The sequence below is a fragment of the Muscardinus avellanarius genome (genome assembly GCF_963383645.1).
Source record: "Muscardinus avellanarius genome assembly, chromosome: 2".
NCBI classification, from domain to species: Eukaryota; Metazoa; Chordata; class Mammalia; order Rodentia; family Gliridae; genus Muscardinus; species Muscardinus avellanarius.
In genome coordinates, this window is record NC_137787.1 from 128,456,527 (window position 1) to 128,528,615 (window position 72,089).

Sequence of the window (72,089 nt, forward strand, 5' to 3'; positions counted from 1 at the left end):
AACAGTCTTGCTAAATTACTGTGCACTGGCCTTGAACCTCTGATCTCTTTTCTCAGCCTCCCAAGTATTAGGATTGAAGGCATGCATTATCACACCTGGCTAGGACTGTTTCCAATTTTTGCCTCTAATGAACAAAGCTGTTAAAATATTCTTGTAAAAGTCTTTTATTTCATATACTTTTATTTTTCTAGGGTAAATAAACAAATAGACTCGCTGAGTAATAAATAGGTACATATAACTGCACAAAAGTTTTTCCAAGTGGTTGTACTAATTTTTTTCTTTTTCTTTGTGGTACTGGGAATTGAACCCAAGGACATTTTTCCTCTGATCTACACTCCCAGCTCTGTTTTTATTTTTTAGTTTGAAACAGGGAGGGCCTCACTAGGTAGCTGAGGCCAGCCTTGAGCCTGCGATCCTCCTGTTTCAGCCTCCCAAATAGGATTACAGGCATGTGCCACCGTGCCTGGCTAAGTGGTTGCACTAATGTATATTCCAGTGGCAGCAATACACGAGAGTTCCAGTTGCCCCATAGGTTCACCAGCACTGAGCATTGCCATTTTAAAATTGTAGCATCCTGTGGCTGTGAAATCTCACTGAAGCTGTGGTCACCATGCTTCTTTGATGGATAATGGTGGGGAGCATCTTCTCATGTTCTTATCAACCATTTCTGTATCTTCCCTATGACATATCTATCAGCATTGTTTGCTCAGTCTTTAAAAACATTGGGTTACTTTTTGTTTCTCTTTTTTCATTTCATATATATATATATATATATATATATATATATATATATATATATATATGGGTTTTCTAGATATAAGCTTTGACAAATAAATATTTTTTCAAGTTCTAATTTTATGGTGAGTTTAGGTCTATTTGTTGATCTGTCTCTCCTTTTGCTGGTTTTCTTTCTTTCTTTCTTTCTCTTTCTTTTGCCGGTTTTCTAAAGTCTTGATTTATATTCTATTATTATTATTTTCAGAGATAGAAGGTCATGGAGAAGCTCTTCAAAGGAGACATTAAGACCCAGGCGCCCTCCAGCTCTCTGTTCACCACCCTTTGTGTGTGGATTTTGTTTTCCAGGCAGCAAGAGTCTTCTTCACTTGGACATAACACTTTAGCCCTTGGTAGGAAGAAGGAGACAGGCTAATAATGGTCTGGCAGAATCTACCTTCCTTTATCAGAAGAAAATGAAAACCACAAAACACCATGAAGCCCTCTCCCTGCAGCTCAGACCAGAATCCCGTGTCCATCACATGGACCAGAGCTAATTATGTGGTCACTTCCTAGCGGCAATGGAGACGGTGGAGGTGAATATTTTTAAGGTGGCCCATTCCAGAGGAACGTTCTGCACCAATTGCACTACTGAACCTGCTGTTGGGAGGAATTTTACCTGTAAGGGAGGGGGCTAATCAGAACCCACCCTGGGAGATGCAGGTGGGTCACCCTTGTCTAAACCTGTGGATGCTGTGCAATGGGGTGGAGTGGGAGACGAACCACTCTACCACCCAAATATATTCTGAGGAAAGAAGTGAAGGGTGAAGATAGAAAGAAGCAACTAGAATATATATTTCATCATAGCCTTCCCACCCAGTACTCAGTGATATCTCTAATGTGCAGCATGAGGACTCCAGGGCCAGACTGCCAGGCCTAGCAAATAAAAACACATGCCATATTTAAGGCATACTTAGAATAAAAATTATTCATTGTTGCTCTGAAATTAAAATGTAATCAAGTGTCCTGTAATTTACAGGACAATCCTATTTGCAATATAAACAAGCGATCGCCTACTTAGATCATTGATGACATTTGCAAATTTTGAGAATCTCTGAACGATAATGATCTCCTTAATACCATAAATGAATCAACATCTTAGAAACGCCAAGCCAGAACAAGCATGAGGGCTGATGTCTGGGTCCTAGAGATGTCCTGGAGCACAGTATGCAGCTCAGAATCTGCCCTTTTATTTGGTTAATGACAGAGCAGAGAACCCCTGAATGTTGACCGATAGTCTTACCGCATTCCTTAGCACAGATTTGCTCAAGCTTCCGGGCTGGATATTGTGCCACTTCTGGCCTGTGGTGTTTGCCAATCTATTTACGTGGGCTGCTGTGGAGTCCTTTGTTTCCTCTTTCATGGTGTCCTGTCCTTGTTCCTAGAGGCTGTTAAGTTGGGCAAGGTAATCAGAAAAGAGCATAGCAGGCTTCTGATAAACTGATTCTCCACTTTAGTGGGATGAACTGAAATACAAGCATCTTCCCTTAGGGGGAGATTTGGGGATCAGGAAGAATCAGTTTGAGCTGGGCATGATGGTGCTCGCCTGATATCCCAGAGGCCGAGACAAAGGAGGATTGCAGGTTCGGGGCCAGCCTCAGCAACTTAATGAGACTCTGATTCAAAATAAAATAGGGCTGCAGTATAGCTCAAAGGTAGTGAATAAGTTGAAAATAGAGTTAGGGGGTTTAGGAGGGAGGTTAAAAACACCAACCCGGTTATCAGAGACCGCTGTTTTATTCGGACCGGCACCCTCCGGAGAGTCAGCCGGCTGTGGGGGAAGGGACCAATGGGCCACGCGTGTCTGGAGACTTGCGCATAGTCCTGATGGGCGGGTGAGTCACGTGGCGGATCGGAGGCACCCCCTGTTTTATAGGCATGCCGATTCTCTCGCGACAGCTGTAGCATCACGATGTTTGGAGCCTCGAGGCACCTGGAGTCTCGCGATAACTCTGCTTCTGGCTTCTGCTGCAAGAGGAGGGACCCATGAGAGAGAGAGAGAGAGAGAGAGAGAGAGAGAGAGAGAGAGAGAGAGAGAGAGAGAGAGAAGAAGAAGAAGAAGAAGAAGAAGGAGGAGGAGGAGGAGGAGGAGGAGGAGGAGGAGGAGGAGGAGGAGGAGGGAATTGGTTTACTTTGAGCTAGTACAACCATCTGGGCTGTTGTTTCCTAGAGTTGCAGTAACAAGGTATCACCAGATGAGAGGAATAGCAAACAGAAATTTATCTTTTCACACTTCTGAAAGGTAGAAGTCTAACAAGGTGTCTGGGCAGTGCTCTCTCTGGAGGCCCTGGCGGGACCTGCCCCTCACTTTGTGCTTAGCTCCTGGTACCCCAGCAATCCTTGGGTGTTTCTTGACTTGCAGGCGTTAGCGTGGTAGTCTCTGTCCCCATGTTACATGGCATTTTCCCAGTGGGTCTGCCTTTGTGTTTCTTCATATAAGAGTATTAGTCATGCTGGGCTTGGTGTCACACGCCTGAAATCCCAATGCTTGAGAGGCTAAAGCAGGAGGATCCCTGGCTTGAATCCAGCCTCAGCAATTTAGCGAGAATCTCAGCAACTTCAAGACCCTGTTTCCAAATAAAAAATAAAATAGGGCTGTGGATATAGCTCAGAGGCAGAATGTCTCTGGCTTCAATCTCCAACACACACACACACACACACACACACACACACACACACACACACACAGCATTAGTCATGTGAATAAAGGCCCATCCTACTTCTATGAGTTCATTTTAACCAATCACATCTGCAATGACCTCATTTGCAAAGAAGGCCACGCCCTCTGCTTCCAGGGTTAGAAGTTGGACATGTCTTTTAGGGGCACAATTCAACTGATGACAGCCCCCAAGGCATGTTTTGGGACTTAAGGTTCTAAGATGCCAGGATTAGTATTCAGTGAGGGTCAGGAACAAAGCATGTTCTTAGTTCCTGATGTTCCTGTGTGTGAAGACACAGGGGCAATGCGTCTTCCTCAGGTCACACTGGATTGAAGATGTCCCTTGGCTCTCAGTGGGGGCCTGGGCTGGCATCAAACACCCACCGTCTCTACGGAGCTTGCACTAGAACCTACGTCCAGGTGGAGAGAAGCCACTGGCCCTGATGAGAGTGCTGCAGGTGTATTGTGAGAGCATCTGGGTCCAGGTTCTGACGCATCTGAGGTCGACTTTGCTCCAGCCATCGAGCATGAGCTGCGAGCCTTCCTGCCTGCCCCCTGCTCTTTCCACTCCTGAGGTGTCGACTGGGCAGAGGGGAAGCTCCTTGTGTGTTTGAGCAGAACCTGGGATGCTGGAGTTCCCAAGATATCAGAAGGGATGTCTTTAGGGGATATGGATGGGGATGGGGGTACTACTGGTGCTAGAGAAGGACTGAGGGGTATTTGTATCCTAAAAAGAGGGAAATGCCAGCCCCCTAGGCTCCAGGGACTTGAAGGAGAGGGTGGTGGTAGGAGATGGGCTAAGTGGAGTGATACCGAGGTTGGGAAAGAGGAAGTGTTCACACAAAGCTCTGCGCTGGAGTCTCTAGGACTTCCTCCTGTCTGGTACAGGAAATGAGGAAGTGAGGAAGCCTTGCAACTTCGGACCCTCCCCATATCACTGCCGCTTACCCCACGGGAGAAGACTTCCCAGCCCCTCCCGGTGTGGGTGAGTTTGGTGGGGGGGGGTGAGGCAGAGGAAAGGGGCAGACAGTGCTCACCATCATCCGGGCGTGGCAGAGGAAGGCGTCTGCTGAGGGTCAGGCGGAAGGGGTGGCTCCAGCCATGGGGTGGCTCTGCACCTACAATTCCTTCATCCTTGTCTCCTACCCCAGAGCTGGGGCTGGGTGAGAGGAGAAGCCCTGGCCACCGGGATGGTCATGCAGGAGCTAAGCAGAGCTTGCTTCCCTGGGAGTGTTGTTGTACAACCTTAGGAAGCCAACAGAAACAGGAATGCCCATTTTCTTTCTTTCTTTCTTTCTTTTTTTTTTTTTTCTTTCTTCAGTACTGAGAATGGAACCAGGGGCATTGTACCTCTGAGTTACAACCCCAGCCCTATTTTTTTAGTCTTTTTATTTTTGAAACAGGGTCTCACTGAGTTGTAAAGGGTCTCGCTAAGTAGCTGAGGCTGTCCGTAAACCGCGATCCTCTGGTTTCAGCCTCCTGAACGCTGTGATTACAAGCGTACGCCACCACACCCAGCCCTAGAAATACCCACTCTTGACACAGCTTTCCTGCACACACAGGAGAAGTTAAAACTTTCTGAATTGGGGAAATCCTTAAATACATACGGAGGGCCTTGGGAACATCCAGGTTATCAGAGTCAGGATGTGTGTGTTTGTGTGTGACTGTCTTTGTATGTTGAATGTTGTGTACATTGGGTATGTGTCATGTATGTATGTTGGATGTTTTTGTGTGCTGGGTGTGTATTGTGTGTAATGGCTTGAATGTATATTGTGTGTGTGTGTGTATTTTGGGGGTGTGTTGTGTGCAGCTCTACCATGCCTCATACCACCCTGCCCTAGGTCCCAAGGCCTTGTGCAGCTGTCCTAAGAACTCCAGTCCTGGAAGGAGTGCTGGGCTCTGGAGTAATCCCAGAATCTGCTTTCAACTCCATCTACTTCTAAACTAAGTTTCTTCTAATTTTTTTTTCTCATAAATCTGAATTATGAGATCAGACTTCTGGAAAACAGCTCAGTGGTTCTTTTCTGCCTTGTAGGAGATGGCTGATCTCCCCTAAAGGAGCCCTGGGGAGGAGCTCCCAGCCCTGGCTCATCCTGCACAGAGGCTGGATAAACAGGAGGGAAGTGCTGGGCACAATCGCCTTTGGGGAAAGGGCCCCGCTGGGTGTTCAGAGTCACAGAAGCTTAGAACATCTCCCTGTACTTTCAGAGGGAGGAGCCAGGCCATCCTTTCTGCCAGTGGGCAGGGAGCACTGTCTTCTTCCTCACAGAGGGGTGTTTCCAGGTCCCAGGACGAAGGGGAGGGGGACCAGAAAGAGCAAGTGCAGGACGATCCACTGGGGCAGGAACCAATGACTCTGTGGCCACTCAGGGCAGATGGCTCATTTTTGGAGTCTTTGTCCGTTCTTCCTGGCTCTTCCCTGCCTACACCAGCCCCTGTTTGAGCAAGATAGCTGCCTGGCAGTAGAGAGTGGTGTGACATTCTCACCCAGCTGCCAGCTACTCATCAGCTCCTGCAGGATTCCCAGCCTGCTTATGGTTCTCGTGGATGCTTCTTGGGGAGAGGGGATCCTGGGTTTGGGAAACATCAGTAGGTGGTTTTGTTGGGGCTTTTGTGGCTTCTAAGCAAGACCACTTGTTTCACCCAAGCTTGCCACCGGATGCTGGGTGGATGATGTCTGCTGAGCTTATAGGCTCTGGTTCCTGTTTGGAGCTCAGGACTTGCCAAGTGTTCATTCTGCTTTGTGAGCAATCCCACAAGGGGGGGCCTCTCTGAGCTGTACGCCCTTTCTGACAGGATGTCAAGGTGGCAGGGGTGTCACCTACCCCCTGGCTGGGGAGGGGGCACCTTTGTGTTAGATCATTTCTCAGCTGGCCCTGGTACTCTAGGACTTGACATGTGGCCCCGAGCCAGTTGCCTAAACCCAATGAGTGTCCACAAAACAAGTAGATTTTACTGGCTTCAGAGGTTGGCATATCTAGCTTTCTTTCTTTTTTTGGTGGTACTAGGAATTAAACCCAGGGGCACTCTACCTCTGAGCTATACTCCTAGGCCTATTTTATTTTTCATTTTGATATAATTCTTACTAAATTGCTAAGAGTCTCACTAAGTTGCTGAAGCTGGCTTCAAACCTGAACGCAGGGACCTTCCACCATGAGTTCAATCCCCAGTACCCCGCCAAACACACATACAAACAGTAAAAAAGACACCATTATTATCCTTTTTACAGACAAGGAAAGGAAAGCTCAAAGATCCCTGGTAACTCAACCACAGTCATGCCACAAGTTAAAAATGGTGCTCAAAGCCAGGTCTGCAGCCAGGCGTGGTGGCACACACTAGTAATCCCAGTACTTGGGAGGCCAAGACAGTAGGATTGCAGGTTTGAAGCCAGCTTCAGCAACTTAGAGAGAGGAGAACCACATGCTCGAGGCCAGCCTCAGCAACATAGAGAGGCCCTGTTTCAAAATAAAAAGAGCAGGGGTGTAGCTTAGAGGTTAGGGTGTAGCTTAGGATTGAATCCCTGGGTTCAATCCCCAGTACAAAAAAAAAAAAAAAAGAACTAAATAATGTGTATAAGGTTGCTTGAACTTAGTTGCATTCAACAAAATTCCCAAATCCATATTCTCATTTCTCTTATTCTTTTGTTTCTTTTAAAAATAAACCTCAAATTGTTTTTTAATCATTTATTGGTCCCTGTAATTGTATATCATAGTGAGATTCATAGTGATCCATATATATATATATATATATAAACATTATTGGGTCTGTTTTCTTCCCCAACTTCTCCTTTCCTTTCCTTCCCTTCTCTTGCTTCTTATCTGCACCAAGTGTGGACTTCTCCTTATTATAATCATTTATAAAATGATGGGCTCTTTAGAGCATTGCTAAGAGTCAAATGCTGTTTAGTGACTATTCTGCGCTAAATCTCTTTTGATTGCTCGGGGTCATCTTTCACTCTGACACAGTTGTGGCTTGTTCTAGATAAGTGGGGTTATGGCGAGTTCCAGGTGAGGGAGGTGACCCCCGGGATGCTGTGGTGATAGGCTTGGGTCACTTCTGATTTGTGAGTGTGATTTAGACAAGCCCGAGAACAACAGGGCTGAGATTCAAATGCTTTGCTTTCCTTTGTTTGAGGATACTTTTAATAGGTGTGTTTGTATATGGAAAATGTAACTGGCATTTTTTCTGATTTTACAATATTCTATGCTATCGGATGCAATGGATTACTTAAACCCCTTGGCTACATTAAAAGGTTCCTAAGTGGTTCTCAACAAGCTTCATATACAATGTAAATTGTATTATCTTTCACAATATGTGAGAACATCTGTTTTTCTTCTAATGTAGTAAACATATCAAGGTCTCTCGGGATCTCTTTTAAATAGACTTAATACAACATTCAGAAGGGATAAGCAAAATATAATCACAAGCGTAAGGGAATGCGAACATTTCGTATTAATAACATTGGAGCCTTATGTTTAATGCAGTGTTAAAAGTTGACAATTAAACATGTAGGAGTCAGGAAATTCAATTAAAATGATCACAGTAATATGAGTCTAGCCACATCCTGTATTAGTTATGAAATCCATTTAACACAGCAAACAATAATGTCGTCAGCTAGTGTGTTCAAAAGGAAAACAGGAACAAAAACACTTCACTGCTGTGTATTCTCTATTAATGTGGTCAGGCTAATTTTGCTAGGGGAAGAAACTGAACTCTTGAGTGTTTGAATGCCCAGTCATTTTATCTGAGTACTCCATTTCATTGCTTGTTGTGTAATTTTCATCAATAAAACCAAGACAGAACAACAAAGCAGCTTGCTCTTTTCTCATCCTAAGAGAATGGATGTCTGCCCCCAAATGGTACTGTCCTAGGAACACAAGCACTTTTCTAATTTTCCTCTGCAGTTCTCTGTAGGCACAGATGTTCTTTGGTTGTGGGGTTTATAATCCAGTCCCAAGATTGGATATGGATACCAACCCCATAGGCTAGAGCTGGGCATCTCCTGTGGTTATGCACTTGGGGGTGGGGGGCCAAGCTTGCTATTCAGTCTCCAGTCAGTGTACAGGGTTCATGTTTTTGGGAGGGGTACTGGGATCAAACCCAGGGTTATGCTACCTCCAAGCCACACCCTAGCTCTTAATTTTTTTTTAAATTTTAAATCAGAATCTCACAAAATTGCTGAGGCCCTCCCTAAGTTGCTTGTCTGGTCATGAACCTGCAATCCTCCTATCTTAGCCTCCCAAATACTGGGATTACAGTATATTCATGTGCCACCACACCCATTCATATTTTTCCTTGATTCTACCCCATGCATATTTTTTTCTGCTAGCAGAATACACCTGCTTCTTGTCCTATCAGGAGGTCATGGGAAACGGGCATTCATTTCTAATATTCAAGGATCTGCATCAAGTGTAATTTTTCTGAGTCACAATGTTACTACTAAATGGATTATTGGGGGGGGGGGCTGTGTGCTTATCCACTCAAGAATAGCTAAAGTCAATCAAGACTGAGAACTTTACCTAAACTCCCAAGTGGTCCCTGGCTAAGTACAGTGAGAATGATAGTAGTAAAAGGTAGTGTGTGTGTGTGTGTGTGTGTGTGTGTGTGTGTGTGTGTGTGTGTGACTCTGGGGATTGAACCCAGGGGTGTTCTACCTCCAAGCTACACCCCAGATCTTTTTATTGTTTGTTTTGAAACAGGATCCTGCTGAGTTGCTGAGTCTGGTCTCAAACCTGTGATCCTGCTGTCTCAACCTCTCAAATACTAGGATTAGAGATCTGTGCCTCCTTGTAGTGAAGGGTCTTGAGAGGGGCTTCTCTAGAGAGGGAAATCATCCAGTTGCCTAAGTCATAAATCTGAGAACCATTGTTGACTCCTTTTCCTTGTTCCCTATGTATCACTAAGCCTGGTTAGTTACTGTTCAGTGAGCAGCCTTCAAACCCACCAGCTTCCACCCAATGACACTGTCCCTGCTCAATTCGAATCCACCATCTCTTCTCCATGGACAGCTGGGACGGGCTCCAGCCGCCCTCCCTGTTTCCATGCAGTCCCCTCTCATATGTGCTCCACCCTGCAGCCAGAGTGATCTACTGAGATGCAAGCCCACTTGTGAGACTCCTCTTAAAGGTTCCCAGTGGCTTCTCTGCCCCAAGGATAATTTTGAAACTCCTTAATTGTCCTAGCAAGGCTTGTTTTGATGTGGTGCCCCTCCCACACCCCATTTTTATTTTTTTTCAGCTAAATGGTTTTTTTTTTCAGTTTCTCAACTGCATCATGACTTTTTTTTTTTTGCCTATGATCTTTGGATATATCATATCCTCTTTCCTCATGTCTTTGCCAATATACTTTCCTCGTCTGGGAAGATTTTTTGGATATCCTCTGTGAAAAAGATTGAGATAATGGGCTGCTTGATATTTGTTTCCTATCCATCCCAAACTCTATTTGAGGTGGTATGTGCCTGGCTCAAGGACTTTATTCCCGGTATCTTCTGTAGCTAGGAATTGCCATATAGCAGCATTCTGGCCAATAAAATAAAAATGAAAGTTAAAGATGGGATTTCCAGGGAAGCTCTTTGAGAGGCAATTTCTTTTTTCTCTTCTTTTTTTCCTTCTTCCTTTAGAAAAAATGCAAAACAGACAGCATCTGTTCTCCCAATGCCATCTAAGACAGTCAGGGGATGTTAGGATGGAAGCTATACTTTGTATGGTAGAAACTAAGGAGATAAGGCTCCTGCACCCTTGATGACCTTGGAGTTGACACACTACCCTGGCTTGTCTATCACCGAGAGAAAAATGAGATCTATCTATCATTATCTATCTATCATCTATATCTGCCTATCATCCATCTATTTATCATCTATCATCTATATCTGTCTATCATCTATGTACCTATATCTATCTATTCATACATCCATCTATCTATCATCTATCTTTTTTTGTGGTACTGGGAATTGAACACAGGTGTTCAATTCTACCCCTGAGCCACATCCCCAGCCTTTTTATTTATTTATTTATTTTTTGGTGGTACTGGGGTTCCTGGAAGCCCTTCTACCTCCAGGCTACGCTCCCAGACCTATTTTTATACTTTTTTAAAATTTGGAAACAGGGTCTCTTAAGCCAGCGTGGCTGGCTTCACCTGTGAGATCCTCCTGTCTCTGCCTCCCAAGGGCGGGGATTACAAGTGTGCGCTACCACGCCCGGCTCCCCAGCCTTTTTTAAAAAATTGAAAAAGGGTTTTATTAAGTTGCTGAGGGTCTTGCTAAATTGCGGAGGCTGACCTCAAACCTGCAATACTTCTTTTTCAGCCTTCCAAGTACTGAGATATAGTCGTGGGCCACCATGCCTGGCTTGAACTCTTATTTAATGGCTTAAATGTCTGAGTGTTTGAGTCATTGCTATTTTGTGTTTTTTGCTTGTATGGAAATGAACTTAAGCCTAATCAATATTAACACTGATAGGCTCTATTGCTTAGTATCAAACCAGTGAATGACATATGGTATGTATACTAAATTAAGTTTTTGCTGAATGAGTGAGTAAGTAAAAGAACATAGAAGATATATGTTATTTAGTTCTTCTGCCCAAAGCCACCTCATCAACTTATGGGTCTGGGTTTGTGGAACTGTATCTAATTGCATGATTCTTTTAATAGGTCAGTAGGAGATGCTAGATAATTTCTACCAAATAACTTGGGGCTCTTCTAAGCCCACATATCTCTAACTAGGTACTATGTTGAAGATTCTATAATATTATGATTGGCTTCAAATCCAACAACTCATTGCTAAACAGATACAAGACTCAGAAGATGTAGACAGAAGAATGTGGAATGTGTGATAAATTATTGTGAAGGGCATAAAGTCCGTGTCTAGATTCTTGGCTTCTTTGTCATAATAAATCAGTTAACTATATTTATGTAAATTCATTTATGGGCTCTCTATTCCACTGATCTCTGTTTTTGCCAATAACAAGTTGTCTTGGTTACTATGGTTTTATAGTAATTTTTATAGTTTTGCTAATTCTCTCACTTTTACTTTTTTGTGTTGGTTATTTTAATTTTTTAACTCTCCATATAAATTTTAGAATCAGTTTGTTGATATTCTCAAAATGACTTGCTTGGATTTACAGGCATTACATTGAATCTATAAGTTAAGTTGGAAAGAACTGACAATATTGAGTCTTCCTATCCATGAACATGGGATTAAATCTCCATTTAGTTAGCTCTTCCTTCCTTCCTTTTTTTCTTTCTTTCTTTCTTTCTTTCTTTCTTTCTTTCTTTCCTTCCTTCCTTCCTTCCTTCCTTCCTTTCTTTCTTTCTTTCTTTCTTTCTTTCTTTCTTTCTTTCTTTCTTTCTTTCTTCTTTTTCCCTCCCTTCCTTCCTTCCTTCCTTCCTTCCTTCCTTCCTTCCTTTGCAGGTCTGGGGATGGAACCCAGAGGTATTTGACCTCCGAGCTACACCCCCTGCCCTATTTTTTATTCTTTATTTTGAAACAGGGTCTCACTCAGTTGCGGAAGGCCTCACTAAGTAGCTGAGGCTGTCTGCGAACCGTGATCCTCCGGTCTCAGCCTCCCAAATGCTGGGATTACAAGCATGAGCCACCACACCCTACCTACCTACCTACCTTCCTTCCTTCCTTCCTTCCTTCCTTCCTTCCTTCCTTCCTTTCTCTTCAGTACTGGGGACGGAACCTGGGGGGCATTCTACCTCTGAGCTACACTCTCAGCCCTATTTTTTATTTTTAATTTTTGAAACAGGGTCTCACTGAGTTGCAAAGGGCCTCACTAAGTAGATGAGTCTGTCTTTGAACTGCAATTCTCCTGTCTCAGCTTTCCAAATGCTGGGATTACAAGCATGTGCCACCATGCTCGGCTGTGCTTTCTTTCATTAGAATTTTGTAGTTATTCTCCTATAGATCTTATACATATTTTGTTACATATAATTTGTACACAACATTTTAAATACTTTTTGGGGGGAGATACAAATGTAAATAGCACTGTGGTATTAAATTTCAAAATTTAATTTCTCATTTTTGATATATAGGAAAACGATTGACTTTTGCATGTTTGCCCTATATCTTGCCACCTTGCTATAATTTCTCATTAATTTAAAATGTTTCTGTTAATTCTTCCAGAAAACTATTCATTTTTTCAGACTGGCTAACCTCACTTAGCATATTATTCTTTTTTATTTTTATGTGGATCATATTGAAAATGGCATACATTCAGACTATACTTGGTGCCCTCTCCACCCTCACTTCCTCTTCTCCCCTCCCAACAATGAGTGTCCAGGTTAACCATGCTACATTCATACTTTTACACATATTTGGATGTAGCTTCTCCATTAATCAACCTCAGCCTTCTTCGTCTCCTACCCTTCCATTCTAGGTTTGATGAGGTTTCCCCTCCGTTATCTGGAGTCCCTCTGGTATTCCTAATAGTCCCTAGAATGAAGCCAACCTAGATCTCCATCAACAGATGAATGGATTGCAAAATTATGGGAAATATACACAATGGAATTCTACTCAGCTATAAAGAAGAACAAAATCATGTCATTAGCATATTATTCTTGAGTTCCATTCATTTGCCTGAAAATTAGATGATTTTGTTCTTCTTTATGGCTGAATAAAATTCAATTGTGTGTACATACCACAGTTTTGTGATCCATTTATCTGTTGATAGACATCTAGGCTGGTTTTATAATTTGGCTGTTGTAAATTGTACTGCTATGAACATGTACATGCAATTATCACTATAATTTTCTGACTTCAATTCTTTTGGAAAGCTACCCAGGAGGAGTATAGCTGGCTCATATGGTGGTTTCACTTCCAGTCTTCTGTGAAACCTCCACACCGATCTCCATAGTGACTGTATGGACAACATCAGGTAGAAGAGCAGAGACTCCAGTGGAGTGATGGAGGAGTCTAAGGAAGAGAGGAGGGGGACAGACGGGGAGAGTGTAACAGTTGAAATAATGCTACACATGTATACGAATTACCAATTCTAGCTCAAAGATAGGTATAGGGAGTGGGACAGAGCAGGGTGGAACCTAGAGAGAAGTACCCCAAGAGTTGTGTGCATATATATTTCTATCACTTTGTGCCCTGGTGTGATGTATAATTACAATGTACCAAATAAAACTATATTAAGAAAAAGATCCAGGTGGTATTAATGATGCTGAAGTGTCAGGGATAGATAGGGATGCTGCTTGGAGATTTTGGCAGGTCTCTCTGGGAAAATTCCAGCCTATATCCCAAGAATTTAGAGCAAAGTTATGCCACTCTCTGAAGATAATTATCTTTCTTTGGAGAACCATCTGACTTGCTATTAGTGCTATTAGTAATAAACACTAAGTGTATCACCATGGGCCACCATGCGTTGTGACCTGGGTTGTCCATCGTGAACAAGTGTCATATGACTCCAGTATTTCATACTGGGTGTACACAGCATTTCGTTATCTAAGGGAAATGGGCACATGAGACTGGGCTGGGCTGGGTCCTCCATGCACAGATATGGATACACTGCATGAGCAAGTGGTACACACTCTCGACCAGTACCATGGCCAAGGTAACTGAGCCTCAGTATACATCCATAGCTCCCTGGGCAGTTTCCTATGACTAGTGGACGGAGGAAGAAAAAACTAGATGTGTTTTCTAGGAGTGTGAACACATGCTGGTACTACCCACAGTGGATAGTTGCAGCACTACAGCTCTGCTCTGAGGTGGTAAAGGAATATTTCCTATGTGGGCAGAACTCTGGGCAGTACAGGTGAGTGTTCATTTTGTCTAGAAAAAAAAAATATGGTCCCAAAGGCCTGGTGTGATGGTAGACACCTGTACATGTAATCCTAGAACTTAGGAGGCTGAGACAGGAGGATTGCAGGTTATAGACCAGCCCCAGCAACTCAGCAAGATCATGTTTTAGAAAAAAAAAAATACTGCTGGAGGTATAACTCAGAGACAGAATGCCCCTGGTTTTGATCTCAAACAAAAGAAACCAAACCTAGCCACAGTAGAAGAGGATTTTAGTGATCAGGTGTCCAAGAGGATCTACCTGATGTACATCTTGGCTCTGGTCCAAAGGAATCACATTAATGGGTACGAAGGCAGGGCCACGTGTGGACCCAGGGACACCGATGCTGTGCATTAAGGCTGATTTGGTTCAAGCTATTGCTGAGCACTTCACCTGACAAGCGTAGAAACCTACACCAAGATGGTGCCATTCCCTGGATTTGGGAGGCGATTAGAAAGCCACCTGGTGGTGAGTTGATTACACTGGCCCGCTGCCACAATGGAAAGGGCAGAGCTTTGTCTTTTTGTGCTGGCATAGATGTTTACTCTGGGTGTAGATTTACTTTCCCTGACTATAATGCTTCCGTGCATGGGTTTAATTTTATTTTCCATCCACCGCTGCTTCTGAACAAAGCAGTCACTTTACAGCAGAGGAGGTACAGCAATGGGGTCCTGATCCTGGACTTCACTGGTTCCACAGTGAAGCAGGTGGCCTGATTAAAACAGTGGAAAGGGTTTTTAAAGGCTGAGTTGGAGTCCCTGCTGGATGGCAACACTTTGCAGGCCTGGGGTTTGTCCTCTAGGATGCAGTATGTGCTCTACATCAGTGACCAATATGGGATGTTGTTTCTCCCACAGTCTGGATTCAAGGGCCCAGGAATCAAGGGCTAAAAAAGGGAGTGGCTGCCGGGCCCTGAGGTACACGTCTGTACTACCAATACTTGGAAGGCTAAGACAGGAGGATCAGAGGTTCTAGGCCAGCCTCATCAACCTCATGAGCCCCTCTGCAAAATAGTGAGTATCTATGGCACTAAAATAATGGGGCTGGGGCTCAAAGGTAGAATGCCGCTGGATTTAATCCCTCCCCCAAAAGAGAGGCGTGGCTTTTTTTTTTTTTTTTACTATCACTCTAGTGGTCCAATAGTGAGTATTTCCTTCCCACCTGTATAGTCCCTAAAGAAAAGGGAGACAGTAAAACACCGTGTCCCCGAATGTTCCCTTTTGTACCCCGATACCTAGCCAAGTTAGGGAACAATGAGAATAAGACTGGGCTGGAATAAGACTGGGCTGGAAAGTCAGGATAGAGATTATTTTGAAGGCCACCCGCTTTCTCTCAAAGCACACTGGAAGCGCTACTTTCTTCATGGGCGCCAGGACAGCTGCTTTTTGGAATGCTGTTCATATAAGCATAGTAAGCAAGCTACTGCTTCTGGAGCCTAACATATAAGAGCCCTCTCTGAGTGGGGACAGGCACGGAGCTGAGGGCACTGTAAAAGGGATGCGTGCCACCTGTCCAGCCAGTTGGCACTGGTCAGAACACCATGAGGGATGGAAAGCGCTGCTTGGTGAAGCACTGCGAGGGACAGGTGCTGTCTGTTCGGCCTGTAACCACGGAACTCTTCTTGGAGCAGTTGCTGATCTCTTGTAAGCTGTCCTCAATAAGTCACACGTCTCCTGTGTTGTCACCATTTTCTTTGGTCTGTGCAGATACCCCCTCAAGACATGTACCACTGGCCTGTGCCCGAGCAACTCTGAGCTCTGTTAGTTTGGAGATCTTTGTTTCCATGGAGGGAAGCACTTCCATCAGAGAATACAACAATGGTCCCATTAAATGAACCAACAGGTAAAGAAGGGCAGTTCCTTTCCTATCGGAGGTGACTGATCCTCTTACCAAAGGCAGAGTGAATGCCAGCACCTGAGGGGGGCTAGGAGTAGGCACTCCATGTCCTGTGGTTAATGTCAAAGGACAGTAACAACCAGTACATGTAGAACTGAGAGTAGTGCAGACCCTTCAGGAAGAAGATTTGAGTCACCTCACCAGGTAAGGATCTATGACCATCTGAGGTGCTTGCTGAAGGCAAAAAGGATGGTAGAATGACCAGAGAAGGAGAATAATTATAAATATTCATCAACCACATCTATAGGTTTTAATACTGACAACCAAAATAGTGTTAAATATTTCTTGTCTTAACATAATGTATTAACCAGCACTTTCTATTCTTTGATCCAACTTCCCTGTGGTATATTCTGTGTTAACAGGAGTTAACGTTTTATCTCAGTATTTAAGTTAATGTAACTTGGTTACGAGTTGAATAAACATCACTTCAAGATAAATAGATTTGTATCCTCTTCTGGGGTGAGGGTGGGTGTTCTTCTGCTGTATGAGAGGGAAGTTTTATTCTGCTAGGTGGAGCAGAATTTTGCCATTTATTTTTGGAAGTAAACTTTGGTGGGGATAAAGAGGTGTGTGCAGAAGCTGAGTTGACAAGAGATGGACTCTGGTCAATTGCTTTATACCCATTCACCAATGCTAGACCCATGTTCCCCTGAATAATTCTGGGCTAGTGTGGGCCATTGGAGGCTGTTTACCCTATTTTTATAGTGCTGAGATTGAACCCAGGGGCCTTCTACTTCCAAAAATAGACCCCTGATCCTTTTTAAGTTTTTTTGTTTTGAAGTGAGGTCTCCTTAGATTGCTGAGAGTTTTGTTAAGTTGCGGAGGCTGTTCTCCAATCTGTGATCCTCCTGTCTCAGCCTCCAAAGTACTAGGATTATAGGTGTGTACCACCATGCCTGGCCCACTGGATACATTTTACACGAGATCAGGAAGGCAGAGAAGATGCATGCCTTTCTATGCTCAACAGTTCAAGCAGGGCCCATGGCTGAGCTACAAGCTGTTGCTCAACTGTCGATTCACCTGGCAGGCTCAGGGCAGTGGCCCAGACCCAGCTCATCTAGCTCCTGCCAGAAACTCCTTTGGTGTTTCTGACTGCTCTGTAATGAGGGCACAGATCCTCCTGTGGACAGTGCCCAACACTGATACTAGGGCTTGGTGTTAATGAGCAACAGATACTTTTCCAGCCCTTCTCTTAGCTTCTCCCAGGTTTTAGCATCAGCTCAGCCTCGCAGGTTTCCCTCTGTCCTTTCCTGATGTCCTCTTCAGATTTTAGGCTTCAGCACCCGTGGCAGGAACAGCAGCCTTACTGTGAGGGGTTGAATTGCGTCCCCTCAGAAGATAGGTTGAAGTCCTAACCCCCAGTTTTTCAGAATGAGACCTTATTTGGAAACAAGATCATTGCAAGCATAGTTAATTAAGACAAGGTCCTATCCTTAATATGAGTGTGGGCTCATAATTCAACATCCTGGTGTCCCTGTTATGATAGGGACCCGAGGGAGAATGCCACGTGGTGATGGAAGCAGAGACTGGCGGGGGGGGGGGGGGAGTCTGCAACTGCAAACCCAAGAGCACCAAGGACTCTTTATCCCAGAAGTGAGAAGGAGGCAAGGAGGATCTTCCTGCACAGATGTCAGATGGAGCACAGCCCTGCCAGCACTTGGATTTTTACAGTTCTAGTCTCCGTAACTGCGAGATGATGGATTTCTGTTGTTTGAAGCCACCCGGCTTGTGGTATTCTTAGAGTAACCCCCCAAACCAAAAATATACTCACACTAACTACCCTCACAAACTCCTATCACAAATTCTTAAAATGTGCGTGTATATATAATTGTAGATAACTATATAACTCTTCTAGTGATTCTGCTTCTGTGGTCAAAATTTGATTGCTATAAAATATGTCTTTTAATTTCTTTTGATGAAATATCAGAATGTGATTGTAGGCCACATAACAAATGACTGTTTAGTGTTTTTTGAAAAACTGGGAAACTTTCCCAAGTGGTATATTCATGTGGTGCCATTTTTACATTTGCCATATTACTTTTTTCTGTTGGTAATGGGAATTGAACCCAAGGCATTGTACCTCCAAAATATAACCCCAGCCTTAATATACATATTTGAAAAAAAATTTTTTGTTGTATTGGGGATGGAACCCAGAGACATTCTACCTCCAAGCTACACCCCCCAGTTCTATTTTTTATTCTTTATTTTGAAACAGGGTCTCACCAAGTTGCAGAGGGCTTCACTAAGTAGCTGAGGCTGTCTGCGAAACGCAATCCTCCTATCTCAGCCTCCCAAATGCTGGGATTACAAGCATGAACCACCATATCCGGCTTTGTATTTAGATTTTTTGAAACAGTCTTGCTAAGTTGCTGAGGCTGACCTTGAATTTATAATCCTACTTTCTCAGTCTTTTAAGTACTGGGATTCCAGGTACATCTGGCCCCATATTATGTTCTTAGCAGCAGCATTTGGTGAGAGTCCCAGATGCCCCACACCTTTGCTTACTATTCTAAGAGGTAGACTGCATTATCTTATTGTAGCTTTAATTTGCATTTTCCTAATGATTACTGGTGTTCAACACATTTTCATGCACGTATGGTCATTTATAGATCTTCTTTTGTGATAAGTCTTAAGTCATTCACCAGTTTATTTTCTTGGTTCTGGGGGTGGAGCCTAGGGCCTTGCACATGCTAAGCACATGCTCTGCCACTGAGCTACACAACCATCCCCAGTTTACCAATTTTTAAAAAGTGGCTGTTTATCTTATCATTCACTGGAAATAAGTTATGTATATATTCTGGATATAAGTCCTTTGTCAGATTTATGTATTGCAAGTATTTTCTCCCTGCCTGTGGCTTGTCTTTTTGTTTTCTTAATGGTGTCTTTTGAAAAGCTGGAGTTTTAAATTTCAATGGAGCCTGATTTATTGTTTTCTTATGTAGTTATTTTTTTGTGTGTGTTATCTAAGAAATATTTGCCTCTTTTATGGTCACAAAGACTCTCCTCTGTTTTCTTCTAGAAGCTTTATATTTTTATCTTTTATGCTTAGATTTATGACTCATATCTAGTTCTATTTTTCATGATTACTGGGAAGAGTCAAGGTTCATTTCATTTCTCATATGAATATCTGATTGATCTAGTACCTGTACTGAAAAGTCTTGCATTTCCCTATTGAATTACTTTGTCAAAAATCAGCTGAGGGTGTATGAGCATCACAATGTTTTTTTCCTGCAGTGCTGGGGGATGAGCCCAGGGCAGTGTGCACACTAAACAAGTGTTCTACCACCGAGCCTCACCCCAGCCCAGGCACCACAAATTTTAATTCTACTTTATGTCCCAAGGCAGACCATGCCTCTATTTGCTTTTTTTGCACTGACATGATTGTTTTATAACTTGAGACACTAGAGATGGGGGGGGGGTCACGTCTGTAATGTCCCTTTGACTTGGGAAGTACCTACCTCAGTGTCCTGAGCTTGCATGTGGTTAGTCAGAGGCACCCCAGGCTATAGCAAATCCACTGTCTTCTTAGTCTCCTCATCTGCAGAATGTCCTGAGGATCCATCTCCATTTAACTCAGTTGAATTCAGAACCACAGGCTGTTCACAGAAGGAAAGTCCATCTGGTTGTGGCCAAGGAAGGAGGATGACACTTTGGGTTGATTGTCTGTTTCAAGGACTATAGGTGTGCGACATCTGGAAGAAGCCATGCCTGGTCTCTCTGTTCCTGTCACCTATCTTTCAGATCAGTATTGATCTAAATATATATATTTGTATGTGGTACTGGGGATAGAACCCAGGGCCATTCTACCTCTGAGCTACAACCCCAGCCTTATTTTATTTTATTTTTTTATTTTTATCTTGAAACACTTGTTCTCACTAGGTTGATGAGAGCCTCACAATTTACTGAAGCTGTTCTTGAACCTCTCAAGTATTTCCTTCCTTACTAGGATAACAAGTGTGTGCTACCATCCCCAGTGGTCTGAATATTCTTTAGATCAAGCGAAATGAGAAAAAACCCCTCTTCTGTAGCCATGTATAATGTGTGTCTGGAGACCCAGGCCTTGCCTGGTGCTGACCCATCTCATGTGCACCCTCACCTGTGTGCAGATGAGAGACTCTGTCCTAATGAACAAGGGTGCCCTTGCCTGGGAAGTGGAGGGGAGACATGTCATGAGATGGTAGCAGCACTGTGAGTTGAGGGTGGAGGGTGCATGTGTGTTGTCTGATGGTTGGGCATAGTGGTCCCGTGTCGCCATGGTGACGGCTATGTGCTGATGCTGTGTCTGAGCGGCCTCCATGTTTTAAAATAGCAGCTGGTCAGTGCCACTGCCGTCCCTGGGTTGCTGCCCCCCTTGCGTTGTTGCTTGGCCCCAGCTGTCCTGATCTGTGTTGACAAATGGTTGTCCTTCACAGTCAAACTACTAACAGTACTCTAATTAATGAATGTGCTAATTATCCTTCCCTAGTCCCAGCACGTTTGTCTAACTGAGCTGTCATATGAAGATAAGTGCAGCATATGCCTGTGGACTGAGGGGCTGGAGCGGGGGCAGCAGCAGAGGGGGGCTCACAGCTTTGGAGCTGTGGGATATTTCTTGCTAAATTAGCTTTACCAATGGCCAGGTGCCATGGGGATACATTATTTCCTGTAATATGTGTATGCTTTTTTTTTTTTTTTTTTTTTGTACTGAGGACTGAACCCAGGAACTTTCTTTCTTTCTTTTTTTGTGGCACTGGGGCTCCTGGAAGCCCTTTTTCCTCCGGGCTATGCTCCCAGACCTATTTTTATATTTGAAACAGGGTCTCTTAAGCCAGCGTGGCTGGCTTCGAACCAGCGCGATCCTCCTGTCTCTGCCTCCCAAGTGCGGGAATTACAAGTGTGTGCCACCAAGCCCGGCTGAACCCAGGAACTTTCTACCTCTGAGTCATGCCTCCAGCCTTGTTTGTTTGTTTATTTATTTTGTGGGTCTGGGGATGGAACCCAGGGGTATTTCACCTCCGAGCTACACCCCACCCCTATTTTTAAATTTTCTTTCTTTCTTTCTTTCTTTCTTTCTTTCTTTCTTTCTTTTTTCTTTTTTTGGTGGTACTGGGTGTGGAACCCAGAGGCTTTCTACCTCTGGGCCATACTCCCAGACCTTTTTTATATTTTATTTGGAAACGGTCTCACTAAGTTGCTGAAAGCCTCACTAAGTAGCTGAGGCTGGCTTCGAAACCGTGTGGTCCCCCTATCTCAGCCTCCCAAAAGCGGGGATTACAAGCGTGTGCCGCCACGCCCTGCTTATATTCTTTATTTTGAAACCGGGTCTCACTGAGTTGCAAAGGGCCTCACTAAGTAGCTGAGCCTGTCCTTGAACCATGATCCTCCAGTCTCTGCCTCCCAAGTACTGGGATTACAGGTATGGGTCAGGACACCAGATTAAACATCTCTCTTTCATGGTAGACAGGCCATTGTTCTATCTGTTAGCCTATGAAAGGATTGCTAAACCCAGATGGGTAAGGACCAGCGAGTCTCAGGTTCTGCAAGAACGCTAGAACAGGAGGCAGGGACGCTAAAACGCCAGACTTTGAAGCTAGATAGGTTTGCTCCTTGTCAGGAGTGTGTCCTTAACCACGTTTAAGGCCATGGGGAATTATTTTTCCCCTGGAGAGTTGCGCTGAGAAACAAGTGTGGGGTCCTTGCCACAGGGCCCAGCACAGACTAGGTCCCGGACCCAGCAGCGGCTCCGGGAGCCGATGGGAGCCAGCGCCCCTCCCCCGCCCCCCCGGTGCCCCGCCTTTCTGCTCAGTGTCTGCTGGCAGCTCTCTATTGAGATGAATGGCATTTCCAGAGCATTCACCTCCGGTAAGTGCTCCTCTGCAGCCGCAGCCAGAATTGTAATGCGTGCACTGTCATTTAATGGGCATCTCTGCTGACTATTAACACCCTCTTCGCGGGTGAAGTGAACCCCGGCCTCCAGCATGCGCCGTCCACGCTGAGGTGATGGTAACTCGGTATTGGAGCTCGCTGGGGTGGGGGCGTCCCTGAGCCGCCTCCAGCGCCTGGAGCGCAAATGGCTGGACAACTTCTCCAGGTTTGTAGGGTTTAGAAGCCCTGGGAAACAAGCAAGAGGCCGCCCCTTCCGTTCCCCGCCTTCTGTGGGGCCCAGAGAGTCCTAAGAGCACAGCAGCCCGCCTCTTTAGGTCCTCTGGGTGCTGTTACCACACACATTTGCACGCCATAAATACCAACAGTGGAGATGAAATAGACGGGCTTTAGCGATACCAGAGTGTAGGGTAGAGAAATTTCCTAAAAACTGGAAAATTTAATGTGGGGTTAGAAGTTGTGGTCAGACGCCAAGATAGCAGATGGACCCTGCACACCCTACCCCCACTCACTCTCTCCTCCCTCCCTCCCTTCCTTCCTTCCTTCTTTTTCTTGTACTGGGGATTGAACACACGGACATTCTATCTCCAAGCTACACTCTCACCCCTTTTGTTTTATTTTGTTTTGAAACAGGGTCTCATGAGGTTGTTGAGAGTCTCCCTAAGCTGATGAGACTGTCCTCGAACTTTCCGTCCTCCTGTCTTATCTGCACTGGTGTGCACCACTACACTCGGCATGCCTTTTTTCTTTTAGGGAACTTTCCCTTCCACTATAGAATGACTGTGGAAACTACTGGGTTCTTCTGATTTCCAGCCCTCTGCTTTGTCTACTGGGAAATGGACACCTGAACAGCTTGGGACGATGAGGTTGCCCTAAGAGTTTAGGTGAGAGAAGTCTATCCTTGGCAGGTGGCACAAGATATAAGATGTAAAACTCCTGAGTTGTAAGTGGTCGTCTTTTCCACTGTGGGGAGAAAATTGTTCTGTAGAGAGAAAATCTAACATGCCAAGAGAAGCTGAAGAGAGAGGGGAAGAGAGAGAGAGAGAGAGAGAGAGAGAGAGAGAGAGAGAGAGAGAGAGAGAGAGAGAGAGAGAACACTGTTGGAGGGAGAAAACAGTGAGAGGAGAGAGAGCCTGTTTCTGCTCTTTGTAACGTGTGTGTGTGTGTGTGTGTGTGTGTGTGTGTGTGTGTGTGTGTGAGTGGTACTGGGGTTCCTGGAAACCGTTCTACCTCTGGGCTACACTCCCAGACCTCTTTTTTATATTTTTATTTGGAAACAGGGTCTCTTAAACCATCAAGGCTGGCTTCGCGATCCTCCTGTCTACGCTTCCCAAGCGCGGGGATTACAAGCCTGCGCCACCAAACCCGGCCTTCTTTTTAATTTTTAATTGCTCGATTCTTTGAATTCTTTGAACCAACAAATTTATCTTTGTCTAAGGTAGCTTGAGTTAAGGTTGGTTTATTTATTTATTTATTTATTTATTTATTTATTTATTTATTTATGTACTGGAGGTTGAACCCAGGAGGCATTCTACCTTTCAGCCATGCCCTCAGCCATATTTTATTTTGACACAGGGTCTCTAAGTTGCTGAGGCTGGCCTTGAAACGGATCCTATCTCAGCCTCCTGAGTATTGGGATTACAGGTGTGTATCACCGTGCCAGGCTTTCAGCTAAGTTTTTGTTACTTGCAACTGGACTACCTTTTAAGTGTACCAGTGTTCACTTCTGATACATCATTATAAAGATATGGTAAATATTACTAAATCTTTATGGATACTCAAACTCCTGACTTCTGAGACCTAAATATCCACTGAAGCTTACTTAACTGCATGTACAAATGAGATCACACTAGCTGGGTGAGGTGGCACATACCTGTAACTCTAGTATTTGGGGAACAGAGACAGGAGGATTATCTCCTTCTGGTTCAAGACCAGCCTCAGCAACTCATTAGTGAGGCCCTCAGCAATTTAGTGAGACCCTGTTTCAAAATAAAAAAATAAAAAAGGGCTGGGGGGTAGCTCAGAGGTAGGATGTCCCTGGATTCAATCCCCAGGATTGAAAAACAAAACAAGTCCCCAAATGAGATCACACTAAGGTATGTCTAAAATCTTGTTAGTGTTGAGCCCTTGACCTAATCTTGTAATAACTCTATGATAGTTCATTTTATGTCAAATTGACTGGGCTATGGGATACCCATATAGATGGTAAAACATTATTTTTGGATGAGTCTGTGAGAGTGTTTCTTGAAGAAATTAATATTTGAATCAATAGTTGAGTAAAGATTTTCCCTTATCAACATGTGCAGACATCATTTAATCTGTTGAGGGTCAAAAGTAGAAAAATTGTGGATTCTCTCCTCTCCTTAAGCTGGGACAACTATATTCACTTACTCTTGGATGACAGAGCTTCTGGTTCTCTGGCTTTGGGACTCAGACCTGGTCTTACACTGTTGGCCTCCCAGTTATCAGGCTTTTGGCCTGACACTGATCTACAGTACCAGTATTTTTTGATACTTCAGCTGGAATTTAGCAGATTGTGAGACGTTTTGGCCTCTATAGCCAAGTGAACCAGTTTCTATAATATCTATCTATCAATCTATCTATTATCTATTTATCTGTCTATCTGTCTATCCATTTATCATTTGTTCTGCCTTTCTGGATAACTCTAACATACAAAGTGCTCCAGGCTCAGAGAATACCAATGAGTGTGAGTACCAGTTGCTATGGCTACTGGCTTCCATACATCCAAACTCTGCAAATGCCTCCACCTACCTCCTTCTCTTGGACTTGAACCAAGGACAGTCCAGCTGGCCTCTGCTACTGTAGGTCAGGCAAGAGCCTGATGTCTTCCCTGCCTGGCCATTCCCCCTGAGAGCTCCCTGCTGCCTCCAGTGACTGTGGCTAATGATCTCTTATTCTCTATTTTTTATGGTATTAAAGATTGAACCAGGGCATTCTATCTCTGAGCTACACCCAGCTCTATTATATTTTTATTTTGAAACAGGGCTGACCTTGAAGCTGTAGTTCTCTTCTCCTCTCAGCCTCCCAAGTACTCCAACATTCTTTATCCAGGTAAGTTTTTATGAAAGCACCTCCTAGCCAATGCCAAATAGTTGAACCTGGGACAAAGACTGCAGAAATCTTGCATTTTTCTGAATAACCTCTGAGGGATTGTTGTTTATGTGTGTGTTACTGGGGATTGAGCCCAGGGATGCTCTACCTCGGAGCTATACTCCCAGCTCTATTTTTTTTTAAATTTTTTATTTTGAAACAGGGTTTTACTAGGTGGTGAGAGTCTCAATATTGCTGAGGCTTTTCTGGAACCTGTGATCCTCCTGTCTCGGCTTCCCAAGTACTGGGATGTACCCAAGTACAGGCATGTACTACTGCACCCGGTTTGGGATTGTTGTTTATACTGAGAAAACTATCCTATTGAATGCCAGGAGACTCTCAGCCCAACCAGAAGGTCCACTCCCACCCTTTCTGCAACAGTGTAGACTTTCTACTCTTATTAGTAAGTTAGGATGAGTATCAGGGAAGGTCTGTCTACAGTTGCCTCAGAAAAGCCACTTGCAGTGTTCAACAATCCTTGTTTGACAGTTTTCCTTAGGGGTCATCTGGTAATTCCATTTTTGCCTCTTATTAAATTATTTGGTTTGGTTTTAATCTTTGGCTTAATTCCTCATTTTTTTTTCATTTTTTTTCCTGCAGAAATTCAGATACTCGTCTCACACTCATCACCATTCATTCATTCATTCATTCAATCAATCATCTAAGCCTATGTGGCTGCTACACTTAGTACTACCATGTGTTAGATGTTATTTTACCCCTTAGGAATTCAAGCAACAAAGGGCAGAACTCAAGACACAGGCTTTTTGGTGATTATCTATCTATCTATCTATCTATCTATCTATCATCTATATATCATATATGTATATGTCAGATATGGTGCTATATATATTATATATATAAATTTGGATTATATAAATTCCATTTGCCTTCTTTCTCTTTGCCACTATTAGAGATGACAATGGCTTCTAGATTCTCTGGTTTCTGCAGGGGTTCATGCTGGTTAGGATCCTAGTGCCTAGATTCATTCTAGAGACTCAGAGGAAACCCCCCCCCCCCCATGAGAAGGTGAGTGTGTCAGCCTCATCCTCCCCTAAGCCCTCCTTCTCCTGGCAGATTCACTGGCCCACAGCTCAGACAGACACATTAGTGGCTAATTTAAAAGAAGAAGGAGAGGAGGAGGAGGAGGAGGAGGAGGGGGAGGAGGAGGAGGAGGAGGGGAGGAGTCTGCACTGTGCAATTGTGCTGGGCCCTTTGGAAGTCCTAATGAGGAAAGACTGTGGGCCCTCACTTCCCCTTCCTGTAGGGTGCAGGCTGCAGCGCTGTGGCCAAGCCAGTCTCCTCTGGACAGCCTGAAGCAAGCATGGATCATGAAACTGTGGGGAATGTTGTGCTGCTGGCCATCGTCACCCTAATCAGCGTGGTCCAGAATGGTAAGGAAGCCCCTCTCTCAGGGGGGAATAGAGGACACATGCTATTTGATGGATGTTTGTAAGTTAGTCTTAGACAGTGGTGTGTGGGGGCAGGCACACAAACCTTGGCCTCATCTCTGTTTATTTCAGTGCATGGGGGGTGCATTTCTGTGTGAATTTGGGGGTTCCCTCCTCCTGGGCTTTCTTTCACCTTAATGGTGATGACTGTGTGGAACCCCTCATTAGAGAGTGTGTGACCAGCCTTTTAACTAAAGTACCATGGGCAGGGTGCGGTAAAAGGCTGGGAGCCTAGGAAGGGTACAGGAGATACAAATACACCCAGACATTGGGCTTAAGTAATTTACCTGCAGTACAGCTAAAGTTACATGTCATCTATAAGCTAAAAGAAAAAACAAAGAAAAAAAAAGTGAATTTGGGAAACCACCTTATTATTATTTTAGTTCTGTATTGTTTTCTTTCTTTTGAAGGAAGTGCTTTTTTGTAACACTGCTTTTTCCTCTAGCAATGTGTACTTTTTGAAGTATTTTTCATATATATTATATACTTATGAGGGGGCGTTCTTGTTTGGGATTCATTGTTCGTGGACCTTGCTATTAATAATTAAACCAAGCAGGACACTAGATCTGAAAAAGGCAGGACCTCCTTTAATCTTAACTTAGGACTGCCTAAAGAGAATTTTTATAAGGCTCTCCAGTGGCTTTGGGTTTTACGGTGAATTAAGATGGAGCAAACAGGAGAGTAATTGCTAAGGCAGCTGAGATGGTTTCCCGGTAGACACTGATGTTTACACACTCTTGTTCTTAGGAACTTGGAGTGTTGAATCACTTTGGGATACTCTGATACTGTCCCCATCTTGATGGGAACAGGTGCTGGTGGCTTTGCTTTCTGGGCACAGAGCAAGGCTTCCCCTCAGCCTCCCGTATCAGAGAGATCCACTCTCTGCACACTCAAAGTATGCTTCCTGTAGGGAACAACGCTTTGTAGCTTTCTGACTCAAACATTTTTATACTAAATCATGCACCATCGAGTTGCAACTCAGAGAGGGAACAAGTGGTTTATTTTGGCCACCACTTCCTCAAGCCATTCCCATTTTACACAGAGCTCCCTTGGTCCTGTGAATTGACCTGGGATTGAGTAAATATTCGGCCTGCATCCAGCTACAGAGCCCTCACTGCTCACCGGGTGGCATCCAGGGTACCTGGGAAGTAGCAGTGAGCAGGACTGCCACAGCTCCCGCCTGCAAGGAAGGAAGGGACAGCAGGAAGCCCGCGGTGACCCCTCCAGGCTCTGTGAAGGCAGTCGCATGGGTGGGCAGGTGAGCAGCACCTGTTCAGCTGAGAGGAGTCTTTCCTCCAGCCCTTTCCCCTCTGTCCATCAGATTATCGACAGGCATCAGTGGACAGGGAACCCCATGCTCTGCCACCTGCCAATGCAGTCAGGGCTGGGCTTAGCTGCTCCATTTCAGCCCAGAGCTGAGTCAGGAGAAGATGCAAGGCCCCCTGTGGCGAGAATGGCCTTTTCTTCTCTCCAATCTGAGATGTCCCCGGCCTGGTCCTTCTCTCTAGTGGGTTTTGGGCTTCTCTGTAATAGCCTAACACACCCTGGACAGACTTGAGATGAATGGTAAGAATTCTAATTATTTTTAACAGTTGGGATCAAGCTTTCTTCTGTAGCATATCGGGGAAAGGAAAGGAGGTTATAGATTGCCACATGTCCGAGTCTTCCTGATCTAAAGGCTTGGATTGTTAATACAACATGTAAGACAGATAAGATAGATGAGATAGATGAGATAGATACCGGAACGGAACACAGCGCCTCACAAACAGTTTCACGAGATCTGTTGATGAGCTCTGAGTGCTGTGGAGGCTTCCTGGTTGTGGATACAAGTGTGGGTCAGCGGGGAGCTGTTTTGGGGCTGGAGACTTTCACGGTCAGCAGACAGGCAACTGGGCTGTGCTAGTGCAGCCGCACATGGCTCCTTCATCCTCCCAGCCCCTGGGAGCCAGCTAGGGCAGTGTGTGGCCACAGTGTCTGTGCACAAAGCTGTCCCACTCAGCTTTGGGGAAGGGAGTTTCTGTCCCTACATTAAAGCCACACCTCCAGTGGCTTAGGATAAGACATGCTCTTCTTTAGGGAGGGACCTGAGCTTCGCAGGGGTGCTGAAATCATCCCTAAGGATTTTTTGTAACTTAACTATAACTCTCTCTGTGTGTTGGGGGCAGTGGGTGCGGGGAGGACAACAAGAAAAATTCAAATGACCCGGGCGATACACCTCTACTTGTTTTTAACTGTGAGTTTTTAGGCAAACAGGAAGGTCTAGATGTATGTCCAAGCCTCCTTTTTGCAATTCTAATTAACCTCCTGCTGGAACCATAAACCTATCTTATAGGGTTTAAAGAATATGCAAACACTGTGCTTTTCTCCCCCACTCTCTTAATGCAGTCCAAAACCTTCCTGTTAATTAAAAAATATGTATTTCCATGTGGTTTCCAGGTACCGCACACTCTGGGTCTGAGACAACAAGGTACAGTAGCACATGAGTCCCTGTCAGCTTTGCGCTCCGCATTCTGGGTGTGTACTTGAGCCTGATTATCTGAGGACTGGCAGAGCCCAGGCTGCTTGGAGCAGCTTCCTCCTCTGCCTTCAAATGTCCTTTAGTCATCAGGATCGCTGAGCTGGGGGCTCTCTTCCAGTTTGGTTTGCACAATGCAGACCTGGCAGAAAAGAGCCAGTTTAAAGTACATCCTCGTAAGCATCCTGGATCAGAAGTATCCAAACTTGGTTTCTCAGGGAGTGTAGAGAGACAGATGGATGCATTTTTCTCTGAAGAGTAGGCAGGGAGTTTCTACTCTCTCCTGCCCAGGTGCCAACTGCTCTGCCTTGACACAAAGCTGAGGAAAATAGTCCCCAACTTAGGCTGGTTCTACTTACAATTTTTCACTTACAAGTCTTTAACTTTACAGTGGTATGAAAGTACTCATAGGGCCATTCTGTTTTTTTTTTTTTAATTTTCGGTATGCAATAAATGACATGAAATATTCAATAGCATTACAAAATAAGCTCTGTGGTTGAGGACTTTTCCCAGCTGTAGGCTACTGAGCACCTTTGACGTGGGCTGAGCTGTGACATTCCACAGATTAGGTGGATTTGAAGCTTTTCTTTTTTGTACTGGGGTTGAATTTAGGGACATTTTATCTCTACACTCCCAGCCCCATTTTATTCTTTATTTTGAAACAGGGTCTTGCTGAGTTGCTGAGAGTCTATGTTGCTGAAGCTGGCCTCAAACCTGCAGTTCTCCTGCCTCAGCCTCTCAAGTACTAGGCTTACAGGCACGCGCCACCCCTGGCTGATCTGACACATTTTTCACTTACAATATTTTCAGTTTTTGATAGGTTTATTGGGCAGTAATGCCACTCTAAGTAGAGGAGCACCTCTATTTGGAGAAAGTCATTCTCACAGGAAACCAAACTAATGTGATTGGGGGTTGATGGTGAGCTCTGGGGAGGGGAGGGCTCTGGGCAAGGAGCCAGCACAGTGAAGGCAGAGGATAAAGAGGATGGTCACCGTGGGCAGGAGCAATGTCCTCACAGCCCTCTTGGATAGGTGGGAGGGATTAGCATCCTCCTCTCTCCTCCAAAAGAGGCGGCCTCCTTTAAATATCTTCTTGCTTTGAAGCCAAGCAGAAAGATACGATGGCCCAGCAATATAAGGTTGTGTGAGCACTGGGCCATGGAGGGAGGTTCTGCGGCTGTTGTCCCCAGTGCCCTGCTTCTGGCACACACACTCCCAAGGGATTTTACTGGCACCATATTGGAAGGCTTAATAACACAACCTGGTGTTTAATGGACTCCTGAAACAGACTCCTGGAGACTCATGTAGTCTCCTCAATGCAAGAGTCTCCACATCACCCAACCCCACCTCCATCAACACCCCAGTGACAGGGAACTCACAGGAAAGATCTGAATGTTTGTAGGGTAAAGAGAAGAAGAAAACGAAGAGACAGAGGGATGAAACAGAGCCTGCCCTTCCTACCAGGTCCACTCATGGCTTACTTTGTGTCAAAAACAGTGATTTGTGCTGCACAGTTGAACACAGTTTATCTTATTCAATTCTTATACCTTATGGAATATGTTCTATTATTTATTTCTATTTTACAGATAAGCAAAGTGAGGCATAAAGATATGAAAAGTCCCAGAGCTTTAGTGGTGAAACTGAGATTCACACCTAAATATTGACTACAGAGAGTAGACACTTTATTTGAATATATTGTCAAAAATTCATTAATTCCAGGGCTCGCTGCCCAGGAAGTTCCTACTTATGCTGAACTGAACTGCTGCCTGGTGTCTTATGATCAGTGGTCCTGGTCCTGCTATCTGGAAAAGCTTGGTCCAGGCCTGCTGCTTCTGTGTTTACAACTCCAGCTGTGATGTTCCTTCTGAATATATTGTCTCTCTGATGGCTTGGCTTTTAGAGCCCTTTACCAGAAGGTTACCTCTCTCCTTCCCATGTCATTTCTAAAATGCAGATGGTCTTTATGTGCAGAGAAATGGAAATCCCTGTGAATTAGGCACCAATCCTGTTAAGTAATCTATACTTAAGTTATTCTGTTGAGGGCTTGTAGCAGTCACACTGCTGGCTCATGTTGACTTTGGGGTCAACTAAAAATTTGAGATCATTTTATGGGATCTTGAGAAATAAAATTGACATCTCTGATCCTCAGTTTCTTCACCTGAGAAGCAGAGTTATTGATTCCTTCCATATGTGGCTGTGCAAGGTATGGGATGAGATGGCAAGGTAGCCCAGCATGCGGGAGATTCTCAGAAACTCTTTGCAGCCATCTCTGTGCGCCACTCTCCACCACTCTGTCTCTGTCCGGTCTCTCTCTATCTCTGTTTCTGTCTTTGTCTCTCTCTCTCTGGTTTTGGTTTAATGTTAGCAGACAACCAAGATCAGCATGCTAATGACCTTTGCATGCCTGCTTTGTGCAGCACACTGGAGGATTAGAAGGGGTTAAGGTATGAGGGGTGAGGAAGAAGAAAGGCAGATGCAAAAAAGCATAGTCAGTTTACACTTCTGATTGAGAAAATGCCCTCTGAGTTTCTTAATACTAGCCCAGTTTACATGTTCACAGGCACCATCTTGGGTTCTGAAAAGAAAGCAATCTGAATCCATTCTTTCTTTCTTTCTTTCTTTCTTTCTTTCTTTCTTTCTTTCTTTCTTTCTTTCTTTCTTTCTCACTGGGTATGGAACCCAGGGGCGTTCTACCTCTGAGCTGTACTCTCAGCCCTATTTTTTATTCTTTATTTTGAAACAAAATCTCACTGAGTTGCAAAGGGCCTCACTAAGTAGCTGAAGCTGTCTGCAAGCCGAGATCCTCCTATCTCAGCCTCCCAAATGCTGGGACATGTGCCACCATGTCTGGCTCAGAATTTTCTATTGTAATGTCTGCAAAGTAGAGACATTCACAATAGACAGATATACCACACCCTGTGTAGCCGGAGGGAGGAATCTTGCTTCCATGGGATAGCAAGGGGTGGAATATAACCTCTTGTGCCCGGCTAGGATGAATTCCCAAACTCACCATTCCCCAGTGGCAGAGTGGCTCTGAGAAAGTTTCTTCACCTCTCTGAACAGCGGTGTCCTTGTCTAGAGAATGGGGACAGTACTTCCCACTTCATAGAGCTGGTGTAAGGCTCAGGAGGGGAGTGTGTCGGGCATCTGTCAGGACAGCCAGGGCATGGTGGATCCCTCCGTTGTGCAAGCTGGGCCACAGGTGTGCTCAAAATAAGCTCATTCTCACAGGGTGGATTTTTTCAGAAAAGCAAAGCATGAAGGATTTTTACTCATCGACACTATGGATAAGGTGCCCTTTTCTTCATGTCTTTCTGAAGAGGTTAACATTAGTTGATGAAAAGGAATCCAATCACCGTCTTCTCTTTTCAATCTTGCAGTAGGAGTGCAGAAATAAAATAGGAGGGAGAGCAAGGAGAAAGATAAGAGAGAGAGGAAAAAGAAGAGAGACCCCCCCCACGTTATCCAATGCATAGTCACACCCTCCAGATTCTGTCCTCCGGGTGACTCTTACACGTCCACGTCCGTCAGCCTAATCAGATCTTATCTCGCCCCGTCTTCTGGGTCTGACCCCTCCGAGCACTTGCCACACTACAGACAGACAATGGCTTTCGGGTTGCGCCATCCCCGTAGACAGCGCCTTGTTGCTCTCGAATGGAGATGAGCCCGAGTCTAGCAGATGCTAGAAAAGTGTTGTCTCCCTACATCCCCAGTCCTATTTATTTTCTTTCTTTCTTTCTTTCTTTCTTTCTTTCTTTCTTTCTTTCTTTCTTTCTTTCTTTCTTTCTTTCTTTCTTTCGTGGTGCTGGAGATTGAACCCAAGGGCATTCTACCTCTGAGCTATATCCTCAGCCCCTTATTTATTTATTTATTTATTTATATCATGAAACAGGTTCTCATTAAGTTGCTGAGGCTGGCCTTCAACCAGGAATCCTCCTGTCTCAGCCTGTTAAGCATGGGGATTGCAAGTGTGTGCCACGGTGCTGTGCTACCGGACACTTTCTGGTCACCTTCTTCTAGTCCTAGCTCAGCGGCTACCTTCTTGTTGAGCCTCACTCAGTACATCCTGTTGAGCACTTCAGCGGCTCTTTACCAGGTTCTCCTGTCTCTGTTTTCCATGGCTCAACACACTGTATAATTATAATGTATTTATTTTGTTCGCTGCATAAGCTCTGTCTCCTCCACTGTCTGTACCAAAGCATAGGCAACTTAGGCCAAGACTCTTTGCTTTGTGTTCTGTTTCAAGCCAAGTGTCTGGCCTGTGACAAGTGATAATAGATATGTGTCATTGAAAAAAAGGACTCACTGCTCACCCCTTTGGCCGCTTTGGTAGTTCTGCAGGGTCCTGTCCACCCCGTCTTGGGCTGGACATTTGGAGTAGATGCTCTTGCCTGTGGAATCCCCATGTGCTCTTCCACTGGAGTGGAGGGATGCCCCCCTCTGCCCCTTGCTCCCTCCCTCTATCTGCTTGGTGGATTCCTGCTTGTTCTTCCAGTTTGAGCTTGAGGCATCATGCCCTCTAGGAATGCTTCCAAGACCCAAACTCAATGAATTAAACTGCTTCCCTTGACACTTGACAGCACTGTGAACTCACTCTGTGCATCGCTCTGTCATCTAACTTCTGCTTTTCTTGTTTGTCTGTTTCTTTAGATTGTAAGATCCCTAAAGCAGGGCCTCTGAGTTGCTCACAGTTGCATCCCCAAGTGTGATTGGGAAACAGCAGCTGTCAAGTATGTTTTTGCCAAATGGTATTTGCTATAGGACATTAGGGCTGTTTGGGATCCAGTCAAGGAAGCATTTTAGTGATCTAGCAAGACTACACAGGAGCGGATTCCTGAACTTGCCCCAAAAGAACCAAACGAAACTTTTCTCTCCGGCAGGATTCTTTGCCCACAAGGTGGAGCATGAAAGCAAAACCCAGAATGGGCGGAGCTTCCAGAGGACAGGAACACTCGCCTTTGAGCGCGTCTACACTGCCAAGTGAGTCCAAACCCTGGTGCTGCTGACTAACAGAGTGGGAACATGGTCTGGGGTCCTCCTTTCAGTAGTGGAGCGCGCGCTCGAGGCCACAAACCTGCCTGGGCCAATCTCCCGAGTGTGGGGAGATGGGATCCCCAGGGAGGAAGAACTTCACCTAGGAGACTCTCTGGACACTCTTCAGCATCTGAGTGACTGCTCGGGTGGGAGGGAAGGAAGTGGGGGTGGGGGGGTGGGCAAGGTACCATGTCCACAGCCTCAGAAACATCTGAGCCAGTCATCTAGTCAGTGGAATTGACCAATTTCCTGTGGGCTGGTCTGGAGGCCCCAGGGTGAAAACCAGCCCTGACTCATCCTCAGACTGCAGGGAGTGGCCACACACCGGCAGTCCTACACTCCTCTGGTGGCAGCCTGGAGGTGTGACAAAACATCAGTAAGTTTTATAACACCAGGTTCTTTTGGGGCCACCAGAGCAAGAACAGAAAGAATGGGGCACTATGCAGGTGCGGTAGCCTCTCTCAGTCTACTTTGGAACAAAAAACTATTTGAAAATACCTGAATAGCTCCAGGAAGAGGGGCACGGTCTATTTGGGATACAAATCCAGATGGGTGGTATTCAAATGTGACTTGGCATTCATGCAGAAAGTATTTGTTCGAGGATCAGCAGGGCCACGTTGGCTGCCTGTGACAAGAGACCTTCAGAAAGGAAGGCTCCACGCTGGGGAGCTACCTGGGAGCAGGCCTTCAGTTCCAGCTCAAAGGTGACTTTGATGTCCCCACAGCTCCTTCCAAAGGGAAATCGTGGCACCTGTGGGAAGTATGTTTAGAGTGACAGTAACAGCACAAGCAAATTCAAGGGGGACTCTGGGCCCCTTGCTCTGGGGGGCAGCTGGGAGGGAGGGCCCTTGGCTTCCTCTGTATTAAATTGACCCGTAGGAATTTTGATGGGACTGGCCTACTTCACCCTTAGCAGTACTCCTTATCTTCAGTCCATACTATTTATTCTTTCTGTGAAGTGTCATGGAGGAGTCCAGTAGAAGCCCTCCCCATCACAGTGTTTCAGTCATTGGCTCCCTTTTCTCCCTCAGCTCCTAAGTTGCTGTGTACCTTACCTGGAGGGATCATGGTCACTTTGGCAGGGTCGTCACTGGCTGACTTCCTGGCCTCTGGCCCTCTCTGAGCCCTTGTCCTTTTCAGGTGACTACAGAGTACCCACAGTGCCCCCACAGGGTCCCCCAGACCTCACACTCTCATCCCACCCACCTGCTCTGACCCTGCCACTCATAGCAAGCACTCCTATCCAGGTTATTCCAGCAGCAGGATCTCAAGGAGATACTTTCCTGAAGAACTGTAGGGAGATTTCCATTTTAACATCTGGGTCTTGGGTATATTCTCAGAATCAGTTTAAGAAATGTAAGATATAATTTAAGACTTCATAGAAGGAGGGCAGGGAAAACCTGTAGGTTGCTGTCAATCTGCGTGCACCATTTGCTTTGGGTCAGGGGCGGGGATGCAAGAGTTCCTCTCAGACACATCCTGTGCAAGAGGTGCAAGGAGGGTGTCTGATCGGCGGTGGGGTCAACGTCTCTCTGAAAGTGAAATCCAAAAGATACATAACCACTATTCTACCAGTGTGAATGAGCAGCTTCCTTTGGTGCAGATACCTGTGTTCTCACTGATGACGTTGCCTTCCTGTGGACTCCTCAGTCTCTCTGGGAGATGTTACAGTGGAATTTCTATGCACCTGCATAGAAGCTAAGTTTCTACATTGCCAGCAATGCTCAAGAATGGGATCAGTCTGGACCATCTCGCTTCTCACTCCCCCCCATGCCCTGCCCCCAGGAGTGAAATATCTGTAAGGAGCCAGAACACCCGGCTTCCTTGGTTGTCAGCCTCCAAATTGCCAAAGTGCCGTTTGGTTGGTGGTTGTGCTGTGTTGCTTGGGAGGGTGGTTTGGAAGTTCTGCAATCACATAGACTGTGGGAGTAAGAAGGTAAAGAGGACAGTGGTGGGTGATTGTTGCTGCTTGGGGGTCCCCAACCTATGGGGTGCTGTAGCCTAGCTTTCAAAACCTGTGTCTTAGCCTCTATGAGGAGGAAAAGAGCACACGTGGAGAGATAGGAAGTAAAGAGAAAGGAAGGAGAACTTTCTGTAAGAGATTGCTCAGACATGTCTCTGGTTCTATTACAAGGACCACTTTCTCCCTGGCCTGATAAGAGCATGTGTGTGCCTGTGTGGGTTGTAAAAGGGAGCCAGATACCTATGCGGCAGGCTTCTGCATGCTGGCAAATGTCTGAGGCACCTTGGCTGTGTGCCTGTGCCAGGACCCTACTGGGAAGGGGATCATGTATTGTTCTAGTAGAAAGTCATTACTAGCATTAGCTTCTCCATGGGCCTCCAAAAACACTAAAAAGGGGTGCCAAGTGATCCATGGGGTGCAGGAAGAAAAGAAGGTGTATTTAATCATGCTATCTAAAACTTAAGAAGTGAAGATGTACTCATTTTAATATACGGATTGACAGTAGGACAAGTACTATATATAATTTATTCATAAATATACCTGTCATAAGGTTGCATGATCAAAACTTTTGGTTGATGGGCTATAGGATCCTAAATGTTTAGAGACTCTGGCTATGAAGGAAAAATAGCCTAAAGGATAAATGGACTGGTGCTCTGAAAAGCCTGATGTGCATTTTTCAGCATAAAATATGACTGTAGACAGATGCAGATAGCTTAAGATTCTGGAATAACAGACGTTTCAGACATAACAGACGTTTCAGCCAGCACAGTCAACTGGCCCAGACATTAGCCTTGATCAATGACCTGTCCTACCACCCTTCTCTCACCAGGCCAGCGCTGAGTCAGGGTTGAGAACTAAACGGAGTTGGACCTTGACTCTCTGTTCACAGATAACAAAATGTACCTCCAGGCTGTCTTCCTAGCAGAAGAGCGCAGATTGTCCACTCTTGGTCAAAGCTTGTTTTTTTTTTTTTTGAGAAAAATACTAGTTAGCTGGCCCTAGGTTTCTCCCTGTGGAGTGCTGGGGAAGCAGCACAGGTAGTAGAAAGGAGATGAGTCTTTGGAGGTGTGCAATTTCCTAAGGTATGTTCCATGGATTGCAAGCTCATGGGTCACTAACAAGTGCTAGAGGGAAGAACAAGATTGTTGTGGCCAGACGGTTGAGAGCCTGCAGTACATTACAGCACACTCTGATTCCTGCCTGTCCAGGATGGAGGTGTCTCAGTTTACCACAGATGCTCTCCACCCCCTGGCTTCTTTTCTGCAGAACATTTTGGGAAAGGCCACCCTAATGCCACTTCTCCCCTGCACCTGTCCACATCCACTGTAGACTCACTTTCAAGTCACATTGATTCCTACAATTATTTGATGGAAGAGTTAGGTCTTGATCAATGATCTTGGATTAATCTGATTGATTACTATTGGCACTATTATGAACTCTATTAATCCAAGCCAATGAACAGATCAGTGTTTCTCTACTATAGCCCTAGAGTGGAGAAGAATGAAAGGGAAAATAGCACAAGTCTTTTTTTCTCTCTGTCAAAACAGCAGGGCTGAAGGACGTCAGATTGAATGGAGCATGGTAAATTATTGCAGGATCTGCCGAGCAGCTCCTATTTAGACCTCAAGAAATGAGAATCAAAATGGGGTTTCAGTTCTGTTTTGAAGAATGATATGGCACAAAAATTCTCAAAAGAAAATCCAGAATAACTATCATGTGTCCATAGGAAAAGACATTTTCGCTGGATTAACATTGGAACAATATCAGGGACCATTTCCTGAATGCTGCCTCTGAGCCTCATGGTGCCTTATCTCATTTTATTCTCACAACAGTCTGGGGGGGGGGCAATTGCTAATGTCTCCTTTTCTTTATTATTTATTTATTTATTTATTTATTTATTTATTTATTTATTTTACTGGAGATGGAACCCAGGGGTATTCTACCTCCAAGCTACACCCCATCCCTATTTTTTATTCTTTACTCCCAAGTACTGGGATTACAAGCATGAGCCACCACACCTGGCTTCACCTCTTATAGACAAGCAAATTGGGGTCCCATGAGGCTGGGAACGCACCCACATTCACACAGCCAGTAAGTGGGCAGCCCTGGCACTGGATGCAGGCTGCATGAGCCTGGAGACATATTTCTGATGGTGTTCCCTGAATCCAGCCCTGCAGCCTCTTCTCCTGGAGGGGCACATGTGCCTGGAGCTTTGGAAGCAGATGCAGTAGAGATTCTAGATGAGGAGGGCGATTGGCTTGGGCTAGACCAAGAATAAGACTCGGAGAATACACTGGAAATCCCTCAAAGATCCTATTCTCTGACAGCTGGGGAGTTCCATTCAACTCCAGACAGAACATGTTTTATTAGGAACCAAGGCGGTCTGAATTAAGCGGCAGGAATGCTTGAAGGACTGATTGTATATCAAATTACTGGCCAGTTTTCTCTAATTCCTGGACAATTAAGGATCTCCCCCTCCCCTCCCCACCTTTGCATCACCCAGATGAGACCACTTACAAACAAATAAAGAAAAACGAGAATGAGGAGGAAGCAGGGGAAACTCCTTAGTATTAATAGATTTTCAAACTCCAAGAGCGTCAGATATTATACCCCATGTGACATGGCATGTTATTTGTCCAACTGAAAAAGGATTTTTTTCCCTAGTTTTCTTGTGCTGGGAAATGCCTCACATTTCTCCCAGTCCTGCAGCTGCAATTTTGTGCCTCTAATAATGGATAAGCACAGTAGCTGCTGCAGTTGTAACTCTGGGCATGTTTATTTGCTGAGTATGCCATCCCAAATGGAGAAGTGGTAAAAGACTCCTGGCCTTTGGTGTTCTTACTGTGCCCACTAGATCTGTGGAAAATTTAGGAATTCAGAGCAGCTAGCAGAGCCAGCAGGAGCACGCGATTTCTGTCCTGTGCCTGTTTTTATTTATTTATTTTTTGGTTGTGTCTGTCTCCCAGGACAGGATGCACAGGTCTCCCACCTATTATATTCACTGTTTTTCTCCAGTGAAGTCTCTTTTCCACATTAGAAGGAAAAGATGTTTCCTGTGGCTGGGCAAAGACAGCCTGATCTCTCTGAGGTCTCTGCAGTGTGTGGATCATGGGATGCCCATTCCAGATATATTAGGCAGGTCTGCATCACTATAACAAAATAACTGATCCAGGATGCTTATGAAATAAAGAGGATTTTACTTGGGCTCATGGATCTGGAGGTTCAAGTCCAAGGTCAGGTGACCCATGGATTTGGGCCTCTGGTGAGGGCCACACATCAGTGGGGATGCAGGACAGAGTGAGCGTTCGCATCTCAAGCCAGGCCATAGAGAGAGGACAGGTGGCATTTCAGTCTTTTTCCAGAATCCACCTGAACAGCTTAAGTACCTTCCTGTGGCCCTTTCTCTTAAAGGTCCATAGCATCTCCCAGCAACGCACTCTGGGGACCAAGCCTTTAACATAAGGACCAAGGACACTACCCATATTCAAAGCATAGCACCAGAGTTCTCAGTGGTTCTACTGAGGCAAGAGACCCTAAGATAAAATAAACAGTTTGAAAATTGTGCCTTTGCTTGCATTTATTTAGTTCAAATCCCATCAACACATACTTCTCAAACTTCAGCATGCACTGGTGCCACATTCGAGTTCTTGAGTGCTGCCAGTGCAGGGAGCACTTCTCAGAACCCCTACATTACATCTTGGACTCCCAACCTCAGTGGGTCTTAGCGCTGTTTTCAGTCTCTTGGTTTTACAGTCAAGGAAACTAAGTCTGGAGAGATTGCTCTGCCAGTTTAAAGTTAGGATGGGGACTGAGGTAATTCCTGGTCAAGTGCCTTTTCTGGCTCTCATTCAACCCCCCCCCCCTTATGCCTGTTCTGTTGTTTTCCCATGTTTATTGTGTACATATTGTCCTGGTCTAGACAACAAACTCCTCATGAGGACACCTACTATTTAATGTCTTGTCATCAAAGAGTTAATGCGCCTGGCTCTGGAGAAAGACTGACCAGGGGTGGATCTTGGCTTTTCCACCCCAGGCTGGGGGACTCTGAGGAAGTTATTCAGTTACTCTGAGCCTCAGCTTCTCATCTGAAACATGAACATAATGGCAGTGGGCAAAGTCATATCTCCCTACTACATGCCCACATCCTAATCCCAGGAAACCGAAAGTATGTGCTGCTTCATGATAAAAACAAGATTTGGGTTCCTAACCAGTTAACCTCAAAATAGAGCTTATTCTGAACTATCTAGGTAGAACTCAATGTAATCACAAGGATTCTTTAAATGGGGCAGGAGACAAAAGTGATTTAACACCAGAAAGACTTGGAATGGGGCTGTAGCCCAGCGGTGGAGCACTCTCTTGGCATGCTTGAAGCCTTGGATTCCATCTCCAACACTGCAAAGAATAAAAGAAACAACAACAAAGTCTTCTGGGTCTGTATCTCTCCCCAGAATATTTTCAGAATAACTCCATCAGCCATCATTGGCTTTGGGGCAGAATGGGCTTCAAGCCAAGCGATGTGTGGATCCTGAGAAGCAAGAAAATGGACTCTCCCTGAGAGCTACAGAGACCCCTTGATTTTAGCCCAGGGAGAGCCATTTCAGGCTTCTGACTTCCCGAAGTGTGAGATGGTGAGTTCGTGTTTAAGCCACCAAGTTTGTGGCCGCTTGTTATAGGAGCCAGGGGGAACTTGTACAGTCGTCTTGTGAGCACACAGGTCTATGGTACATTAAAGGAGATAAGGGTGTAAAACACCAGCACAGTGCCTGGCATGCAGCAACGGCCCCACCAGGGACTGAGGACTGTGCCAGCACACAGTGACTGCGCCATCAGCAAGCCGGTTTGGCTTTCTCTCATCTGCTTTTGTGAATGGACTCTGGTTTCCTTTAATGCTTGAAGCTCACCTTTCTTTCTCAGCCTGGCCTGTGTGAGTCTGACATAAAGGTTTTCTGAGTTGGACTCATCTCCCCTGCAACCACCAGTCTGCCTGTGATCATGCCCTGCTGCAGGCTCTGCTCACTTTGCAATTCCAAGAAGCGCATAGACACGGCTGGGAACAGGAACCCTGCCAAAAAGCGAATACATCAAGAAACCAAGTCTCAGATGGGCTTCGCTGTAGGAACCGAGTTAATGGATTCTGAACATGTGTCTGCTTCACACCACTGTCTGCTGCGGACGTGGTGGCTAGCGGCCATGTCTTACTGGGTAGATGTAAGTGGAATGACGAAAGGGGTTTGTGGTTCTTGCATGATGCTGCTTATTAACTTGGGGTTTCCAGGAATTTTCAGACCACGTTGCAATAATGTCTTTTCTGATTTCTCTCCTTGTTTATTCCACAGCCAGAACTGCGTAGATGCATACCCCACTTTTCTTGTGGTGCTCTGGAGTGCGGGGCTTCTCTGCAGCCAAGGTAACCCAGACTTCCCTCTGTGTGTTCCCTCTCTATAACGTGCACCTCACAGAGGTTCAGAGGGCAGGCATTTTGTTGAAAAGACATTGCCTGCCCTCCAGCTCCAATCTGGGAGGCTCTGGAGGGATGAGAGCCCTTGGGAGGGAGGTCATGTTCCAGGTGCACTCTGAGCCTGCGCACAGCTCCGTGTGCTAATGCATTGCTAATGCTTGCTCCCTGGTGGCTGGTTGAGAGCTGCCGGGCTGACAAGGGTAGTTTAAGGCTAAATGTGACTCAGAATTCGTAAGCAGCATTGGCTCAGATCAAGGGCATTATAAATGAAAGCGCTGGAGGGATCTATTCTGAGACTGCTGTCACTTGGCTCTTCTGCTAATAATCTCCCTGCATGGTGGTGGCCCTCCTTTGGGCACATGTGCACGGAGCCACAGGCTGGATTCCAGGTTCCCCATCCTATCTGGGTTATCAGCAGCCTACAGTCTTGACTTCAGCAAGTCGGAAAAACAGATCAATTCCCAGAAATAATTTAAAATGCAATGGAAACCAGTCGTATTTTGGGGTCCTCTTTGGACACTTAGCATAAGACAGGCTTGGCCACCACTGGCATCTATCCAGTCTCAGCTCAGCATGGAGAAGGCAGCTTCTGTGGCCCAGCAGGGCCCCTGTGAAAAGGCCACAAGCAACCCTCTGATGGGACTATTTAATCCTTATTATCTTCACCCTACTCTGTAAAGCATGTAGAGTGGATATTCGTTCCCCAATTACCTTTGAGGACACTTTGGTTCAGGGAGATAAGTTCCTTGTTTGAAATGGCTCAACTGGAGAGCCTCAGAGGTAGGATCAGAGCCCAGGTCTTTTAGTTCCAAATTCTGGACTTCCCACAAGTACCCTCTGACTTTACTCTTCTATGTAATAAATATAAATCAAACTTTGAGCCGGGCGTGGTGGTGCACGTTTATAATCCCTGCGCTTGGGAGGCAGAGACAGGAGGATCGCGAAGGTTCGAAGCCAGCCGCGTGCGCTGGCTTAGGAGACCCTGTTTCCAAATAAAAATGTAAAAATAGGTCTGGGAGTGTAGCCCGGAGGTAGAAGGGCTTCCAGGAACCCCAGTACCACCAAAAAAAAAAAAAAAAAAAATCAAACTTTGACTGTATGCCAAGCCCTGTCATCTGGATGTAGGATGTAGGAATAAGTAAAACAGAGATGTGGTGAAGTACGGTGGAGCATGGAGGCACCGTTGCCTAGAGTGAGGTGCCCCATGAAGGATGGGCGGCGGCGAGGGCCAGGCAGCAGAAACCGCTCAAGGGACACCGTGCAGCCTGCTCTGCTAGGAAGACTGTCAGCCAGCTCACCACTATTTCTCATTCTTCATCCTGAGAGAAACAAAAGGCATGCCTGTTATTACTTGAAAAATCAAGTCAAACTCCACTCATACTAGGAGTTATGATTCCTTTTAAGTCCTACATAAGACTTGATCTAGGTGGAGCTGCTTTGGCTAGGTAAATACAGAGGGAGTCTGAAGGTGTTTCAGAGCCCTGTAAATTGCATCCCTTGTCGTCAAAACAAGCATGGGCATCGCCAGGCTGAAAAGTGGCAGTCAACCCTTTTTCATAATTTTATTGACAACTGCCATTTCTTATGGATACAATGGACTGTAGATTTTTTTATGGATATAATAGACTGTAGAGTTGCTATTTTTTTTTTAGCTGAAAGGAACCCCAGAACTCATTCTAGCCCCAAACCCTCATTTTACAGAGCAGGAGCCCAAGCCCAAAAGGAAGAAGTGGCTTGCTTAAATCTCAGAATTGTAGACCCCTGATTTGTCCCCTTTTTTGTGGTCCGGGGGCCCAGGTTCCCACAGGAGGCCCTATCTTTCCTGCAGCAGGACGATGGGTATGGACTCCTCCATGCCTGATTTCTTTTTGTTTGTTTGTTTGTTTTTTGGTGGTATTGGGGATGGAACCCAGGGGCCTTATACCTCTGGGCTACACTCCCAGACCTATTTTATATTTTATTTGGAAACAGGGTCTCTTAAGCCAGCTGAGGCTGGCTTCCAACTTGCACGATCATCTTGTCTCCACCTCCCAAGAGTGGGGATTACAAGCACGTGCCACCACGCCCGGCCTTCCATACCTGATTTCTATTAGCTCAGGTTCAGCTGAGTTATCATAAAAAGAGAAATAGGTCCATGAGTCAGAAGAGAACCATCCTGATGGGAAAACTTTGAGGCAAATCATGGCTTCTAACAATCTTGTGACTTTCAGATAATGACAAAACTCACAGTTTTATGTATGTTTGTATGCATGTATATGTATTAAATTGAGTGTATACTTACATCTGATGACTTATGACCCACAGAAATGGCACTTTGGCATGGCTCACCTGAACAGTGGGGGAATCAGTAAATGTTAGTATTATTATTTACTGATGCTGGAGGCCGTGATTAAGTTTTGAGGTCTGTAGGACCTGGTTTCAAATTCCACTGGTGTGACTACTTGCCTGAGGTTTTCTCATTCATTGGACAAATATATTTTGAAAGTGTGTATGTGTCAGGCACTCTGCCAGGCATGTAGCGCTCCAGGAAAAGACAACTGTCCTCATGGGTTCTTTGGTCAGAGCTTATGTGTCCTCTTCTGTTAAATAGTGATAGGAAAGTGCTCCTTACCTGTAGGTGTCTGGGAGGATTGGAGCTCAAGTTCCCAGAGTCCTGGGAGGATCCTGGCATGTAAAAAGTGCACACTAATGGCAGTTAATTTGGCATTTGCATAGTTCTTGGAGGTTTCCAAAGTACTTCTATAAGCCAGACCACTTGGTCCCAGTATTTGGGAAGCTAATATAGGGAGGATCACAGATTCAAGACTAGCCTCAACAATTCACTGAAACGTTCAGCAACATAGTATGACTTAAAAAAACTTAAAATAAAGCCGGGTGTGGTGGCGCACGCTTGTAATCCCTGTGCTTGGGAGGCGGAGACAGGAGGATCGCGCAGGTTCGAAAGCCAGCCACGCTGGCGTAAGAGACCCTGTTTCAAAAATATAAAATAGGTCTGGGAGTGTAGCTCGGAGGTAGAAGGGCTTCCAGGAACCCCAGTACCACCAAAAAAAAAAAAAAAAAAACTTAAAATAAAATATTTTTTAAAAGTGTGTCTATCTCAGCAAATCAATTTCACTCTCACACTAATTCCTAATAAACAGAAAAGCTATACCTCATGTCCACTTGTAGAGAGAGTTGAATGCCAGCTCCAGGTAACATTAGTCCTAATGGATCTGGGTTTCTGGCTCCTAGCTTTGAGTTCAGGACTCCATGGAGTTACTGGAGTGCAGGCTGTTTCTCAAGGGGCTTGAATGCACAAGCAAATCTCATTTTATAGAGATCTCCAGTATAATTTATCCAGCAGAGATCAGGCGCTGGGCTGCTGGGAGTTCTGCTCTCAAGAGAAGCAGCCTCAGAGCTGGTCTCTAGAGCCAAGTCCTGACCCCATCCCCTCCTTGAAAGGTGACAGCCTGACACCGTCCCTTTGACCACCTGAGCCCAACTCCCCTTGTGTAGAAACAGGCATGCTGGTCCTGGTTAGGCTGATGGGATTCACTTGAGACGATAGATGGGCAAGCACCAGGCTGTGATAGAACTCTTAGTAAAGTCCTGCAGTCTCCCTAGCCCTTTGGCTTTTGTCTGAGTGCATGCCAGCCTCCACCGTCAAAACCTGTGGCCTCTGCTAGATTTCATTACCGATGTTGGCAGTTAATGACTGTGTTACTTCAATGCTAACAGAGCCTGTTTGGGTATCTGCAAAACTAACCAGTGTTTTCTCTTCTCTATGTAGTTCCTGCTGCCTTTGCTGGGCTGATGTACTTGTTCGTGAGGCAGAAGTACTTTGTCGGCTATCTAGGAGAGAGGACTCAGAGGTGGGTCGCTGGGACTGTGAAAATATAGTTGGAAACTTGTCTAGTTTTCTCACTGAAAATTTTCTTTGCAGCTGGATATGTTGGCACACATCTGCAGTTCTAGTACTTGGAAAAGTTGAGGCAGGGGGATTGCAAATTGGAGGCCAGCCTGGGGAAATTAGTAAGTCCATGTCTAAAAATAAAATAAAAAGGGCCGAGGATGTAGCTTAGTGGTAGGGCATCCCGGTACTAGCAAAATAGGTAGATAGATAGATAGATAGATAGATAGATAGATAGATAGATAGATAGATTCCTCTGCATAGCATTGAACTTTTGGAGGGCACGATAAGGCCCAGCAATGTGCGCTGACACCCTGTGTTGCATATTCCTGCAAACCCATACCTGATACATACCCTCTTCAGAACCTGGGATGAATTTTTATGTCTGGCTTCCCAGGCCTCTTGTGAGTAAAACATTTCCTTGTTTGTTTGGAGAAATGAGACCTAAGTTTGCACCTCGTGGTAAGCTCTCTGGAGACAAGAAGGTTGAGAACATAAGATTCAGTGACATGCAGTAAGAAACTGGATGGAGTCCTCATCTCTTTGCTTATAGAAGTCACAAGACAGAAAGCCCCAGAGCAGCCCTACACTTCCATGATACCTGCACTGAAAGTTTGGATTTTAGCAAAATAACTTAGTACTTAGAAGATATTTGGGGTTACAGTATGTCACTAGTTCCTTAGAGGATGGGATTCCTGAGAGTACGGATGTTGCCCAGAGCTGGGAATCTATTCCGGGGAGCTGCCACTGCACATGCCACCCTCTGCCTCCCTGTCCTTCCCTGTCCACTCCCACCTCCTGCTCTGTTTTTTATAACCCTCCTCTAGTGGTCGATCAGTGAGCCTTCTCTTTATATAGCATCCCTCAGCAGTGACAGGGGAGTGATATCCTGTTGAGGTCACAGGTGAAAGCACCGCACCCTATTTGGGGAGGGAGCCTGGGAAGCTGAGAAGCCCCGTGGCTTGAGTGGGGTTGGTGGGGAGCTGGGCTGAGGCCCCAGAAAGAATCCCCCCATCTCTATCTTTATTCTCAAGTGGTGTTCTCATTTATCCTTTCAAACCATAACTCCATTATCTCTCCTATTCTTATCAGTACTGTTGTCAATGATATCCTTCATTCTCTTTTACCCTGGGTAACATCAATCATGCCTCTTCCTGGGACTGTTTCTGTAAGGCGTGGTGGAGCAGAGTGTCTAGCAGTGAAGCACAGGGCTCCCCTCTGGGCTTGTCCCCATACAGCCCTGCCTTCCTCCCCCAGGGTCCCAGGCATTTGGCTCAATTACTATTCCTTTCTTCCTTTGTGAATACCTGCTTGAGATTCTATGGTTGCTTCAATTCTAAGACAACCCACAGAGCATGACAAAATTTGCCCACCTGCCCACACCCCACTCCCCCAGTTTTTCTTTGATACTAGAGATTGAACCAGGGGCGTTCTACATTAGAGATGCTCCCTCAGACCTTTTATTTATTTATGTATTTATTTATATTTATTTTTTCATGTGTTTTTTAAATTTTTATTTATAAGTGGAACATATTGAAAGTGGTGTACATTTAGATTGTGCTTCGTGCCCTCTCCCCCCATTTCCCCCCCCCAATAAAGAGTGTCCAGGTTAACCATGTTGTATTTATGCTATTACACATATTTGTATGTAGCTCCTCCATTGAACAACCTCAGCTTTCTTCCTCTCCTATCCTTCCATTCAAGCTTTGCTGAGATTTCCCCTCCATCATCTGGAGCCCCTCTGGTTTTACCAGTACTCCCTAGCTTGGGCATATCAGAGAAAACATATGTCCCTTCTCTTTCTGTGCTTGACTAATCTCCTTTTTTATTTTACACTTTGAACAGGGTCTCATTAAGTGGCTGAGGCTGGCCTCAAATCTGCACTATTTCCATCTCAGCCTCCCAAGTACTGAGATTATAGGCAAATGCCACCCCACCTGGCTTACAGGCCCTTTTAATTTTAAAGATTTTATTCACTGATCACAGTTAGAGAATGTATAAACATTGGCAAAAATAAACAACAGGATATAGAATCAGACATCTTAAAAATATTTGTTTTTTCTAAACTTCATTGACATCTCTCAAGCATACCCCGCTGTCCCTCATTAGACAGTAGTAAGAAGATCCCATTAGCCTTTAACCCCCTGCCCATGTCTGTTCTCCACACTCCTCACCTCTCCTGTTGCTATCATGGGCACTACTGATGTGTCACAGCGCTCTTGTTTTTCTTTTTAAAAGAGTGTTCTTATTTTTAACTGAGGCATGATAATTGTACCTATTTGTAGAGTATGGTGTGACATTTCAATACACACATACAAAGCGTAGCGATCAGGGTATTCGGCATATCTACCACCTCAGGCATTTATCACTTTTATGTGTTAGCAACATTAGGGATCCTCTACATTAGCTATTTTGAGATACTGATCAGTTATTGTCAACTATAATTCTCTTACTGTGGCACAGAACATTAGAACCTATTCATTCTAACCATCATCTCTCCATCTCTCTTCCTCTCCTGCATACTTTCCAGGTTATGGTAACTGCTATTCTATTTTATACCTCTTTGGGATTAGTGCTTTAACTTCCACATAGAAGTGAGGACATACAATATTCATCTTTCTTTGCCTGTATTTCACTTAACATAATGTCCTCTAGTTCTATCCATGTTGCTGCAAATGAAAGAATTTCACTTTTTTATAGCCAAATAATATTCTGTGTTTACATATACCACCTTTCCTTTATCTATTCATCTCCTCCTCCTAGAAGTACATGGCTCTTGTTTTCAGGCCTCCCTCCCCCTCCCCAAGCCCTTCCTCCCTGAGCTTTGTGGTTCATCTACAGCATCGCTGCTACCTAGCAGTTAAAGATAAGCCCTATTGTTTTTCTCCTTTCGATCTAAGCTACTATCTAGGCCTAAACTCAATGGCGATTAGCATCATATTATAAGACTATTTGCCTTTTGTCATCTACCTTCAGCAGCTGGTACTAGGCTGCTCCTTCTTCCCCTCAAAGTTCCTTCTTCTGCTGGGGTACCACTCAATTCCTCTTGGTGTTTTAAAGTTCACAGCTTAATGAGGGATGGCCAACATTTGGTGTCTAGGTCATTTGGGGCATGTATGGCAAAATACCACAGACTGGGTCATTTATACACAAACAGAATTTTATTTCTCTTGGTTCTGGAAGCTGGGAAGCCAAAGATCAAGGTGCTGGAAGGTTTGGTGTCTGGTGAGGGCTATTCTCTGACTCCAAGATGGCTCCCTGTTGCTGTATCTTCCCATGGCAGACAGAAAGTCAAAGGGCTGGGGGATCCCTTCCACCTTTTTATAAGTTTACCACTCCTGTTTATGACAATCCACCTCATGACTGAATTACTACCAGAGTCCCCACCTCCTGTTAGCATCAGATTGCATATGAATCTGAGAGGACACATTCAGACTGTGTCAGTTGGTGACTGTGGGGGCCACTGAACTCGGGTTACTCAACTCCATCTTCTCTTCGGTTGTTCACCCACTTCTCACTCAACATTTGTTCAGAAAATCCTAACTGACCACCTGCTCTGTGCCTCGAGTCAGGGACATATCCCAAGGCCAAAAGTATTCAGCTCACAGAAATGATAATAGACCTAGCTTTCAAAGGGCAAGAGAACTGATCCCTTGCACTCATCTCTCTCCTCTACAATTGGTACTTTAGAATTTTTAGGTCCCTCCAAAGGTGAACCGTGGTGTTACTGCACCAGAGTTTAAGGACAGACTTGCTTCTTTTTTAAGCCCTGGGTGCGTACATGGGGAGAGAGTGTGGTGCCTCTAACAGTGAAATGTGCCAACCAACTGCATCGAGAGCATCTGGAGAGCTTATGAAAATAGATTCCTGGGCCCCACCCCAGATTTATGGATTTGGGATCTCTGCCACTGGAGACCCAGGGATCTGCATTTCAACATGTTCTCAGGTGATTCTGTTAAGTGCTGGACTTTGGGAGTCACTGAAGGCTATATGACGATGGGGTTTCAGGTCTGGGGTCCATCACTGGGACTTTGAAATACATTCCATGACCAATAATACCTGAGATGCTGCCCCACCTTTCATACAAAGTAGATGGGTAGATGGAGCATGGCTGGGTAACGGAGCTGTGATTTAAACCCTGTGTATCTGAAAGTGATAACACTTTTGTGAAGTGGGTGTTGTGTGTGCTGCATGGAGAGTTTTCTCTTTCCTTCTTTTCCAGCACCCCTGGCTACATATTTGGGAAGCGCATCATCTTGTTCCTGTTCCTCATGTCCCTGGCTGGTATACTCAACTATTACCTCATCTTCTTTTTCGGAAGCGACTTTGAAAACTACATCAAGACCGTGACCACCACCATCTCCCCTCTACTTCTCATTCCCTAACCCTCTGCTGAATACGGGGCTGGCACTCTCATCTAATCAATACCTACAAGTCATCGTAGCTCAGCCTTTTAAAGGATTCTGCTCCTCTTTAGAAAGCTGTAAATCTAGTGATGATCTGGGCTTCACAGCTTCAGTTAACCTTGCTTTTCCAGGAAGAAAAGATTGTCATGTTAGCTCCACCCCTTGGACATGGTGGTGGCCCTGGATTTGTTATTCAGTTCTATTTTGTATGTTGCAGGACTTATCCTGCTCTCTCAAGATGGTTTGTGATCAGATATATGTTTTCCTTAAATAAATAAACAGATAAACTATAGGCTGGTGGCTCAGTTTTTTTTTTTGGGGGGGGAGTACATCTTTATAGTTGAACTGCTAGTTTGTTTTATTCAACCTAAATGATGATAATTTAAAAAAAGGCACTATCCAAGCTGGGCATGGTGGTGCACACCTGTAATCTCAGTCTTTGGGAGGTTGAGACATGAAGATCACAGATTTGAAGCTTACCTCAGCTTATCTAGGCTTTCAGCAACTTAGAGAGATCCTATTTTCAAATAAAAAATAAAATAGGACTGAGGACGTAGTTCAGAGGCAAAATGTCTCTGAGTTTAATTCACCCTACCACCACCACCACAAACACCCTGTGTGGACTAGATTTGTATCTATATGCTAGTGTTGTACTCAATGCTTACCCTATCATGCAGTTTAAAATGTGCTGTAATTCCCCGTGAGAGCCTAAGATAATGCCAGGCGCCACCAAATAGTGTTCGAACATATGAATCAATGAGTGGATGAGCTCATGATCACAAGCTCATCCACTGGCTGGCTGTATTTAATAAGATATGTGTATCAAGCCATTTCTTCTACTCTGGGTAGATTTGTAATCACCTTGCCACTGCCACACTGGGTGGTCTTGGCATAAAGAGCACAGCTGGGAGACAGTGAGCTATTGTCATGTGTCCAGGACACACGAGAAAATCCAGCTCTACTACTGGAATCAAATTCATGAGACTTTGTCATCTCAATTGAGATGACCAGTGATAGATGGATCCTCTGCCCCACAGCCTAGTATCATGGTGATCATAATATCTTTTTAATTCAATTTTTATGGTACTGGGGATTGAGCCTAGGGACATTCTAACTTACAACTATACCCCCTATCCTTATTTTATTTTGAAACAGGATCTCTCTAATTTTCTAAGGGTCTCACCAAGTTGCTGAAGCTGGCCTGAAATCTGCAATCCTCCTGTCTCCGCCTCACAAATACTAGAATTACAGGTGTGCAACATCATGCCCGGCTCAGAAAATTTTAAATGACACGTGCAGCTTGGCTTATATTCCCCGCTGGAGAATGCTGATCCGTGAGTCCCACAGAGCTGGCAGGGCCTCCCAGCTGAAATAAAGGCTGAACCTTATTCTAAGTATCACCTTTAGGCATGATTTCTTGCAAACAATATGGAAAAACATGCCTGTGAAAGTTACCACAAGTGACACACCAATCCTGCCTGAATCTGGAAAGCAGTTCTTTGAAGCTTGTCACCATATGATCATGAGAGTGTTTCATTAAGCATTTCTGATCACAGATGTGGCACATTATTAAAATATCATTTTTGCAGTCACCCTAGAGGCTAGGGTTATCTGAATATGCAGAAAGAAACAGCTTGTGGAGCTGTTGTGTAAATGAAATTACTAGAAAGCAATGCACTCAATTGCATATTGGCTCAGGGGGTTATTCTTATTAAAATGTTTTGAGAAGAGTTTCTGTTCATTTCTGCAGAATTGCTCTCCAAATTAAAAATTTGGCTTGGCACACCAATAGGCCAGAGTCCCAGGAGAAGTGTAGCCTCTTTTCTTCCCCTTGTTATCCTCACTAAGCCCTTAGATACTGTGCTGATAGGTAGCACATATTGTCTGCATGGAACTTATGTATTAAAATTGACTGCAGTCCTGCAGATGAGCACATTCTTATTTGGCCTAAAAAAAGTTAGGGTAGGCTTCCAGAAATCAAGTGAGCCATTGAAAGAAAACAACTCTGTGTTCTTAATATTTTTGGAAGCAAAGCTTAATGAACATTGACCTAAATAGTTGAAGAAGTGGCTGCAAAAATGGGTTTGTTATTAATAGCCTGGAATTCACTGCATAAACATGGCCTTCTCAGAATTCAAACTACTAAACAGCTGCTCAGCCAATAGACAGGGCAACAGTATGAGCCTTCAGTGCACGGTCACTTGCTTTGGCCCATATACCTTTGGGTGCTCGATGTTAGGATGATGGCAACCAGAATGCAACCATGGTGATGTCTGGAAATGTCTATGCTTACCTGGAGCCAGAAGGCCATGCACCAGTCCTGCAGTCTCCCTCCATCCTCACTATGACCTGAATGTTTGTGTCCCTCTAAATCTCATATGTTAGAACCCCAGCCCTCAGTAAGATGGTATAGGGGCCGGGCCTTCTGAGAGATAATGAGGTCACCTCAGCAGATCCCTCCGGAATGGGACTAATGCCTTATAAAATAGGCCGGGGTGCCCTTTGTGTTCCTTCTGCCATTGCTCACCCAACAAGAAGGCTTCTCTATGCACCAGTAAACAGGACCTCACCGACACCAAGCCTGCTGGTGTCTTGATCTGAGACTTCCAGCCTCCAGAATTGTGAGGCATACATTTCTGTTATTTATATGTGGTCTATGCTACTTTACTAGAGAACCCAAATGGATTAAAATACCTCCCAGTTATATTTACACTATCAGAGCATTGGCCAGTAGCATCTTTTTTTTTTTTTTTTTTTTTTGGTGGTACTGGGTTCCTGGAAGCCCTTCTACCTCCGGTATACACTCCCACGGGCTACACTCCCAGACCTATTTTTTTTTTAACATTTTTATGTGGAAACAGAGTCTCTTAAGCCAGCGAGGTTGGCTCCGAACCAGCCCGATCCTCCTGTCTCCGCCTCCCAAGCGCGGGGATTACAAGCGTGCGCCACCACGCCCAGCGTTGCCAGTAGCATCTTAAAAGGGCGTTGGCTGATGTGAGTGACGCCATAAGGCTGGATAGTTCTTGTAATTTCCAGCCTTAGAGAAAGGCTGAGGGAGGGTAGGAGGAGTGTGTGTGTGTGCGTGTGTATGTGTGCGTGTGCGCGCGTGCAGTGGGTGCCTATTGAGAGAAAAGAGCTACAGTAGCACTTTGGCTTAGCTGACCCATCCTTTCCGTCTCCCCTTCCATCCACCTGGGTTAATGGGGACCACGGGAAGTACAACTAATGTCTGACCCTCACCTCATTTTAACCCTTACTTTCAAAGCCCCATCCTTCCATGAGTTTCCTGCCTTCATTCTTCCCATGTGGCAGGCCTGTCACTGAGCAATTAAATGGGAGACGCCAGGCAGGGAAAGGAAGTGGGTCACCAGGAAGCTGAGAATTGCTTGCGTCCTTTTCTAGAATGTTCCACTTTCCCTCAGTGAGGGATTCCCAGCTGGTGTGTTATGAAACAGGCAAATAAAGCGCTGAGCACAAGTTCTGACCTTGATGAAATGCTTGGGGGAAAAAAAGTAGCTTTATTTATGACTCTTATTCCTTTTTTTTTATTGTTTTGTTTGAAGCATTTTAAAGCATAACATCAGCAAAGCTCTTATCGTGGTGCGGTAACACAGTGTTCAGTTCACTCAGACTTGAGAAACAAGAAGGAAATGCATTGAAGAGGGGCAGGAAATAAAGAGAAGAAAAGAAAAGAAAAAAAATCAATACAAAATAAAAATGTTAAGGAGGCACTTTAAAGCATATGAGGAATACAAAACATGGTTGAGAGCTGTTTATGTCTGAAGCTCTGTGCGGCACACCCCCTCCTGGGGGGATAAACACTGCTGAGACAGAGGATGCTTGTCTTAAGGAGGCTACCTTTTATTTGGGGGAACAGAACTGTTTATGAAAAGATTGTCAGCAGTTCAGCTAAGAGGGTAGAACCAGAGGTATGAATCTAGAAAAGCCACTGACTGCAGTCAAACATGCTCATAGAGATCGGAGGAGGGACTTCTGCGGGACCCAGGAGAGAGGACTGTGGGTGGGTCTGATGGCTGAGATGGGAGTAGGCAGGGCTCCAGGCTAGGACTCACCAGAGGATCCACAAGGCCCTGGGCTTAACCCCGCACAGCTTCTTCATGCTGGAGATTCCACCCTTTCAATGTTACAAGGTAGCTCTAATTTAAAATGTTTATAGCAGGGCCTGGTGGCACACACACTTGTAATCCCAGTACGTGGGAGGCTGAGAGAGGAGGATCACAGGTTCAAAGCCAGCCTCAGTACCTTAGCATGATCCTGTATCAAAATAAAAGGGCTAGGGTGTAGCTCAAAGGTAGAATACCTTTGGGTTCAATCCCCAATATCACAGAAAAGAAAAAAAAAAAGATTTCATATGGATTAAAATTCATGTATGTCAATATAAAAACTACTTTTTTTTGGTACTGGGGATTGAACCAGGGCATTCTATCTCTGACCTACATCCCCTTGTTATTTTTTTACTTTTGAAACAGAGTCGTGTTAGGATGCTGAGAGTCTCATTTAGTTGCAGAGGCTGGCCTTGAACTTGTGAGTCTCCTGTCTCAGCCTCCCAAGAACTGGGATTACAGGCATGCACCACCGCACCCATTTCACTTAGTAGGAAACACATGGCTTTCAAGCAGCATTTTTTTTTTTTTTTTTTTTTTTTGCTATGTCATCAGCCCTCCTCTGACATTGAAAGAGAATTTGGTGTAAGAGTTTGAGAGACTCCACATTGTGAACAAAGGTAGGCTATGCAGCAATGGAGGAGAGCACCATCTTGACTGGAGTATTCCTGAAAGGAAGGAGAATTCCTGAAAGGAAGGTCCCTGAGTGAAGCGCTGGAAACTTCAGTTGCCAGAGTATGGGATTTGGGTGGTCTCAGTAGAGAGCTGTTAAAAGTATGTATGTGTGTGTGGTGGGGAAGAACCACATAAAGTTGAGGTTAAATAAAAATAACGTGGCAGCGTTGTAAAGTATACTTTGAAGACAGAAACCAGATAGACTGAAGACAGGAAACCTGCTGGAGATAGTTGGTAAGTGACAATCTCAATGGTGTGAATGCAAGATGGCGCCAGACCGAGATGGCAGCCGAGGGGTGGAATTAGGGTGAAAATGCAACATTAAAAATGAGCAAAACCCAGGAAGCATGATTGTTTAGAAGGGGCAGGAAAAGAAGGGGAAATAAAGGAGGATGCCTGAATTGTAGCCTGGCTGATGAGGAGAATCACAGTTCAAATAAATCCTGATTGTTAACCAGGTGTGGTGGCACATGTTTGTAATTCCAGCATTTGGGAGGCTGAGACAGGAGGATCATGGTTTGCTGACAGCCTCAGTAATACTTAGTGAGGCCCTTTGCAACTCAGTGAGATCCTGTTTCAAAATAAAGAATTAAAAAAAAAAATAACAAGGCTTGGGTGTAGCTTGGAGGTAGAATGCCCCTGGGTTCCATCCCTGTACAGAAAAAAAAAAAAAAATCCTGATTGTTGCCAGGGTTGAGTTCTGGGTATCAACAGTGACTAAAGAGACAAGGCTCCAGCTGGGTTTGTGGCTTGCTCCTCTACTCCAGTACTGAGGAGGCTGAGGCAGGAGGATCACATGTTTGAGAACAGCCTCAGCAAGTAGTGAGATTCTTATCAACCTAGCAAGACCCGTTTAAAAAAAGTAGGACTGGGGGTGTAGCTTGGAGGTAGAATGCCCCTGACTGGGTTCAATTCCCAGTGCCACAAAACAAAACAAACAAACAAAAAAACCGAGACAAGTTCCCCTGATTTCATAGAATGTTGATTATAATGGAGGAAATTAAGGAGCAAAGTATAAAAAACACCAAAGTACATTGTAGAAGCCCCATAGCATACAGCTTTAGTTTATAGTTTGGTCTACATCTTTATGGAATATAAGCCAAATGACATTGAAAATAGACTTGTAATAAGATTCCAAGTATGGTTGTATGCACCTGTAATCCCAGTACTTGGGAGGCTGAGACAGGAGGATTGTAGGTTTGAAGCCAGCCTCAGAAACTCAGTGAGGGCCCCGGGGCGCGCGGGCGGCCGGGAGGCGGCGCGGGCCGGGCCGGAGCCCTCCCCTCCGGGAGGAGCGCGCCTCGCCGCCCGCCGGCCAATGGGCGGCCGCGACGGCGGCGCAACGTGGAGCCGCTGCGGAAGGAATGACTTCAGCAGGCCTGTAGGAAGAGATTCTATTGTGTGGCCTTGCACATCACTCTTCCTTTGAGTTGAAACTTGACTGCAAGCCAGGTGTGGTGGTGCACGCCAGTAATCCCATTATTTGGGAGGCTGGGACAAGAGGATTGCAGGTTCAAAGACAACTTCAGCAACGTTGCAAGACTCAGCAACCCAGCAAAGACCCTGTTTCAAAAAAAAAAAAAAAAGAAAAAGAAGAAAACCAGCCTGCATTGCTGCGCTGGCGCCATATTCCCTCACAGCATCAGGCTCCAGAGAAGAAAGGTAAACAGTGAGATGAAGTGAGCTGCTGCGGATCATTCAGGTGTAATTCAGCAATTCTTTCAGCGCAAAGAACGTCTAAAACTCCCAGTGGCCAAGCTCATCACACCTTCCAGGGACTCAGAACAGAGCTCAAAACCAGAAAAGAAATACTCCAGCCTCACGGCCGAGGGTGTGGCAGCGGCACCATATTGACAGTGGCAGAGGCGAGTTCACCACACCTGCAACAGCTCCAGATCAGAGCACATAATAACCATAGTGAAATTGTGGCCCTTAAAGGAGAAATCCCAGTACTGCACTTCCAGGGACTTGTGCAGCTTTGATAATCTTCCTGGGTCTGAGATTTTGTACTCCAAACCAGTGAAGGAGTAACGGTGGCAGAGATACCACACCCTAGTCGCAGCTCCCCGTGGGAAAACGCCCAGCCCAGCACCCCCATGGTCTCGCGCAGCCCCAATTAATTCCCTGGGTCTGAGACTTTGTGATACAATCCAGTAAAGGAGTAGTGGCAGCTGAGATTACCACAGACTCGAGATCCAGAGCACGCTAAGTGAAGTTGTAGTGACCCAGGGAAGAACCCAGAAAAGGCACAAACTTCCGAAATCATGGGAAAGAGGAACAAGAATAGAGCAATGAATGCCCACAACCCCACAACATCAAAACCTGATAAAACAGAAATTCAGAGATTTCTAGAAAATCAAATCAGGAATATAATTGTAGAAATAATACAGGACCTTCGAAAAGAATTTAGAGAGAGTGTAAAAGAAATAAAGGATGCAATTATTGAGGTAAAGGCCTCAATTCAAAGTATAAACAATCGATCAGACCACACAGAGAATAGAATCTCATTCCCAGAAGATGATCACTCCAAAAACGAACACATAACTTATAACTTAGAAAAAAAAATCAGACAGCAGGGATCTGACATTGAAGAAATATGGGCCCATTTTAAGAGAGCCAACCTAAGAATAATTGGAATAGAGGAGGGAAAAGAAAATGAAACCAAAGGGATCAATAATCTCTTCAAAGAAATAATAGCAGAAAATTTTCCAAACATAGAGGAAGAGGTCGATACCCAGGTTCAGGAAATGTATAGAACTCCCTTTAGACAGGATCACAGAAGAGGATCCCCACGCCACATAATTGTCAAAATGACCAATGTGGAAGCCAAGCAGAGAATCTTAAAGGCAACAAAAACAAAATGCCAAGTGACATTCAGAGGCAAACCAATTAGAATCACTCCAGACTTCCCAAACCAAGTCATGAAAGCCAGAAGGGCTTGGAGTAACATATTCCAAACTCTGAAAAAAAACAACTTCCAGCCAAAAATTTTCTACCCAGCAAAACTATCTATCAAATTAGATGGGGAAATAAGAAGCTTCCATGACAAACAGAAACTGAAGGAATTTCTGTCTTCAAAACCAGAGCTAGAGAAAATACTCAAAGAGATTAACTACAAAGAAGAAATAGGTAATACACACCAGAACCAGAGAAACAAGATTTTCCATCCAGCAGACAACTGAGCAAAGAAGAATAAACAGTGTTTTAAACAGAAATAAAATCTTAACGTGTTAGTAATTAAACGTTATCTCTCAATAATCACATTGAATGTAAATGGCCTCAATTCCCCAATAAAAAGATATAAAGTGGCAAAATGGATTAAAAACCAGAATCCATCCATCTGCTGCTTACAAGAAACACACTTTACAAGTAAAGAGAGTAACAAACTTAAAGGGCTGGAGCAAGGTAATTCATGTTAAGCAGCCATCCTAACAAATGAGAAGTAGTATTTTGCTATAGTTTTTATTTGTATTTCCTTAATGATTAGTTATGATAATGATGAATGATATTCATGTGTTTATTGGTCATATAAAAATCTTTGGAGATTCATTATTTTAGTCATTTAACTATTTCTAAATTGTATTGTTTGCTTTTATTGTTAATTTTTAGGATTTCTAGTTGGAATATTAATATACCTTCAGATATAGCATTTGGAAATACTTTATCCTGTTCTATCAGTAACATTTAATTCTGTTTATATTGTCTTTGGATATACAATTTTTTTATTTTTTATTAAGTTTGTTTATTCTTTTTTTGCCTGTGCCTTGGAATCATATCCAAGAAATCACTGCCAATTTCAATGTTGTGAAGTTTTATGACCCAGGTTTTCTTCTAAAAGTTTGTAGTCTTAAGATTTACCTTTAGATCTTTTTATCTATTTTGAGTTAATATTTGTATATGATGTTGGGTAAAGGTCCAACTTTATTCTTTTTCATGTAATTATTATTTTTCAACAATATTTAGTGAAAAAAATATTGTCCTTCACCCAATGTTCTTGCAAACCTTACCAAAAATAACTTGACCATATATGGAAGAATTTATTTCTAGGCTTTTTATGTTACTCCACTGGTTTATATATCTGCCTTTATAGCAGTACTATATTGTTTTGATTATTGTAGCTTTATAAGGTTTGAAAGCAGAAAATGTACATCCAGCTGTGTCCTTTTTCGAGATTGTTTTGGGTATTTAGAGTTCATATTTCATGTTAGGATAGATTTTTTCTGAAATTTAAATAAATGTATGATAGTTTAACCTTAAAAAAAAAAGAAAAAATATCCTCTGGTAAGAAAGAAAACAAGAAAGAAATGTTGATATGTTATCTCTAAGTGATGAATAGTTTGATATCAGACAAATTAATCTGTTATGTAAGATTATCATTGTTAATTTTGGATAAATTGCTATAATATTAAAAAATAAAGCTACATAATAAAAAAAAAGAGGTTAAGAAAAAAAAAAAAAAAAGAAACTCAGTGAGATTCTCAGCAACTTAGTGTGACCCTATTTTAGCATAAAAAATAAAAAGGGAGGGGGATGTAGCTTAGAGATAGAATGCCCTTGGGTTCAATCCCTAATAGCCGAAAAAAAAAAAAAAAGGAAAACTCAAAAGCAAAAACAAACAAAAAGAATGACAGAAGAAGAAAGAAGAATCCCTAGAGACTCACTGGTCACTGTGACCATACACTTCCCCTGTCTCTGTGTGCTTTGTATGCTGCATTAGTCAAGGTTCTGCAGAGAAACAGAACCAATGGGACTGGTTGTTGATTGACTAATTATAAGAAATGGCTCACACAATTATAGAGGCCAAGAAGTCCCAAGGTTTTCTGTCTACAAGCTGCAGAGCCAAGAAAGCTGGTGTAATTCAGGGTGCATCTGGAGGCCTGAGAAGTAGGGGCAGGAGGGAGTGGTGGCATCTGTGTGTGTCAGTAGGAGTTTGAAGGCCTGAGAATCAAGAGTGTTAATGTCTGTAGGCAGGAGAAGATGGCGGTCCCAGCTTAAGGAGTAGAGGGGATCCGCCATCCTTTTGTTCTATTTGGGCCCTCGATGGGTTGGATAATGACAGATAATTTTTCTTCAATATGAATGCAATGCTAAGGTTTTTGAAAACATTCTCACAGACACACTCAGAAATAATACTTTACTAGCAGCTGGTTGAGTGGTCTAAGAGCTGGAGTCTCAGAATCAGAATGATCACTAATTTAGTTACAGTCCAAGAGGAAAGGCCAGGAAACTTTCCAAGAAATGATGGTGAAAGTCCAATGTAAAGAGCTGGAGGCTGACATCTCAGATGAGAGCAGACTCGCTTTTTTGGGGGAAGAATCATACTTGCTTTCACAGGGCTTTCTCCTTTTATCCAGGCCCTGAGCCTACCAGGACCCTGCTGCCTACATTTAAGGCAGGAATTTTCCTTCAGTCTGCCAGTACATAAACCAATCACCACATCAGCACCCCCAAAGTCACATCATCTTAGGTGTTCATGATCCAGTCAGGTTGACAGTCTAGACTAAATATCACACTGACCTTAGCAGATAAATCCATACCCAACTCTTGCATCTTGAGGGTCTGTGTCAGCACCAAGATGCTGAAGGTGAGTGAGGAGCACTAGTGTCCTCAAACATCATTGTATAATTAAGAAAACAATTCTCAGACCAAATTATGTACAAACATAGACCTTTTCTAAAATGGAAAACATTTATGGGGGGGGGTTACTGGGCATTGAACCCAGGGGCGTTCTATCTCTGAGCTATACCCTCAGCCCTTTCTCACTAACAGTATTCCAGAGGTAGGATTCTGATACCCTAGAGCCAGCATTAGGCATTCAGAAATCCCAGGATTATGAATCCTAGGATTTAATCCTAGGATTACGAATAGAATCACAGTGATATTTTTACAGGCATGGCTACGGGCCCCACTGAATTTCTCCAGCCTGTTTGCCCACTGTTGAGGAACACTTTGACAATATTTTATGCCCATACCTAAAATTCACCATTAGGAGCCCATTTCTGGTATTTTCATGTTGACTAATAAAGCCTCTTATTTCACCATTGATATGAGAAATATGTATATGTTTCTCACTAATACTTATAACTACATGTCTTTATGTGTAATTATAAATATATTGTTAAAATTCATCCATATGGGTTGGGGTGCAGCTCAGTAGAAGAGTACTTGTTAATACTTGAGGCTCTAAATTCAATCCCCAGAACTTAAAGTGTGTGTGTGTGTGTGTGTGTGTGTGTGTGTGTGTGTATTAGGAAATATATATATATTAGGAAAATACATTTTTTTTGGTGATACTGGGGTTCCTAGAAACCCTTCTACCTCCGGGCTATACTCCCAGACCCATTTTTATATTTTTATTTGGAAATAGGGTCTCTTAAGCCAGCGAGGCTGGCTTCAAACCTGCGTGATCCTCCTGTCTCTGCCTCCCAAGAGCGGGGATTACAAGTGTGTGCCACCACACCCGGCCAGGAGAATACATTTTTAAAAAGTCTGTTTAAAAAAGCCCACTCAGGCTGGGTGTGGTGGCGCACGTTTGTAATCCCCGCACTTGGGAGGCGGAGACAGGAGGATCATGCTCGTTCAGAGCCAGCCTCGCTGGCTTAAGAGACCCTGTTTCCAAATATAAAAATATAAAATAGGTCTGGGAGTGTAGCCCAGAGGTAGAAGGGCTTCCAGGAACCCCAGTACCACCAAATAAATAAATAAATAAACAAACAAACAAATAAAGCCCACTCATAAGGCTAATTTTTTTTTTCAGGTCTGGGGATGAAACCCAGGATGATTTGACCTCTGAGCTACACCCCCTGCCCTATTTTTTATTCTTTATTTTGAGACAGGGTCTCACTAAGTTGTGGAGGGCCTAAGTAGCTGAGGCTGTACGCGAACCGCGATCCTCCAGTCTCAGCCTCCCAAATGCTGGGATTACAAGCATGCGCCACCACGCCCAGCATAAGGTTACTTTTTTTGACACTCATGAGGCTAATTTTTCAAAGCCTCGGGTAGTGCAGGAGATCTGAAGAGCCGCTGTTTTTCTGATATACCAGCTGACCAATTTGGGTGGTGAAATTCCTTTTAGAGTAACTAAATGCCCCTAGAGTTGAGATTTCAACTAATACAAGCTCACAATTGTATTTTCAATGTCCAAGTATTTTAAAGTAAATGATGGATATGAAAAGTAAATTCACATTCTTTTTTAAATATATATTTTTTGTAGTACTGGAGATTTATTTATTTATTTATTATTATTATTATTATTTTTGGTTGTACTGGGGTTCCTGAAAACCCTTCTCCAGGCTACACTCCTAGACCTATTTTATATTTTTATTTGGAAACAGGGTCTCTTAAGCCAGCGAGGCTGGCTTCGAACCTGTGTGATCCTCCTGTCTCTGCCTCCCAAGCACGGGGATTACAAGGGTGCACCACCATGCCCGGCTAGTACTAGAGATTTAACCCAGGGGCATTCTACTTCTGAGATAAACCCCATTTCTATTTTTATTCTTTATTTTGTTTTTTTGAAGATTTAAAGAAGTTTATTAAAAGTTAGAAATACAGAGGATAGGTACAGCTCCATACCAGACTGGCATGGAGGGGTGACTCAAATGAATATACCTTTTATTCTTTATTTTGAAACAAGGTCTCACTAAGTTGCAGAGGCCTCACTAAGTAGCTGAGGCTGGCCACAAACCTGCAATCCTCCTGTCTCAGCCTCCCAACTACTGGGATTACAAGCATGGGACACTATGCCTGGGTACACATCCTCAACTATTACTTCATAAAACCTATAATAGAGATTGTTACTTTGAGCAGATACAATAAATTGCAAAATACCTATACTATTCTTCCTTTCTTTCTTTTTTTTTGTGGTACTAGGGATGGAACCCAGGGGCATTGTACCTCTGAGCTATACCCCCAGACCTATTTTTTAGTCTTTTATTTTTGAAACAGGGTCTCACTGAGTTGTGAAGGGCCTCGCTAAGTAGCTGAGGCTGTCTGCAAACTGTGATCCTTTGATCTTGGTCTCCTGAATGCTGGGGTTACAAGCATGCACCACCATGCCTGGCTTATACTATTCTTTCTAATCAAGAAACTTAAACTCATAACTCAAGCTTGAGAATAAACAATGACCTCAGAATGACCAATCTTTATTATAGGCAAGGAATTATGCCAAGTACTTAGATACATCAGGTTTTTTAATCTTCAAAACAAACTCATAAACCAGTGTCTTAGTCTATTTGTATCCCTATAGCAAAATTTATGGCTTGGTACTTTATAAAGAAAAGAAATTTAGTTTGGCCCACAGATCTGGAGGTGAGACTGGCTGACAACATCTTGTAAGGGCATTCTGTTGTGTCACAACAATGGTGGATGGGTTTGCATCAAAGGAGCACAGTGGGCGAGAACAGCAAACAATGGGTGGTACAGACCAAACATATGGAGGGGCCTCACTTTATAACAACCTCCTCTCACAGTAACTAATCCAATCCCAGAAGACAGGCATTATGCTCACACCAAAGTGGTGCCCATGACCTACTCACCTCTCACTAGGCTCCGCCTCTTAAAGGTTCCTCCATCTCTCAATACTGTTACATTAGAGACCAAGCTCCCAGCACATGAACCTTTCTCGGACATATTATATCCAAACCATAGTAGTCAGGTACTATTGCATTCATTTTACAGAAGAGGAAGGCGAGTATTAGAGAGAGAGAGAGCAAATAATCTTCCCCAAATAATAGTCAGTAGCTGATAGATATAGGATCAGGGTTTGAACTTTATGTTTAGGGAGTCTAGAAAACCCTAAAATAACCCTCAGAACTATGTGTGTGTGTGTATGTGTGTGTGTGTGTGTGTGTGTGTGTGTGTGTGTGTGTACACATCCATGTTATTCATGATGCTTCAGCCAGGGGCTGGGAGGGATGGTGATCAGGTTGATCAGAGTCTCAAAGGCTTTCAGCACCATTGTCTACTCCAGCCCCCTTGGACTCCAGAGGTTTCTCCTGACAGCTGCCTGTCATAAGTCATTCTCCTGATGAGGCCCAAGGAGGAGGCTTCATTTCTTCCTCTGCAGACAGACCTATCGAATTGGGTCTATTTATTTAAAAACACAGCAACATGACTCTAATTTATGAAAAACATGTCATGTAAGAAAAATTACATTTATAATAAATTAATTGATCTTGCATATTGGTCATTTTTTTCTCTGAATTTTTCAATTGAGAACTGGGCCAAAAAGAACAGGATGGCTCCATGCTGTGAAAAACAAAAACACAAGTCTTTCTCTGATTTGTTAAAACACACACACACACACACACACACACACACACACACACACACACACGACTTGAGGGAATTTTTCTGATAATGCTCTTAGAAGCCTTCAGGACTTGTAGGTAATGTCTAACTCTATGGCCCTTTGGTATTTAAAAAAATAACCCAGTCCCATATGATTCACAGCAAAGCAAAATGATCATGTTTCTTTTGGCTTTGGCATGGCGTTGACAGAAAAGATAATTGAAATATCTTACTGGTGCTAAAGCAAACTGACTTGAAAAAGAACAGAGGTGAGATAGAGAAGGGGGCATCTAAAAAAAATACTTTGCTTCTCTCGTCCTGAAGTATCTGGGGTTTTAACAGAATGGTATTCCAAGAATTAGCACAAGAAGAAAATGTATAGTTTCTCTTTTACCTTTTCTACTTATTTGTACTTAACTTAAAAATTGCATGAAATTTCTTTAGAAAGTGTGTGTGTGTGTGTGTGTGTGTGTGTGTGTGTGTGTGTGTGTTAAATATTGTCTAGCCTACACTTTAGAAATCAGGGTAACATGAGCAAATGCCTGATTACTCTTTGAGGCTCATTTGCCCTCTTTAAGAAGAGTTTCTGTGAGTTCTCAGGCTTTGCATGTAATGTGGAGATTTGGTTATATTATGCAGAAATCCATGAAGTGCCCACTAGAATGCACGCATATGCAGAATGGAGAAGGATTTTGGGTTACTATATCAGAACTGAGGGAGAAACTGGTGTGGAAATTGATTTTTCCAAAGCCTCAACATTTCGAATGCAAAACCCCTTTTATCTGGTTACTTCTGGGGAAGTAACAGTTGGGAGCTAATGAATGGGAAGAGATACCAAGATGTATTAGCTCCATGTTGGCCCTAATTCCACTTTCCCTTCCTGTCCTGTTGGAAACCTAATCATGAAGCTGCTGCACCCAGGAGATGCCTCCTCTTACTGTCAGCAGGCTGCCAGTGCTCTGAGGCCCCTTTCCTGAGGTTGGCTTGGTCTTATGTTAATTTATTCACATCCTCTTGTGAATAAATAATAAATAAACTGCCTTGGAGCCTCCACATTCACAAGCATTCACAGCAAAAGTAGGCATTTCAGGCCATAGATCCATCAGCGGTACCTTTACCATGACTGGGTCCCCTTTTTCAAACACCTAGTGCATTTACACTCCTCCCTGTACCTAATGCCTTGGTTTCTACTCTAAATATTGAGCTAGCTTCAGTCTTCTCAGCTAGCTTGTACATTTTCAACAACGAAAATCTAGACCAGACTAGATTTAGACCAGAGTAGACAAAAAATCTTGATGGATTGATTCCTTCCTTTGATGTTGCAGAAGATTTTGTGGATGAAGTATTTTCTCTAGTAGATAGCTTCATGAGAACAGGAACTACACGTTACTTTTTTTCATCTTGCACAACATCCAGTCCAATTTATTGCTTAGAGTAAATGCTCAATAATTATCCCTGGAGAGACAAAATTAGCCCCGGAGAAACTGACGTCCGGGAGAGAGAGCAACGAGTAGATCAAGTGTTGTGACTGCTTCGCTAGAACAGACTTTTCTTTTTCTTTGTGGTACTAGGGATTGAACCCAGGGGCATTCTACCCTCAAATTACATCCCCAGACTTTTTATTTTTTGTTTTAAAACAGTATCTCACTGACTTATTGAAGCTGGCCTCAAAACTGTGATTCTCTAGTCTCAACCTCCCAAATCTGGGGTTAAAGGTGTGTGTCACTATGCCCAGCCACAGCAACTTGTAATCGTAGAAAATTGGGATGGGGTAGTCTTTATTTATTTATTTATTTATTTATTTATTTATTTATTTATTTATGAACTGGGGGTGGAACCCAGGGGCATTCTACCTCCAAGGGAGACCTCAGCCCTATTTTTTATTCTTTATTTTGAAACAGGATCTCACTGAGTTGCAAAGGGCCTCACTAAGTAGCTGAAGCTGGCTTTGAACCTGTGCAATCCTCCTGTCTCAGTCTCCCAAATGCTAGGATTACAAGCATGTGCCACCACGCCTGGCTGGGGTAGTCTTTAGATTTTCTTCCTAGCATGTGGGAATTTACCTGGCATGGTTTGATCACTCTCTTTTCTTGGAGACGTTCTCTTACTTTGGCCCTCGTTCTCTCTATGCCGTCCTCTGTTGCTGGTTTATAGCTATCTCCCTTCTTCCTGATGAGAGCTCAGGCTTGCTGCACACGTCTCTTCTACATCTGCAGAGTTCCCACGTGATCTTCTTTACCTTCAATGATATCTAAAATTTTGTCTCTGCCAAATGAGACTTTTCTTGACCTCCAGACTAAATTATCCAGCAGCCCTCATTTCCACTTAATACATCCAGAACAAAACCCCCGATTCTCCACACCCACAATTACATTCTGCCTGGAGGTCCCGTCGCAGTACACAGTAACTCTGTTCTAATTGCTTGAGAGGAGACCTCAGTCGACTTCCATTCTTTCTACTGCAGTCCTGCCCTCAGCGAATCCTGTTTACCCTCCAAAGGTATTCTAGGAATCTGATCATGCCACCTCACCCAGAGCTCAGCTTCTGCCATCGCTGCCACACAGGGCTCTACGAGAGAGATCTGCAGCTGTTTGCTTGCTGTGTCTGGCACTGCGTACATGCCCAGAGCTATATGCTGAGTGAATCTCTGGCTTGGAGTGTTGCAATAACTTACTAACTTTAGATTTCTTGAGCTGGTACTACTCATAATTTGGGCCACATACTCCTTGGCTGCAGGGAGCTGGCCTTTGCAGTGGGATGTTTGGCAGCGTGTTTGGTAACATCGTTTTAGTGTGTCCATTAAAAGTTCATGTGTTGGAACCATAATTCCTGGGTGGGGCGAGTGGGGATGTCTGGGCTTTGGGATAAGGTCTTGCTCTTGCAGACCCGGATCTGTTACTGAGAAGTGGGGTAGTCATAAATTGAGTGTCCTGTTTGTTTCTCTTGTGTCCACTGTCTTGCCTTTCCACTAGGAGTTGCTGAAACATGAAGCCTTCACTAGATGCAGCTGCCTGATTGTGGACTTCTCTGCTCCAGATTCATGAGCCAGACCTATTTTCTCATCAATTCCCAGTCTCTGGCATTACTATAGATATGAAAATGGACTACGGCACCTGGCCTCTACCCACTAGATGCCAATGAGCACCTGCCATTTTCCACAGTTACAACAAACAAAACAGTCTTCAGAAACTGCCAAAGATGCACGACGCGGCAGAACGGCTACCATAGCTGGCCTACGTTCCCGCTGATGTCCCTTATTCTCTGACTGGCCAAAGTGATGCTCTGCCTGTGCGACACGCACCATGGCCTCCTGTCAACCTGGAGTAAGATCCAAGTGCCTAACAGTACCTGCAGGACTTCTCCCTCTTCTGACCTCAGCCCTCCCACTCAGCTGTCTGAAGCTCATCCCTTGCCCATCCTGGGGATCTTGCAGCATCCTCCTGGGCCTCTTTAGCTTGCTCCCTTCTGCCTGGAGCACCCTGCCCCCAGATGCCCACATGGAGCTTCTCAGAGAGGCCATCCTCACTGCCCCTCCTGTACAGCAGCACCCCTGCCTCACACCCACCCCCATCTCCCTTCTTTCCTGCCACGGTTTTCACTACCTCTTGGCAGACAGATGTGCCTGAAAGAGTACCTGGAGGGGCACAGGTGCTCATGAAGTGTCTGTTGAGTGAATAACAAATGGTGGGTGAGTGTGCACAAAAGACGGTGGTCTATTGGGGTCCTATTGGCCTCTTGCATCTTCTGTCTTTAGTTTTCTCCTGATCCTTGTCAAATCATAGTTGGCCCTATTTCCTCCTAAAACTAAAATATGAACAGAAGCCAACAATAGTAAAATACAACAACAACAACAACAACAACAACAACAACAAGAAAAACCAACAATGTAAATAACCAAAAGCCTCACAGGACATGTCTTCCAGAAACCAGCTTGGCCCTAGGCCCCATTGTGCCTTGTTCGGGTTTGCAGTGCAGCTCAGTGTTGAGTTTGGAGTGGACTGCCTGGATGCATACCCTGGCTTTGTCACTCACCCTGTGTGATGAAGGGCAAATTACTTTCCCAATCTGGGCTTCATGCCCTTATCTGTAAAATGGGATCATAATGACTTAATCCACAGGGCTAATTACATGAGAACTATGCATAAAAAGTGCTTAGGCATGCAGTAAAGCCCTGGGTAAGTGTTTGCTGTGATTATTAGCAGCTGTATATGTGCTGTTTTCACAAAAATTGGATGTCTGGTGCTAGTACGAAGCTTTGAAAGTTTCTGCATCAGATTCAGTAATTCATTGGTTGGCAGCCAACTAGGCACTATGGCATTCTGCACTGTTTGAGGGACTGAGGGCGCGGGCCACATCTGACAGACAAGAGCTTACTTCTATTTTGAGGATATAGATAGAAAACAAAGAAAAAATAATGATCAGGCTGTAGTAAGTACAGTGATAAAAATAAAATAAGCTGTGAGATGGAGTTTAGTTTTCGTAGTCAGGGAAAGTTGTACTGAAAAGTGACAATCAAATGCCTGGAGCCTGAGATTTCCAGGCTCGCCGCTCAGGTAATCAGAGACCCAAGGCCCACGGAGCTCAGGGCATGTGACACACAGAAAGATGGCAGTGTGTGGAGCGGGACGAGTTTTGTGAGGAGAGCGAGAGAGAGAGAGAGCACGCGGCCAGAGGCGAGGACTGTGCACTCTGTAGACCGCAGGGAAGGTTGTGGACGTTGCTTAAGGGGCTGTGGGATGATTGGAAGGTTTAAAACAGCTAAATGGCATTTTCCAAAGACCTCTCTAGCTGAGGGTGGAGTCTGGCCTACAGAGAATAGTAGTCTTAGAATAATCAGCAGCAAGAATGACGACTAGGACCATGTGTGAGAGCGAGGGTGACCACGGTGAGGCTCTGTGTGATGCGCTATTTGGGAACAGCTCTGAGTTCCGCTGTTGACACGGAGTGTTACACATCTGCCAAGGACAGTACTGGATGAAGCTGGCCAGCCCTCCTCCTGCACTAGGAAGGTGGTTGCTTTATCTCTTCAGCCCTCTGGTCTTTTTTTTTTTTTTTAATCTATGGAGATTTCAATGTAAACTGGTAATGTGATTAGTGAAGGAGGAAAGGGTTAGATGAGATTCCCTTAACTTTTAGAATTTTCTCCTGTGGCTCCTAGACATATCAAGAAAAGAAGATAAGCCAGGTGTGGTGGCGCACCCTTGTAATCCCAGCGCTTGGGAGGCTGAGACAGGAGGATTGCACAGGTTCATAGCCAGCCTCAGCTACTTAGTGAGGCTCTCAGCAACTTAGTGAGACCCTGTTTCCAAATAAATTATAAAATAGGGCTGGGGGTGTAGCCCGAAGGTAGGATGCCTCTGGGTTCCACCCCCAGTACCACACACAAAAGAAAAAGAAAAGAAAGAAAAGAAGATAAAATAGTGTTACATCAAAAGGAAGAGAAGAGGGGCATCTGTCTGAAGGCCGGCCAATACTCTTGTGCTAACAAAAGACTGTGCTTCTATCAGTTTCTCCACAGTGACAGTAACTACATGTGAACCATGTTTGTTTTAAGAATAACAAACATAGGGACATTTTCCAAAGGTTAAAAGCAGAAAGTCCCCCTGTACCCCCATTCTGCAAATCTTATGAGCGAAACCTTACCTTTCATATTTAATAAACAGTTGCTGGGTTGGACGGATTTCCTTTTTGGACTGAGTGTACTAAAGATCAAAAGCTGGTGTGTGTGTGTGTGTGTGTGTGTGTGTGTGTGTGTGCACGTATGCATGCACATGTGTGTATTTGCTGTTCTAATTAACACCACTATTTTGGACTTGCCATATTCTGTTAGAATACTTTCCATAATGCAGGAAAAAGGCCAATTGAAATTTCTAGAGGCTTCTGTTTTCCTAGTAACTCAAAAGAGACAAATCACCCCAACAAAAGGACATGGGTTCCTCAAAAGATGACTTTTGACCAGCACAAGCCAATGTCTCCTCCTATTTGTCTAAACCAGCTCAGCCTGGCTGAAGGTTGTCATATCAACTAACTTGAATTTTAGGTAAAAGGTGAATAATTTTTTTTTTTGTATAAGAATGTCCCAAATAAGGGGCAGATACTCATTGTATATCTGAAATTCAAATTTAACTGGGAATTCTTTATTTCCATTTGCTAAAGGGGCAGCCCTAGGTCAGGGATGGGTGGAAGGTATACCCAGCAGCAAGGCATACCCGTCTGTGGGCTCCTGAGACTGCCCTTTTCTTGCCTCCTACACCCTTCTACACAGCTGGACTTGCCAATATCAGGCAGAAAGAAATTATCATTGGACTGAACAGCCCTCTCTCCTTACCCATTCCTAGGTTCTCAATTAGACTCCAGTGGTACTCTTTGAGACACTGTCCTTTCCTTACCTTTTAGTAGAAGCCATTATCCATCTACCCACTCACCTATCTACCTACTATCCATCCATCCACCATATATCCATTGGCAGGTATTTTTTAAATATATATCTTTATTGGCACAGTGTAATCTCATATCATAATGTAGTTCAGAGTGATAGGGACATACATACACACTGCACACTTGGTGTGCTCTCCCCTCCCCATTTTCCTCCCCAGTCCCTCCTTCCCCATACATGATGTTGAGACTGGCATTGGTAATTTCACATAAGCCAATGGAAGTATTTCCTTCATTATTTCTCTCTCTCCCATCCTCCTCTTGACCCCCTCCATTGCTCCACTGGGGTTTCTCCTCCATTATGCAAAGTCCCTCATAGCTTGATTACTTCCTAGCTTCCACATATGAGGAAAAACTATGACCCTTCACTTTCTGTGATTGGTTCATCTCATTTAACATAATACCCTCCAAGGCCATCCATTTTCCAGCAAATGACATAATTTTGTTTTTCTATATTGCTGAGTAGAATTCCATTACATATATATTCCATTATTTTGTAACCCACTGATCTTCTGATGGACACCTAGGTTGGTTTCCTATTTGGCTACTGCAAATTGTGCTGTTATAAACATGATATGTGTGTATCACTATAATACTCTGATTTCAGTTCCTTTGGAAAGATCCCCAGGAGTAGTCTAGCTGGATCATATGGTGGATCCATTCCCAGTTTTCTGAGGAATCTCTACAAGCCCACCAACAGTGTGTACGAGTTCTGATTTCTCTACTTCCTGGACAGCATTTATTGTTGTTTAAATTCTTGATGATCGCATTGGCAAGCATTTATAGAATACTTTTTCAGTTTCAGACACCACGTAGCAAACCCATAATCCCTCTGAGGACATGTCATCTGAACAATTCATGTTTCGTCTTGGAGTTAACTTCTTGGGAGCATCTTCAGACCAGAGGAAACAACCATAATGAAGAACAGACATCTCTGATCCCAGCATCTCTGGCTCTGTCCAATCATAGCCCACATACTCAGATGCCAGTTGCCCTGGAACCAGTACCAATATCTGAGATGTGGTACAAGGAAGCAGAAAGCTAGCTAGGACTGTCCTCATGCTCCAGTTAGGGAAGGCTAATCATGGCAACAAACATACTACAACAATATGTTTTATCACACTAGAAGCTTACTTCCTGTACAGGTCATAGTTCTGAATAGGGAAGAGGTAGGTGAAACAGCCCTCCTCAGGGACTTAGACTGGCAAAGGATCTGCCATATTTACCAGGTCATTTCCAAGGTCACCCAGAGGACATGACCATTCCAGCTGGCCAGAATAGAAGAGTGCAGAAGCCTGTGTGGTTGAATAAGACCAGACCTGAAAGTGGCCCACATTACCTTCTGTTACCAGAAAGCTCATAGATACTTTTCTACCTCTTTGAGAGAAACAAGTCACCCACAGCTCTTGCCACAAGGCCAGTTCTAGTTGTAATGAAGACCAGTCTCCACACGTGAATTTGAGAGACTTCCAAGCCTCAGTTTCCTGACCTATTGAAATATTATTTTTTCTGTGTGTGGTACTGGGAATGAAACCCAGGGGTATTCTACCTCCAAGCTACATTCCCAGCCCTATTTTTTATCCTTTATTTTGAAACAGGGTCTCGCTAAGTTGCGGAGGGCCTCACTAAGTAGCTGAGTCTGGCCACAACCTGTGATCCTCCTGTCTCAGCCCCCCAAGTACTGGGATTACAAGCATGTGGCACCAGAATCGGCTTGAAATATTCTGAAGTAGTGAAATATTCAGAACTATTGAATATTCTAAAATATTCTC

General features: G+C 44.3%; 1 protein-coding gene across 1 annotated transcript; it reads left to right on the plus strand.

Annotated features, from left to right (window-relative positions):
- Nucleotides 1-26,389: 26,389 nt before the first annotated feature.
- ALOX5AP (arachidonate 5-lipoxygenase activating protein) lies at nt 26,390-49,774 on the plus strand (the record flags this gene model as incomplete). Its single annotated transcript, XM_080689248.1, has 5 exons — nt 26,390-26,474; nt 33,926-34,025; nt 41,379-41,449; nt 45,270-45,351; nt 49,612-49,774. Exons 1-5 carry the CDS (start codon nt 26,405-26,407, stop codon nt 49,772-49,774), a joined length of 486 nt encoding a protein of 161 aa, XP_080545374.1. The 5' UTR covers nt 26,390-26,404.
- Between the last annotated feature and the right edge of the window lie 22,315 nt (nt 49,775-72,089).